The sequence below is a fragment of the Henckelia pumila genome, chromosome 1 (genome assembly GCF_033568475.1).
Source record: "Henckelia pumila isolate YLH828 chromosome 1, ASM3356847v2, whole genome shotgun sequence".
NCBI classification, from domain to species: Eukaryota; Viridiplantae; Streptophyta; class Magnoliopsida; order Lamiales; family Gesneriaceae; genus Henckelia; species Henckelia pumila.
This window is the reverse complement of record NC_133120.1, coordinates 76,246,042-76,309,685: the sequence shown is the minus strand read 5'-3', so window position 1 is coordinate 76,309,685 and position 63,644 is coordinate 76,246,042. Positions and strand designations below refer to the sequence as shown.

The window sequence follows — 63,644 nt, the reverse complement described above, 5'->3', positions numbered from 1 at the left end:
GTTTGAGTCGATATGATTACGATATGATATGATATTGAATTGATTCTATGCCAAGATCTGAGGCGATCTTATTTTCTAGTCTGAGACGACTACGATAGATGGATATCCATGTCAAGATCGGATACGAATTTTGATGGCAACGATGATATATGAATCAATTCTTGATCGATATATGTGTTATTACTCTATTGTTGAGTCGTGTATGACTAGAGTCGATATGATTTATTTAACGCATTTATATGTCGCTTATACTGAGAATGATTTTTCACCGGAGTTTATCCGGCTGTTGCTTTGTTTTGTATGTGTGCATTGCAACAGATGGGGCAGGACCTAGTCTGATAGGACATTGACAGCTCGGGAGTGAGACTTAGCAAGTGTGGACTCGGGTTTAAGCTAAAGAATATTGAACTTGACATGAAACTTATGTTTTAGAAGCTCACTTTTGAGACTTGGTGTAGCTTATAGTTTCTTACTTTTTATGTTATTCGTTTGATATAATAAATGCATGATTTGATACTTTAAACTTCTTACATATATATATGCATGATCTAGAATTGATAAACCAAGATTTGAGTTGATATTGAACTGATTTGGAATTAAGGATCAAGTTTGACAGCAAAAATAATTCTGCAGATTTCTGAAGCAGAGGAGCCCGCTCGATCGGGTGAACTCCACCGATCGAGCGAGACCCTTAAATTTCAAAACAGAGAATCGAACTCACCCGATCGAGCGATCCCAAAATTGATGCAGACCCGAGAGTTTGATTTTCAAGCTCTCTCGATCGGGTGAGTTCGTCCGATCGAGCGAGGTGCTGTTTTTTTTAAAAAAAAATTAGCTCTTGGTTTTTAATATTCATTTAATTGTTTGATTAATTGTTTTATTAATCATTAAGTGTCCTAAGATGAGATTAGCAACCCGAGGTCTCCACACCACCAAAGAGTTAAACAGAGATTTAGTTGCGAAATCATCAAAAGGAACGGAACTAGGGATGGCAATTTCCTCCGAACCCGATGGGGAACCCGATATCCAATTTGAACGGAGGAGGGTATGAAGGCATTTTTTGGACCCGATTAAATAAATGGGTAAATGGGTATGGGGATCTCGTAAATGGGGATGGAGGAGGATGTAGTGGTATCCTACCCATACCCGACCCGATACCCGATTATATATATATATATATATATATATATATATATATATACATACACATATTAATTTATATTAAATAAATGCTAATTTAATTGTTTTTGTTGAATTATGTTAGTTGGATGAAATAATGAAAATTATTAATATAAAACTAATGATTTTTTAGAAGTTTTATTTTTTATATAAGGCTTTGGTTGTAAATTTTTTTCGATGTTTTATTTTTTTATTATCTTAAAAATTTTGATATAAAAATCTAGTGAATAAGTATAGTTTTATCAAATAATTAAAATTTTAAAAAAATTATTTTTATGGAGTATATACAATAAATGGGTATATGGGTAGGGTATGGATATCCGATCATCCGACGGATATGGGGATAGAGATGAAATTAAATATCCGATGGGTATGGGTATGGGTATGGGGATGGATTTAATAAATGAGTATGGGGATGGAGGCACGATATCCTACCCATACCCGACTCATTGCCATTCCTAAACGGAACTGAAGCCTATATAATAAATTAGTGCGAAAAAATACTCAATCTACGCTGACTGGAGATCCCAAGAACTAGGTTCAATGAGACAACCTAATCGCACTGATTTGGTAAATCATTATGTGGGTTATCCCTGGTCTATTCATGTAGTGGCCCGATTACTAATTAAGTTAATCAACTGCCTAAACATGTTCAATTAGCCAAAAAATGATTAAGGGATTCCCAATTGGATTTAAATTAAAGAGTTTTTTTATTGGATTCAGAATGATTGAAAATGGTTTAAAGGACTTCAAGTTATTGGATAGTTCGAATGCTCCGAATAGTAGTTCGGAAGCACCGAACTGGTCCGGAAGTAGCGTTGTACTTCGAACTTCGAAAGCAGAGGGTGAGTTACTCTTAGGAATACGGTAAATTTTTTTTTAAATAATTTTAACATTAAAACAAAAAATACTTTTCAAAAAGTATCACCATAAACATATCGTAATACCATTAACTTAATTGTTCTTATATATATTCAGAAAATTAATTAGTTGCCCAATTCCTAAAATAATTATATCAATATCTAAAATAATTATATTGAGCTTACGGTTACTCTAATCACAAAAAATTAAAACTTTTACTAAATATAATTAATTTAATTTTTACTTTACCTTAGTCAACCAATAATACAATCTATAAACAAAATAATTATAATAGTTACCTTTCAACCGTGTGAAAAATTTAGATAAACCAGATGACTAGGTAATCTGACAATATTAAAAATCATTATCAGAACATACAATTATTAAAAAAAAAATCATGTATAATATATTTATCATAATAAAATCAAAAAATATGTACACCACATAAAAAACGAATACCCATTAATTTACCTTTCTAAAATAAGAACGAGATATGAATTCGCCAGCATACATAAATAAATTTGGGGTGTTCGAGAGATCATAAATTTTTTTTATTATACGAAATACAATTTCATTTTTCATTTTTCTTTTTTACACGAAAAAGACGTTGAAGAACTCGATTTTTTTCCAACAATTGAACTTCACAACTTTTTTTTTGAGACACAAAGACGTCGATGAACTTAGATTTTTTTCAATACAATAACTTCACAACTTCAAACACATATATATACATGGAAGGTGAAATGATGTCCGCAATTCATGGGTAAACAACTCTGAATCTGAAGCAGTCTCCTGAATGTTTGAATTTGACCGTTTTTTTTATTTTTTTTGAATAAAAAATCGGCTAGACCGAGCTCGGTCCAGTGATTGTTTATGGCCCGACCACAATATTTAGATGTGCTTTTTTTTTTAATAAAAAAGTGAATATTCTGTCCCGAAATAAATAGATTTATAAATCTTTCCAGATTTCAATACTTAGTAGTCGAATGTGTTTATGATCACTGCGTATTTATCAAGTGTTGTTTCTTTAGATTCGAGCAACACATCACTTGGACAATCTTCTCGGAAATATGCTTCTATAAACCTTAACCAAACAAGAACATAAGAGAATTTAGGAAGCTTTAGAGACTATAACTTGAGTTGTATTTTACAAATGAAGTATACAATCATATTTATATTACTCATATTGTACTATGTCATAGATTATTTACATTTACTTAAAAAGTGAGAATATTATATAGTGTTTTACTCTATTGTCTTCTAAGTACAACTACATAATTTTAGAATATTTTAAGTCGCTACAAATTACAATACTCAAGATTATTCAAACATTAACTAGTTATATCTAGAATATTTTGGATCCTTCAACACGATTCTAGGATATTCAAAATACTTCTTGAACATTCTAGATTAGTCTCTACTTTTCCATTATGTTCTTGAATATTTCAGAACCTTCTAGATTTTTCTGAGTGTGAATCGACAAATGTAGATCATTACAGTTCGTTCTTGATCTTTTCAAGCATCGTTCTTAACAAAATTGCTTATTGACTAGCGTAAAGTTCCCGTATGTGACATAATAGTCTAAATAACAAAACTACTTGTAGATGTCTTCATTTCGATATCTCCATGTTCAACTATATTCAATAGAAATTATAATTCTGATATTATAATTTTCATGTTTTACATTTTTATCATAATGTAGATCAATTCTTGGTCCTAATCAATTAATTTGTATTTATTTTTAATTTTAGTCATTTTCCTCCAAGTACAACTACAACAGCAAGTTTTGGTGACACATCGGGGATTTCCAATCTTAATGAATTGAAAACTCAGTCACATCGAGAGAAAAAGTACAAGGCATAGTCTAGATCGGTTTTTAATCGATCATTTGTCCAAAGGAAAGATACATGAAAATATGTTAAGCCAATCGGACCTAAGTCCGACCCAGAAAGAATACGGGCCAAGCCCGACCCGCTGGCAAGAAACACACAGCAAACCCTAGCGAAGCCGTCACCGCCGCCATCTTTTTCTCCACGAAACAATTTCATAACATATATATGTATAGTAGGACATGATCTCCCCAGTTCTTCAGCTCTTCTTCGCCGGTTCCGGGCAAATTGCGGCAAGATCACAGTCGATCGTAGCTGAATTCAGGCATGGTGCTTATATCCGAAGAAATCAATGGCCTGAAACTCCGTGTATTCAAGTGGAACGAAGTTCTTCCCAAGAAAACCTATTCAAATTCCCAGGGCTTCTTCTTCCTCAGAATTTACGAGCATATGATCAAGCAAGGACAGAATGGTGTGATCAGCAATGGTTTCTCAATGGTCCCGATCTTAATTCCGTTCGATGTCGTTTACTTATCCTGCCATTGCTACATCAGAACATTAACCCGCCTGCTAATCTCATACCCGAGATTTTCCCTCCGGAGGAAATCGAATCGCTTGCCGAGAACATAGCCGATTTGATACTCACGGGTTTTCGATTCAAACGAACGACTTCTCGTGGGGAAGGGCCCAAACCCGTGATCGTGGTCGAGGTTTACAGAACGAAGACATTGGACTTCACCCAAGTCGGTTCCGACGACGACGATTACTGGCAAGAGATCTACGAAAAAGAAATAGAGAAGCAATTCATATCCCACGAATGCCACCCGAACAGTCTCGAAGACTGCATTTCCTCAGAATACGGCGACGAAGGAATCGGAGAATCATCCGATGAAATCTGGAAGGTGGCGTATGAAAACGAGGTTCTGGACATACTGAGATCGATCAAATGCCATATGAAAATCTGCCAGAGGAGATGTCTGAGAGCCATGAGAGATGATGAGCCGAAGGGATTGTACGAGGTGAAGCGGAGAGTGGAGATGAAAGTGTGCAGAATGGAAGAGTTAACAATGGAGGATTGCCCTGTTTGTCTGCAGAGGTTTGGCGATGGTGTGGAGATAGTGGAGACGCCTTGCTCGCATGTGTTCCACGCGCAGTGTATATTTGCTTGGTTGTTGAAGAACATCTCTTGTCCGATGTGTCGATCTGTTTGTATTAAATTTGTCTGATTTTTTATTATGCTTTCAAATATATGTGTACATAGCAATCAAATAAGCTTTGGATATTTGTAATCCATATATAGGTTATTATCTGTATATATTTGTTATTTATAATATAATGTAACGTAGTTCACAGAATCTGTGTTATATCTTTTACTTTAGAAGAAATCAAGAAAGTGAATGTATCAATTGTTTCATTAATATCATATTATGATAATTGAAGTATTGAACTTGAGGAAGTGTGATATTGTAATGATTACGTAGGTAATATTTGAATGAGTTTTTAAGAAATATTTTTCACCTTTTGACAGAACGAATGAGACATTTAGCTGAGTAAGAGAATTGAATTTGAGGCCAACGATAAAGACCTATTAAAGTTAATTAATTTATCTTTCACCGAATCCCAACACCAACACAACACTATGTTACAAGGCATTGCTTAGAATTGTGGTTGGTTTGACTTGTTTGGATGTTTAATAATAATAATTTCACTCAATCCATTATGCAAAGGATCAATTCAAAATTAATCTTCCCCTAACTATCACTTATTTAATCACACCTTTTATTTTCAAGTCTACCCTTCCCTTCCCCAAAAAAACTCCAACATCTTTCTCCTTCATCTACACGATGGAAGAAAGCAACTACATATATTTAGGTTTTGACATGCTAAAACATCATAAAGCTGAACGAAAAAATCAACGTCGCTCGATAAATCAAAATCAGAATCTTGAAGTAGAGCCACATCTCATCTGGGGGAAGAAATTGAGAAAACATAAATCTACTGAGTTTTTGAGATGTCGACGGAGGTTTGTTGAGAGCTGCTCATATTTATTTTCGTAAAAAAGTGAGTAGTTGGAGATGAAATAAACTAGGGTAGTAATTTCATAAACAAAAATTTCAAACAAAAAGTAATTTTAACATAGTCAAAGGATAATTTTGTCCGAAAGTAAAAAAATTCTTAATTCATCTCACGATCAAAATTCATATTAAACATACCTTCAAAAAAATCATATTAAACACGATACTATTTAAAATCATATATTACATTTTCACAAATCATTATTTTATTATATATGTATTAATCATTCAATAAATTTATCGTCCGAACTCCAATACCGAGTAATTCCAACCATTTCCCAACAATATAACTATTAGATCACGTGATGACATAAAAAAAATAAAATAAAATTTAATATGAACAACAACAATTGAGAAAAATTCTATGCTGACAGACGGACTGTCTGCCCGCATCAACGACTCTCATATAATGTGCAGATCAATCTAGATCGTTGATATGCTCTTGGAGTTGACAGCACAGAACGTTCCTGGAATTGGAAAGACAAAAGCCAGCCACGTATTTATTTATTTATTTATTATTATTATTATTATTATTATTATTATTAATAAGAAAGTATTTTTTTTATTATATTATTAAATATAAAATACAGGCTGGCTTTCTAGCTCGTACCAGTAATTTCTGAGCTTCATGGAGATGGTGAAGTGTTGGTAAATTAAACAAAAAATTATTGGTATCGAAAAATCGTGAGCTGTATATTTGTCGATCCAGTTTTCTTGGCTAATTCAATTCAGCTGTTAGCGGAATTCATTCAGTGGTGGGGAGAAGCAGATCGAAGATGCGAGGAAGATGTGGAAGGAGACTAGAGACAGAGAATTCGGTAACCTTCGCCCTAATTCATTCGTTAATCGTATTGCCACCGCTCGACTTTCATCCATTCAACTCTCCAATTACAAGGAAATCGTCTCCTCTCATCGTGGCTCCGTCGATTCTCTTCAGGTCCTTTCTCACACCTCGCTCGGGGTTTTTTTTTCCTTCTTCTTCGATTTGATACTTGTCTGAACAACTTTTGGTGGTTAAGTTGTCATTTTTAAGGTTTTGTTGTTTCATCTGATGATACGGTTGTTAGAAGTCGTTGCTGCTATTGCTTTTTGTATTTTCGGGGCATTGTTGCTTTATGATTTACACCCGCTAAACTGAGATATATGCTGAACTTTTTCTGCCTTACAATTGGGTTTTCCTGCAACTTTGAGGGGCTTTAAAATTTTATGGCTATGAGATCGCTATGATTGGTCTGGCCAATCTTATTTTAACTCGACTGAATCTAATATAAACAAAGAGCCTATGCCCTTTGCCCCAAAAGTCTCACGTTGTTTCAGTTGAGTATTATCAGGGTGGGACATTTAGATGGTGATTCATAAGTTACATTAGGTTCTCACTTTGTTGCTTGAATTAATGTAATTAACCTTATGAGGCATGGATTTTGCCTCCTTGAGCAGAAATATCTTTGTGATTTTGTGTAGTACTTTGCTTTTTCCTTAAAAAATGTGGCCTTGTTGCAATTCAAGATCAGGTTGATTTGACGGAGGGTAGATATTTACTGGCTGGTGCAGCAGATGCAACTGTTGCTGTTTATGATGTCCAACGTCCAACAAACTATGAAGGGGGTGGCCTGATTGCCAAGCACAAGTCAGTATTTGTCATTAACAAGCAGCATGAGAATGGACATAAATATGCCATATCCTCAGCCATTTGGTATCCAATTGACACAGGATTGTTCGTAACTGGTTCTTATGATCATCACATTAATGTCTGGGATACAAATACAACACAAGTAAGTCTTGTTTCTTTTGGATCTTTAGATAAAATATTTCTTAGTAAGTCTTCCTTCTAGCATCTGGTGTTACTTAATATTTCTAATGCAGGTTGTACAGAATTTTAAAATGCCGGGAAAGGTTTATAAAATTGCTATGTCTCCACAAGCAAGATCTCACATGTTAATTGCTGCTGGAACTGAGGATGTCCAAGTTCGTTTATGTGATATAGCCTCTGGCGCATTTGCCCACACATTATCAGGTCATCGTGGTATGTAAATAGTTGCACATCACCTTGTCGTACATATATGAGGTAGTTATATTTATGCCTCTTAGTCTTCTTATTTTTTGTCTCTCTGCCCTTCATAAAGCGGTTGATACACACTGTTTGAGCTGCTTTATATTTGAGTTGCGTGTTACCAGCAATTATAGCTTTTACTAAAACAATAAGCATTTGTTCTAAAGTTTTTTCTTATCAGAAATGACGAACTAGCGGGTAGAGCGTATTAGGGTGAATCAATTGGTGACCGAGATTTTACAGTTGATTTTAAATGATATTTTCCTCAATCCTGAAAATTTCCTGGGCTGCGTTTTCGTATTTTGTTAGATTGAAATTTCCTACTTGACATGATCAGACTATGCCAGCATGAATACCAAGAAAGGTAAATGCATGATAGCATCTGTTTTTATGTTCTTACACTGTTTTCTATTTGCTTAAACTGTCTCAAGTTAGTATATATAGCTTCATTCAACAGTCTGACATTATGAGTATTCTGCCTTTCAGTTCATCCCTATCAGAAGCTACTTTTATGGGTCTTAATTTACCTTTCATTCACATTGATTTGTTAAACACAATAATGCTAATTGTGTTTCACTCTCTTTATTTCTGCCACCACCTAGATATTTCTTGCTCTTCTTTCGATTTTGTTGTGAATAGAAAATCAGTTCAGTTTGTTGAGAATTCCAATTCGGTGTTAGGTCTTGTATGAAATTGCATTTGATAAGATGTGATGGATCTTTATTTATTATAATTGGTTGTTATGATAGATGGTGTAATGTCACTGGAGTGGTCTACTTCTAGTGAGTGGGTTTTGGTAACTGGAGGATGCGATGGTGCTATACGTTTTTGGGACATCAGGCGTGCTGGATGCTTTTGTATTTTAGATCAATCCCATTCTCAGCTTGGAAGACGCCCACCTCTGCTATCGCGTATAACAACTAATAAGGTTTCTGTTTTCTAGTACAAATATGCGAAGCAATTGATATATGTGTTATAACGTACACAATTTTAGCCTGAAGAATGAGATGGTTGACATTGTTCTCCTTTTCATGTTTCTAGTTTTATGTAATTTTTTTAACACATCATGAAATTTAGTTTGCTTGTAAGTGCAAATATCTAATTTTTAACTGAAAAGTGTTCATGGCAGAGGAAATTCGTTAAATTTCACATATAGAATAGTCTTTTGCTTGACTATGATCATCAAGTCGGAGAATTTCATAATGGAATGAAACAGAACTTTTCCAAATCTTTTCCTGGTTCCTGAATGGTCTTATGCATGAAAATACTGTCTCGGCAAAATTTTTGCATGCGCCTTATTCTTTTTCCACCCACAGATATATCGAGTCTTGTAACTGTGATTTTATTTACCTTGTGATCTTTTTGCTCTTCCGTAGAAATCTTCATCGGTGGGACAAAGTTCAAATGCAAAAGTCCGAGCACCTCAGAGGAAAGTACCCAATGGAAATGCTTTGAAGCCCTATTCAACTGTGAGGGTTTCAAGTCACGTAAAAACCACAAAACAGCGATTACATCCTGGAATGCTATCAAGTCATGATCGTGCCACGGGCCATTATGGTGTTGTAACTGGAATAAAGGGGACTGATGATGGCATGTATCTTCTTAGTGCAGGTTGAATTTTGCTACACATTGAAGTTGAATTATCATGTATTCTCGTTTCTACTGTTTTTTTTCTATGTTTCACTATTTTTATTTGAACTTCCACTCAAATTTTTTAAATATTTTCTGCCTAGTGTCTGTAAAGACTTCTCGGTTCAATTTTACATTAGAACTGAAAGAATAAAGATTATTGTTCTGTTTTCTCATGTGATGTGGACATGAGAAAGCTTGATCTATGTTTAGTTAGATTGTATTCTCAAAAATCCATTTTCATGAGGTCTACTCCAATGCATTGCTTTCTGACTAGTTGATATGGAGAAAGTAGCACAACCTTAGGCTAAGGGTAATGCTTAGTTGCATCTTCCTTTCCTTGTTGATTTGAATTGGCATAGGTTTTTGTGCATGGCTCTTGCTAGTCCTTGAAGTTCCATTTTGGATATATAGTGTTAGGTGCCAAATTTAAATAACTAAATGTAGTAATATAGATGATAATTCTTTATAATACTTTTGACTTTCAGGTTCTGATTCACGGCTGAAGTTATGGGATATAGAATCTGGATGTAATACGCTTGTGAACTTTGAAACGAAACGGTTGCAAAGCACGAAAGCTATACAGATGGCTGTATCTCATGATTCAGCTCTCGCTTTTATTCCATGCATGAACACTGTGAAAGTATACATCTTCTTCTCACATTCTACTGTGACAGTATCACTTTGTCTAAGAGTTTGTATAATATATGCTCTCAATTTCTTAGGTCTTCGATATGTGGTCTGGTCAAACAAAGGCTACTTTCCGTGGCCATTATGAAAACGTCAACTGCTGTTGGTACAATGCACAAGATCATGTTCGTCTCTCTCTCTCTCTCTCTCTCACCCCAACCCCAACCCCCACACCCACGTAATGCAATTCACCATCCCTAAAAGTAAAGAGCACAAACATCTGCACAGGATGGCTGCAGGGCCTTGACCAGAGAGAGCACTTTAAAAAACACCCAAGGTGTTCTCTGGTCACAACTTGTTGATTGGTAATATTCGCAGAAAGTAATTATCCCTACTGCTCTGTCATCCTTAGCCATGCTATGAGGGTGGATAAAGAAACTTTACTAGTTTAGGTTTTTAGGATAATCTATAAGTCCTTTCTCGTTTCATCCAAAAGACTGAGTTGATTCTAGGTGATGGTTAGCTACAATTATTCGTCACCATGATGACTTCAGCCCTCTTTTTCTTTTTTGGTTTTTGTTTTTTGGATGGGTTGGGTGGTGGTGGTGGTTGTGGGGTGAGGTGGGGTGGGGTGGGTTGAGGGTTGCTGATACAGTAATTTTTCCATGATTAGCCCTTCTAAGTTCTTCAAGCAAATGAATTATCTTCATTATCTATATTTTATATTGATTTTTTAATGCTCGAGCACAGCTATTGAGATTATGCAATCATGCATTTGGAACACTTGGTTATGCAGAGTTTGACTACCGTGTAGAATTTTTTTCATGCATGAGAGAGAATCTGGAGTCTGGACGATCAAAGCGTTTGTAACTTTGTATTGTGCTGTGAGGAGTATTGTTTCGCAAATGTCGCCTGTACTTTTTTCCCTGCATAGTTCTCGTTCGGTCATTGAAAAGGAGATTAATACTTTGGTTTCTGTGTTGTTGTAGGAGTTATACACGGGCGGTAACGATAGACAAATCCTCGTCTGGTCTCCATCAAAATTTATTTCTGATGAAATGGTAGGTTTTCTGAACGTTCGATATTCCGATGTTGTGATCCCAACCTTATTTTGGTTGGAAATGCAGGATGAGTGGAGGAAAGGGCAGCAAACAGCTGATGCAGTTGATCAGGATAACTGGAGTGATTGAGGTTTATTTGTTTATTGGTCTTTGTTTTCTCCTTGTACATACATAGTATTAAAGGTCTTCAGTGTTTGGCTTAGACATTTGTATAATTACACATGGATAGATTATATTAGAACATAAATCCTTGGCTATGAGAAGTGGGTTCTGAAGTCGGATGTTTCGTTAAGTTTTCTTCTTCTTTATTTTTTTTTATTTCTTTTTCCTTTCCTTTTCTTTTTAAAAGTAAAATCTATTTATATTAAAGGTAGTGTTTGGGAGAAGTACTTCTCAGCTTTTATTTTACAAAATTTTGGAATTTTGTGAAAGAAAAGCTAAGCTTTCTAGAATCTCTATCAAACAATACTAAAATATGGTAGAAAAAAATGGTATATTGTATATTTATCATGTTCTTATCTTAATGTAATTATGATTAATTAATTATTAATTTTATGGTCATATTATCATTTTAATTTTTGTGGACAAAGAAGGTGATATGTTGATGTTTAAGTTGAGGATCATGTTGTTAAATCTAAATATAATAAATGTTAATTTTATCATTATCAAAATCGAAATCGATAAAATGAAGGAATGGAAACAGACAATCTTTTGGTAAAAAAAGGGGAATGTTTATTCCTATTATTTTAAAAATAAACATTCACAAGAGAATATACATCTCTCAATCTCTCACATATGAAAATATCATTCTCATCCTGTTTCTGCAAACTAATGCAGCTCTAGATATCAGAAGATGATTGAAAATTAGAATCTACGAAATGAAGTGATATGGAATAGGGTCTAGGCTGGTTAATGAGATCATATAGTAAGAGAGAGAGAAATCAAGGTAACGATAAACATTGAATTTACGCTGCGACAATGTCATGGGGGAAAGTTGAACTCGACCTCCTACGGTATTTTCTGGAGACTGGAAATATCCACTCAATATTGCTAATTCTTTTCTTGAAACTATTTTTCCTCATTTCCACGTTGCCATATATAATTATTATTTCATATTAACTTTTTATTATCCCAAATATATACTTCAGAATATTTCTTGATAATTTGCTTAAAATAAAAGTGTAAACAAATTGTAGATTTAATATTTACATAAGTGGCGGATCCTAAAAAAATGTATTTATTAGTAGTAGTGGAGGTCCTTGTTAGAGCTCAAATCTAGCTAAGCCTAAAGCCCGACGTGTGATTAAAGCAATAATAATTAATAATTATTACGTTAACAAAACTACCAAGATATTTATTTAATTATTATATATTATTTGTTGTAGTCGACAATTAAGATTTTCGGCTTAACTAACGAAATTGCGCGAGCTTTCAAGATTAGTCATTAATATTCATTAGGATTGACATAAATCATAAGAGCATATCTCTGTCCGTGAGATATGTCAATTATGTTCATATTTTCAATAAAAAATAATATTTTTGACAAAAAGTAATAAATTTTCATGAGTCTCAAATAAGATAGTGATCTTATAAAATTGACCTGTGAGACCATTTCATAAAAATTTTGTGCAAATCGTAATAATGATATCGCTCTAAGATATTTCCTACGTCCCATATATAAAAATCATATAATTTCCTTTTTATCGATCTCAAAATATAGTCTAATATCTATATTTAGTATTTTTTTCCATTATATCTTTAACTTTTAGCAGGTCTCCTGCGAGACGATCATACGGATCTATCCATAAGACTGGTTCATATGACTATCTACAACTAGAACAATACTTTGGACATAAAAAATAACATTTTTCAATTATCAGATTAAATAAAAGATCTGAATTACAAAATTGACACATAACAACTTCTTATGTTTGAAATAAATTAGTTACTTCCAAAACTTTTTATATCATATTAAATCATTCATGAACAAGTGAAAAATAAGAATTTTCTTTAAAATTTGTTTTGCAAATAATTTTAAATTTGTGTGAAACATATTCAAATCTAAATATATGAATCGGAAGAATATATAATAATTTCATATTATTATTTTTAATCTTAGCAGTATTTAAATTGAAAATTCAACTAATTAAAAGTCTTCCACCCTTTTAATTCTCAATTAATTCATCTAGAAACATTTTTAAACTATTGCAGGTTTGAAAAGTTTGCTTCAAATTCTTGCTCTTTTTTTTTTCTTAAAAAAATCTTTCCTGCAATACCGGTAAGGCAAGTGTTGCGAGAAATAATCTTTATATATATTTCAAATTTAACACATAATATTATTCTGTTAAAAAAACACATAATATTATATATATTGATACCCCGGGAAGTTAGGGGTATCAGGGCTAGGAAGAGGCAAAGGCAACAGGGACGCTAGTCAGGACAACAAACAGGGTTCTAGCCCGACTATTTTAGGGAGGAGTGGTGATACCCCGGGAAGTCAGGGGTATCAGGGCTAGGAAGAGGCAAGAGTGACATGGCTGGATAAGGTCGGACTAATGGATCAGATACAGTGGACTAACTCATCCCGAATGAAGGCATAAGGCCGAGAAGACCGAGTCTTCATGACTTATACAAAACCCATTTCTCAAGAGCATGATCCCCACGATGGCCATAATCCCGAGCTTTCTACCTTCATCGGGCATGACAAGTAAACGTGGGCAACCCATATACCCACGATCCAGATCGTGGCCACTACCCTCGAAATGCGGAGCCATACCCTCATTCCAACGCCTATAAATACCTTGCATCAGGTATCAGTAAAGGGATGTTCACTAAAAATCTCAAAAACACTATATTCATTTTACCTAAAGCCCACTCTGTTTCTGAGCCTGACTTAAGCATCGGAGTGGCCCCGCCGAAAAACTTTTCGGTGTCCCACTAACGTGCTTTAATTTCCTTTCCTTGCCTGCAGATTACCTCAATCAAGGAAGGACGTATCACTTAGTCCGATCATCTCGTCAGGCCCACTTTACTACCCTGACGGCCCGGGCCCCGGTTTAGCAAACCATCATCATTGGCGCCGTCTGTGGAAAAGCTTTTTCTATAGACATAGATATGGCTTCTCATGGACAAACACCCTCGGAAGGCCCCCAGCAGGGCCGGAACATTATTATTCCTCTGGAGCAGCTCGAATCATATGTGCAGGATATGATACAGAAATCGTTAGCAGCTACAAAGCAACCACGATCAAATGAAATCACAATGGAAGAAGAAGAAAACCGGGGTAATCCGAACCCTGATGCCCGAGCCAGAGAAGGTGAAGAAGAGGAAAGTTCTTGGATGCACTCAATACAGCCTTCTGTGGCGGACGAATTACATGAACTTAGGAGGAAGATACAGAAGTTGGAAGAAGAGGATCCCAAAATGGCCTGGTCTATCAAGATCCCAGGTTGCCCTTTTTCACAGGAGGTGATAGAGGAGCCCTTGCCATCTCATTACAAGTCGGCAAAAATCCGGGAGTATGATGGGAGCACTGATCCAAAGGAGCACCTGGCTCGCTTTGAGAATGTAGCTATGCTGCATTGCTATGGGGATAAGATCAAGTGCAAAGTCTTCTTAACCACTTTGGTGGATTCTGCCCAAAGGTGGTTTGAGAAGTTGGAGCCACAGAGTGTTCGATCGTTTGCAGAATTCAAGCAAGTGTTCTTGCAGCACTTCAGCAGTAGCAAGAGGTATAGGAAAACTGCCTATAGCCTATTTGAAGCAAAACAGTCAGGAGAGGAATCTTTACGAACCTACATCAAAAGGTTCAATAAGATTGCTTTGGAGGTCCCGACCTGCGCTCAGGAGACCAAGATCACTGCCTTCACTCAAGGTCTTCGGGAGGGGAAAATTTTCAAATCACTAGTGAAAAAAGCACCCCGGACTTTCGAGGATTTGTTGGCTCGGGCCGAGAAATACATTAACATGGAGGAAGCTCAGAAGCAGAAAAAGGAGGTAGCCCGGTGGGAGGGAGGCCAGGACCAAGGAAGAAGCAAGGAAAACCATGATCCCATGGGGCGGTTATCCCGGTATGCACCGCACCGAGGGATCCGAGATAGGGCTGTGCACGTATGTGAAGAAGGGGTTGAAGTCCAGGCCCCTGTTTCCAGAGAGAAGTCCTGGAAGTACTGTGCACTTCATCAAGAATGCACCCATGACACCAGTGAATGCCTAACGTTGCAGCAGAGACAGCAGTTGCCTTATACTAGGGATGGTAAGCCGGTCCAGAAAAAGCCCCGAAGTCTTCCTTGGTTTCGGGGGTCACAGATGTCGGTTCCCCCCCCCCCCCCCCCGGCTGTCATTCTTTCCCGGGAGAAGGGAAAACAAGAGATAGATTCTACTAAAGAAAATAGAAAATCGGGAGATGGGCCAACCAAAGGCGTCATTAACATGATATCAGGGGGATCTACTGACGGAGACTCAAACCGGGCTAGAAAGTCTTGGAGTCGGAAGGAGAGTTTGGGGGTAGAGGAAAGGAGACAGGGTTCAGGGCCCATCATCACATTTGGACCCCAAGACCTGGAAGGAGTAAACCTGCCACATAATGATGCTTTGCTTATACAAGCTCGGATCGCTAATTATGATGTACGAAGAGTGTTTGTAGACTCAGGAAGCTCGGTAAATGTCCTTTTCCAGGACGCCTTCGAGCAGATGGATCTGCAGGGGTATGAGTTGAGCCCGGTAAAAACTGCTCTGTATGGATTTGCTGGGCACACAGTACAACCTCAAGGGGAAATGTTGCTGCCCATAACCTTGGGGTCCGGAGATGAGAAAAAGACGGTCATGACAAGATTCACATTAGTAGAGGCACCCTCTTCTTATAATGTCATCTTGGGGAGGCCAGCTATGAACTCTTTCAGAGCCGTGGCCTCAGCTTACCATCAGAAGATCAAATTCCCCGTGGGAGATAAGGTAGGAGATGTCCGAGGCGATCAACCTTCTTTCAGAAAGTGTTATGCCGAGACGGTTAAAGTAGATTATAAGAGGGCGAGGCAGATCGAAAAGGAGGGAGGTCAAGGAGGAAGAGAAGTTTGTTCTGTGGATGAATCTAAGGGCGAGTATGAGGAGGTGGAGCTGGTGCTCGGACAAGCTGGAAAGTCTTTCAAGATTTCCCGGGACTTAGAAGCAAATTTGGCCGAACAATTGAAAAACTGCCTCATCCGGAACAGGGATGTGTTCGCTTGGGCTCAGGGTGATTTGATGGGAGTTTCATCTCATGTGGCAGAACACAAACTCAACATCACCCCTGGATCCCGACCAGTGCTACAAAAGAAGAGACATTTTGGGGCTGAGAGGATAAAGTAATAGCGGAGCAGGTTCAAGAGCTATTATGGGCCGGACACATCAAGGAAGTGCAATTTCCTACTTGGCTGTCCAATATAGTGCTGGTACCGAAGGCCACAGGGAAGTGGCGGATGTGCGTGGATTTTCGGGATTTAAATAAATCTTGTCCCAAGGATTGTTATCCTTTACCCCAGATTGACCAGTTGGTGGATTCCACATCCGGGTGTGAATTGCTGTGCTTCATGGATGCATACCAGAGCTATCATCAAATTCCTTTAGCTCTGGAGGATCAAGACAAAGTCAGCTTTATCACATCAGGAGGTACTTTTTGTTACGTGATTATGCCATTTGGTTTAAAAAATGCAAGGGCCACGTATCAAAGGATGACGGATAAAGTGTTCCGGGAACAGATGGGTCGGAACGTGGAGGTATATGTGGATGATATGCTGGTGAAATCCAGGATCCGGGATTGTCTTATACCCGACATGGAGGAAACTTTTGCCACAGTACGGCGGTATGTGATCAAGTTGAATCCAGCCAAGTGTATATTCGGAGTGAAAAGTGGCAAATTTCTGGGGTTCATGGTGACTGAACGAGGGATAGAAGTCAACCTAGAAAAGGTGAAACTGTTGCAGGAAATGCCTTCGCCAACATCAATCAAGGAGGTACAGCGATTGACCGGGCGAATTACAGCCCTGGCCCGGTTCGTCGCTCGGTCAGCTCATCGTAGTTATCACTTTTTCCAAGTGTTGCGCAAGGCCCAGAGGTTTGGTTGGTCCAAGCAGTGTGAGCAGGCCTTTCAGGAATTGAAGGAACATCTGGATAGCTTGCCTATCTTGGTTAAGCCAGATCCGGGGGAAAGGTTGTGGATATATCTATCTAATACCGAGAGGGCTGTCAGCACTGTTTTAATAAAGGATGAAAAGGGAGATCAAAGGCCTGTGTACTATGTTAGTCATGCTTTGAAGGGGGTGGAAGTTAGATATACAGAGATTGAGAAGATGGCCCTGGCTTTGGTAATAACAGCCCGGAAATTGAGACCTTATTTCCTGTCTCACCCGGTAACTTTCCTTACTAACAGCCTCCTAGGGCGAATCATGACTCATCCAGATGCCTCGGGGAGGCTTGTAAAATGGACAATGTATTTAGGAGAGTATGATATTGAATACCAACCACGTAAGGCCATTAAAGCACATGCCTTATCCGATTTTTTGATAGAGGTGGCCACTTTTGGTCAGGAAGAAGTATGGAGAGTATTTGTAGATGGAGCCAGTAGTGTTGGAGGCAGTGGTGTCGGGGTCATCCTGGTTTCACCCACCCAGGAGAAAATCAAAATAGCTGTGAAGTTGGATTTCCAGGCCTCCAACAATGAAGCTGAATATGAGGCTGTGATAGCTGGAATGAAGCAGGCTCGGGAAGTCGGGGTAAGCCACATTATAATATACTCTGACTCACAGTTGGTTGTCCAGCAAGTGAAGAAAACCTTCTGTACCCGAAAAGAAAAATTGATAAAATACTGTAAGGTAATTGAAGAGCTCGGGCCAGTTTCGTTACTTAGAGCATAGAGCAGATACCCTGGGAAGAAAATATGGAAGCAGACGCCTTGGCAAAGAAAGTTGTCACCGGGGAAAAGGATGATACAGAATCTTTGTTACAAAGCGAGTTGGTGGCTGCCATAGAAGCCTTGGAGCCGGTTGTCCGAGAAGATACATGGATGGCCCCGATAGTCAAGTACCTTACCGATAGGGATCTTCCAGCAGACAAAGGACAAGCTCGGGTCTTACGGATACAAGCACCCAGATTTACTATTTTGGGAGGTAGGCTATATAGGCGTTCCTATCAGGGCTCTTTTCTCAAATGTCTAACAGAGGGGGAAACAGAATATGTCTTACGGGAGGTGCACGAAGGATGGTGCGGAAACCATGGGGGGTCTATGAGTCTGGCTCGAAGGGTACCGCTGTCAGGATTCTGGTGGCCCACTTTACAGGCTGATGCATCTAAAATGGCTCGGTCTTGTGAAGGATGTCAGAGATTTGGCAATGTACAGCATAGCCCGGCGAGTAATCTTAATCCGGTATAGGCCTCATGCCCCTTTGATCAATGGGGTCTGGACATAGTGGGACCTTTCCCGATAGCCCGGGCACAGAAGAAATTCTTGTTGGTAGCCGTGGATTATTTTTCTAAGTAGGTGGAGGCGGAGCCTTTGGCGAAAATAACATAAGGATAGGTGATGAAGTTTTTATGGAGGAATATAGTATGCCGGTTTGGGCTCCCAAGGAAGTTGGTCTCGGATAATGGCAGAAAATTTCAGGGGCAGAAGTTGGCAGATTGGTGTGCAGAGATGAACATTAGGCAGGCCTTCACCTCGGTCGCCTATCCCCAAAGTAACGGTCAAACGGAGGTAACCAACTGTACTATTGTTCGATCGTTGCAGGCTCGGTTGCATGGAATGGGAAAAGATTGGGTCGAGGAGATCCCGAGTGTGCTATGGGCCTATCGCACCACTCCTCATACTGCTACGCACGAATCACCTTTCAGCCTGGTATATGGTTCCGAAGCTATTTTGCCAGTGGAAGTTGGACAACCCTCAGCTCGGGTTATGGCATATGAGGATACAGAAGAAGGGGCTCGGGCACAAGAATTGGATCTGATTGAAGAACGAAGGGAGAGGGCAGCTCGCCGAATGGAGGCCTACAGAGCTCGGGTGATGAGAGCTTATAATCGAAAAGTCAAGCCCCGGGAATTTCAAGAAAGAGAATTTGTGTTGAAGAGGGTTAATCCAGCATGGGAAGTAGGGAAGTTAGATGCCCGATGGGAGGGGCCGTACAAACTTTTTAGAAAGGTCGGTGCCAATACTTGGTACCTAGAAGATAATCAGGGGCGGCTACTCAAACGACCGTGGAATGCGAAAGTGCATGACACAAAAATTTATTGCCTTCGAGTGTAATAAATAGAATAGAAGTCAAATCTTTCAATATCACAATTTCCGTCTTGTATGACGTTAGATCGTTGATACTTAAAAGTCTGAATTACATTAGTTCTTATTAAAAAAATTATAAGTCTCATGTCACAGTCTCTTAGATTTATATCCGTGAGACGAGTTAAACGAGTTCTTATCTACGAAATAAGTAATATTTTTTTTATATTAAACACAAAATTTCTCTTATTTCGAATCAAATCGGAGATCCAATTAAATTGTATCACATAAATTTTTGTGATTAGAAACATAAATTTACTCGTAGCATTTGACTTACGTTATTCCCGGGTTAGTTTATGCTACACCGGAGTGTTTCTTCCCCTATTTCAATATCATTAGATCACGTGGGACCCTTATATTTGTATGGAAATTAACATATGTGTTGATGATCCAATGGTTGATATTTGACCACATCATGGGAGGAGAAGAACTCCAGGTGTAGCATAAAATAATCCGTTATTCTCTCATAAAACGACTAGATCCGACTTAGCGTGTACGTACAAGTGGTAGACTTCCAAGAAAGTAAAAACACAATCTTTTAAAATTAGGAATTTGATTTTAGATTCACAAATTGAGTTACCACACTCAGTGTAGAAAATTAAAAAATGATAGAGCCCTTAAATTCAAAATCACTCAATTTATTAACAAGAAAATATGAACTTAAATATCACGTAACCAAATTTATTCAATATTTGGAATTATGTTCACATCTTTTTTTCTCTTTCCTTCCAACTTCTGAGCCAAAGTTATCATAAAATAGTCCAACTCGTAGATTAATTTACCAATAAATCAAATGAGTAGCTCCACCTAATATCTTCCACATGAGCATCATTAGTCATTAAAAAATTTCCATAAATTCTCAAACTTTTCAAATCCATCCTTGCGAAGAATCCCATGTGAAAGAACCTCCGACATGAATTTTCCAGTAGAAAGTTTCACCGATCTTCAACACAAAGGTTGATCGAGTACCGATTTGTCGGTCGCTAATCGACGGATTTCTTGTGAGGATTCATGTATGGATTCAAGAATATGGAGCCAGCTACCGAATCATCTCCTGGAGAGAATCCTTTCATTCTTGCCATTGAAAACGTTCCTCGATCTAAGATCAACCTGCAAGCACTTCAATTCCCTTTTGTTTACTCCTCGTTTCATATCCAAACACTCCCTCTCTGCTTCGTCTTTGTCTTCTTTCATCATCCTGTCACACCCTCAATCCATCAAGAAATGCTCTCTTTTCAATACGGGCAACAATTCTTGGTGTGAGGAGTCACTCTCTTTGCCCCGTATTCTGTCATCTTCAATTTCTTCCAATCTCCTCTCATCCTCCAATGGCCTCCTCTGTTTTTCCAGCCCAAGATCATCTTGTTTCCTAGTGTACAATCTGTTGCCTAAGTCGTCACGCCGTGTGAACTTCCCTACCTGCATGTTCGATGATGAATCCGTCACTCTGGTTTCCGCAGATAATGGCTTCAAGCTCTTCGTGTTATCCTCCGCAGGATCATCGAATCAGGCCTTAGTTTACAGCTCTACCGCCGGTTCTTGGAGATGTTTCGAGGGAATATCGACTCCGGTTTTGAGCGAGAGTTGCCTTCAGAAGGGGGTGTTTTACGACGGATGCCTGTTTTTCACCACCCTCGAGCCTTTCCATGTCGTGTGCTTCCATTTGGAGAGTGGGAGATGGGAGGGGTCAACGGTGGGGTTGCCACGGGACGACCTAACTTTCATCCGAGTGGCGAGCGACGGATACCAAAAGCTATACCTGGTGGGAGGGGTGGGGACAAGTGGGATCTCGAGGAGTATAAAGATATGGGAACTGGGGAAAGATGATCAAGGTGGAGATTATTGGGTCGAGGTCGAAACGGTGCCGGAAATGGTGTGTAGGAAGTTTGTATCAGTTTGCTATCACAATTATGAGCATGTTTACAGTTTTTGGCACCAAGGGTTGATTTGTTTGTGTTGCTATACTTGGCCTGAGATGTTGTATTACAAGGTGGGCAGGGGGACTTGGCATTGGCTGCCTAAATGCCCTTCATTGCCGGAGAAATGGAGCTGTGGATTCAAGTGGTTTTCCTTCAAGCCCCAGCTTTATGCCATCGTATGAAATCTTGTTTTCAGAAGGGAGAATCATTCTATTATACACTTTGCTTTTAAGTTTGGTTGTTTTCATGTACATTTCTTTTGTATTTTCTTGACACCATCGATCTAAATTCTCGTGTAAATTATGATCCATTTTTCATACTTTTAATAGTGATCAAATCAAATTATTGTATTGGGACATGATGAGAAAGATTATGCCATCAACAAAGTGTTGAACTACATTAATTTACACCTTTTATTAGATGAAAAAAAATTTCTTCAAGAATTTTACTTGGGGACTAGAGATAAGAGCTTGTTCCAATTTAATATTTCCTTTTGGGCCTTCATATTTTTCTGTATATTTTCCTATGAATATGACCATTGACTTGGTAATTTGCATCAGTTCCCACCTAGGACGGCCATGCGTTGTCTGAATTTGATTCGATCACCCAAGCAAAATAGGAAATTTTAGTTTACCCACACAAGTCTAAATTAAATATTCGTTCTTGCGTACGCATGACATATCCTAAGTTTAAGCTAATATTGCATCCATACGTGGAATAACATTGTACCTGTGTTTTAATATAACATGTTCAATAGTCACACACACACACACACATATTTTTTCGAGATGATCAATCGAACATGTTGCATCAAAATCTCGAGTGTTAAACATGGGGTTTCAATTTCATCCCAAATGTTGAAGAATTTTTTGTTTTGTGTCTTTGGAAACTGGCTTATTCCTAATTTAGACAAACTGAAAATGGACTTATTTGGGCCAACCAAATCAAATTAAATTGAATTTACTATCAACTTTCTGAAATTGTTCCCTGTTAAAATTTTATGTTACATTGTTTAATTCACAACATCCAATTCTCAAAATTGATTATTGCTCATTTAAGAGCTTCGAAGTTTTACAGAACATGGCAAATGAGAGAATAGTGGTTCTCTCGTGCAACGTATTTTTATCTAATAGACATATCAATTCGATCCATATTTATAGTAAAAAGTATTTTTGACATAAAAAAACAATATTTTTTTATGATTCGGGTTGATATTTGGATTAAGAGACTTATTTTACAAAATTGACTTGTAAGATGTCTCATTGAAGTTTTAATACAATTATTAGTAAAATGGAGATTATATTTATTTTAAGACATTAAATATTTAATTTATCATATTTTCCTACATAAAACACTATGCAAAATAATGTTAATCATTTAAATTATCCATACATTATTTTAAAATTAACTATTCTTCATCGTAATTACAATGCAATAATAAAATAATAATTTCTGAACCGAATTAGATCTGATCCTGAATAATGTTTTTAAAAAACCAATTCGATTCAGGTATTTAATTTGGTTGGAACTTGGAACTGAGTCTAAGACCAGATTAAAGCTTTCTTAAGAAATAAGATTGAATCCAAAACTGAGAAAGCTAGGTTATTAAGATGACAATCATTATGTCAAAATTATATTTTTGATATTGTTATTATTAAATCTCATGAAAATATTCTTGCAGATTTCTTAACAAGAGATGGAAGGCAGTGACGTGGATTCCATCATGAAAATGCAGAGGCATCTCAGGGAACACCTTGAGTTGCTTCAAACCGAGTTCAACCAGTTAGTCATTAATGTTGAAATGGCTGGCAGGTTACAGCAAGCTGATCGGATCAAAGTATCTAATCGTATTACTGGATGTATGCAAGCTCAAACTCAACTATGGGCTGCTATTCAAGGGCCAATTGTTAAGGCTATAGAGAAACCATTGGTTTCTCATAAACAGAAAATATTAAAACCATTGGTTTTACAAGAAGAAAAAATACAGCCACTGGTTGTAGAACAAAAGGTTGAGGATTCCAAAACCCAAGAAACAAGTGCTAATCTATCATCAGCTTTTGATGAATTAGATGAAGCAACAATTAATGAGAAAAAATCATCAAGTCAACCCTCCGCCTCTGGGGTAAAAGAGGAAGAGATCAATCTTAGGCCCAACACTGACAAGGATAAATCTAAGATTGATACTAATCCAGCTATTATGTCTCCATTCCAGGTTTATCAACAGAAGTTAGAGAAATTAAAGACAAGGAGTGAAATCAATCCGAACACTTACAGGGTTGATGTTGCAGGAATATATCCAAGGGATTGGCTAAAAAATAATGTCAATCCTAAGGATGTAAAGCTCTGGTATGAATTTGGGGCTTTGGCCTCAGTTTATACAACGTCGCCAAGCTTTCCGGAGATATCACAGTTACCAAAATGGATTCAGGAAGCAGTTCAAGAAACATGGGCAAATAATGATCATTTGTCCAGAGGAGATGTGCTAGAATTATATTTCTTCAGTGCAGCTTCGGAACCAACAGGAAAAGGATCACACGAACCCTTTCATTTCATCAAGCTAAAGAGACCTGATATGACGAGCCATAAATTTATCAAGGATCCTAAAGCTGAAGAAATACCCTTGGTGTCCACTTTTGGAGAAAATAAAATCTCAACCAGAAGGGCATGAGATATTTGGGTCTGTCTCACCGAGATGGACAAAGTTAAATTTCCGTTCAAATTCTACCAGAATTCTGTGAATGGATCGTTCCTGTTAAACACAATGACATGAAAAACTACGGCTTTCGCGGAAGAACTCTTCGAAAAGAATAGAAACTTTTTGTGGAACAACAAGCTGTCGGGGAGTAAAGAAACTCTCCAAAAATTTTGTAACATGACTCACATAGGAAGATGGTCAGAGGTTATTTGCCCAGAATGTCCTGATCAGAAGGATCCAGAGTTCGGAAAAACATTCAGACCCCGAACGGATCGAAAAGATTTTTTCGAGACAAGCAAAGGTGGACAGAGACCACCAAAGATGCGTTTTTTCAGGGGACCACTGCAAAAGCAGAAGATGCCCCGACAAGAATAAAGAAGACATGTGAAGAGGATAGAGCCAAAAGAAAAAGGACGACATGTGACTCCTCCACCAACAAACGATGCCATCAATAATGGCATAACAAGACAAGGTGGATAACGGGTGATTCATCCACTAGCTAAAGATGTCATTAATAATGGCATAGAAGGACAAGACAAACAGCTGTAAGATTCCCTGAAGTTTCTCGGTGAAACGAGTGGAACCTCAGCTATAAATACAAGCGTTCAAGGAAGCCGAAGATATCGATCATTCTCTTCAGTTTTCTTACAAATAAATTGTTGTAATATTTCTCTTTCTAAGATTGTAATAAGTTTTCTTTTTATGTATTTCAAGAAAAAAACTACTATGAGTAGCTAAACAAGTTGTCTTCTCCTCTTCAAAAGAGTTGATTTATGTAATAATATTATGTCTGAATAATTTTTCTAAAGTCTCTTGTTCTTTCATGCTCATATTTTATAATTAAATTCATATATCATACGCCTTAAGATAGAAAACGAATTAAGGCTGTGCTTGGTGTCGTTGAAGGAGCTTGTGCAGAAACCATATGTTGCGATTGCGTGGTTGGAGTGTGAGGAGCATTTCATAAAACTCGACAGGTATGACCCGACGACACTATGGTCAAAGAGGTTTTTGAATTTAATTCATCTTACGGAAGCATGTTGGACCCTAATCCAGAGTATATCGGCTGGAAACATTGCGTAACCGATAGTTCTGCTTGGTCTGAACTGGTTCGATAGGTAAAACAATGTCACGTATAAAGGATTAAATGCTAAACACTTTGTTAAGACAAATTTGGGGACCACTAGGGAGTTGAAACAAAGAAATTTGAGTGTAGGGAGTTAAGAGAAAAAAATGTTTGGGTTTGGGAATTTTAAAATAATTTGCCCTAATTACAATAAAATAATAAAATAATAATTTCTGAACCGAATTAGATCCGATCCTGGATAATGTTTTTAAAAAACCAATTCGATTAAGGTATTTAATTTGGTTGGAACTTGGAACTGAGTCTAAGACCAGGTTAAAGACGATGAGATACTGTACCAAAATACCGAATTATTGAGATATTGTATCAAAAAGATTTTGATATACATATATTTTTTCGGTATATCGATTTTTTTTTGTATCTATACGGTATCAGTATGGATTTTTTTCATACCAAAATTTCGAAATTTTGGTATCAGTATCGGTATGAATTTTTTTTCATACCAATATTTTTGATACGGTATATCGAAAATCCACTCTTATTAAAGACACTCATCCCATGTACAAAATAGGATATGGAAAATGGAGTCCAACTATATGCGATTATCAATAATTAAATGAAATTAATGCGATGCCTAATTAGCATTAAATGTGCACTTTGCTTTCCACACTCCTCTTGTTAATCCCATTATTATATTTCCTAGAGAAAAAAATCATATTATCTAAACAATGTCTATTTTATAAAAAATTGTTTGTTTTTTCGTTTGGTAAAGAACAGTTGCCCACACGAAATCAAATAAATACATCGCTTTCTTCTTATAAAAAAAATAGTTGAATTTCAAGAACTATGAACTATTTAATTATATTACAAAACACATAAAAGGATAATATTCCTAATTAAGTGAGAGAGAAAAAAAAAAGACCTACTTTTATATATTATCGATTTTTTTAGAAAAAAAATTGTACGTATGAAAACATAATGTTGCTGATTATAAATTTATATATTCAAAATCATTTTAGAATAGAGTAGTTAGAATAAATCAATGTTTTTAGGATCATATACTCTCAATCTCACAATACAACAACAACCACACAACACAATGGATTTATTTAACTAAATAATCTTCGTTTGATCATGATTTGAAAATACACCATAAATAATTTATTGTACTTACTATAAAACTTTAAATCAAACATTTTATTTTTCTAACTTGCACAATTATGTCCGATGGAAGAATTTATTTCAATGAAATGATTTAGGCCCCGTTTGGATTTGGTAGACATTTTTTTAAAAAAAATGCTTTTTTAAGCTATAATTTTTTTCTTTTGAAAAAGCTCTAATTTTGACTTAAATAAGTGCTTTTTTAAGCACTTATTTTGCCATCCAAACACCTTATTAACTAAAAAAACATTTTTTTTTCTAGTCTAACTTCTGAAACCAAACGAAACCTTAATTTAAGAATGCATTTAGAAGTTGGAATTCAAATGAACCAATTCATATTCCATATCATTCATCAAAATTTCTTTCCAAATTGAATATAAAATATGAAAATATAATTTATATGAATATCGATTTGCAATGGGAAGTATTTTTAGCACCCATTGATCACGGTAATGTTATATGTACATTGAGGGTTACACGTTGAGTTACACATTGTACTTGAAATTACATGATTATTCTACATACATTTTTGAAAGATTTTTTCCAAATAAAATATAGAAATAATCATATAATTTCAAGTACAATATGTAACTCAACGTGTAATCCTCAATGTACATATGATCCATTGTACATGTAGCATTACCGATCATCAATTAGCCAACATCTTTTAAAAAATGAAGAGACAGCTCACACGTGCTGATTATGTACGGTTGTCCACGTGTCATATTCTCCGTGATCGGCCCTTTCCCCTTCTTGGTTTGTTTTATTCTTGGCTTCTTCTTCACTTCAACATCAATATCATTGACCCTTCTCCTCTCCATCGAACCTTCTTCCTCCCATCCAAACGCCGCCGTTTGTCGCTCCGAGACGCAATCCTGGTGGGTATAGAGATTATCCTATATGATCCATCTCGGGGTTCATTTGATTTGAATTGAATTGAATTGAATTGAATGATTGTTGAGGTGATGGATTCTGACTCCGTTGGATCGAGCTTTCCTTACGAGGGTCAGCAATTCAACGATCTCAGCCTCGTAAATGGTGATTGCTCAGCCTTCAGTGAATGTAACAGTGATAGATCCGGCGAGTTCACGGCCGCCATCGACCATAGTCGCCGTCTCTTGGTCGCCTGCGCCACTGACAACTCCGATGAGCTCATCTCCTATCTCGTTTCAGCTCTTGATTCCACCAACATCGATGAACAGAAGCAAGCAGCTATGGAAATCCGTCTCCTAGCCAAGAATAAAGCTGATAACAGGCTCAGAATCGCCGAAGCCGGGGCGATTAAACCGCTGATTTCGTTAATTTCGTCCTGCGATCCTCAGTTGCAGGAATACGGCGTCACCGCGGTTCTGAATTTGTCGCTCTGCGACGAGAATAAGGAAGAAATCGCTTCGTCGGGGGCGATTAAACCGTTAGTCCGGGCGCTGAAATTCGGTACTTCAACTGCCAAAGAGAACGCCGCCTGCGCGCTCCTGAGACTGTCGCAAATCGAGAAGAACAAAGCCGCGATCGGGCAATCCGGCGCGATTCCACCGTTGGTGAACTTGCTGGAGACCGGGAGTCTCCGAGGGAAGAAAGACGCGTGCACGGCGGTGTTCTCACTGTGTTCGGTGAAGGAGAACAAACTGAAGGCTCTGCAGGCGGGAATAATGAAGCCTTTGGTGGAGTTGATGTCGGACTTCGCTTCGAACATGGTGGATAAATCGGCCTACGTGTTGAGCTTGCTGGTGTCGTTGGCGGAGGCTAGGGCGGAGATGGTGGAGGAAGGTGGGATTCCGGTGCTGGTGGAGATACTGGAAGTGGGGACTCAGCGGCAGAAGGAGATTGCGGTGTCCATACTGTCGCAGTTGTGCGAGGATTGCGTGGCGTATCGTACCATGGTGGCCCGCGAAGGTGCCATTCCTCCCTTGATCGCTTTGTCGCAGACCGGGACCAGGCGCGCCAAACAAAAGGTAAAAAAATCGATAACTTTTCACTCCTATTTCTCATCAACAATTAATTATTCTGTTTTTAAAAAAAAAAAAAAAACAATTCACACTATCCGGGGTTATTTAGTTTTACCTTAGTCATTCTCAGGTGAAACTTAAAAATATAATGAGATAAATGTACTATTAAATTTATTTTATATAAAATCCTAATTGAAATTAATATTACATTTCATTGTCAATTTTTTTTATTAGATCACACTTCCTTAGTTCCTTATGGCTTGTTAGAGCCACCGGAGTTGGCATGTTTGTTGGTGTATTAATTTTGTCCCACATCGGTTTGGTAAATAACCTAGTTTTTTATATAGACAAGGGCAATCCTCACCTCTTGAGCTAGCTTGTGAGTTAGGTTCAATTTTCATTTTTAACATGGTATCAGAGCCCGGTTCCACCCTTAGACAAGGGCAATCCTCACCTCTTGAGCTAGCTTTTGAACTGAGTTAGGTCCAATTCTCATTTATAACAATGTTGAATCGAATCAAAACAATTTTTTTGGTTTCCCGAAATGGGGATTGAAACTATTAAACTTTCGGCTTGGTATCGATTCCTGGAGATATAAAAATAAAGCCAAAACTAGAAGTGGTAACCGTGCAAAGTTTATAACTCGATCATGTATCTATCTCAAGGATTTTACTAAATAATTAGCTCGTTTCATAGGTTAGTGATCTCACATAATGCACGGTCCGTCTGTCTTTCCCTTAGGATTGGAGTTTTTAGAAGATAGAACTTTGGCCAAGTATGTGCAGTCCTACGGGTAGTGTAGTAAAAAGGCTAAAGCAAACCTCTTAGGTTGGTGTTGATATATATAATGCTTATACTAATTAATATAATCACAATTATTGCGACAAACTGTAAGAATTAGTGAATCTAAGTCAATGATGTCTACCTTTCTGCCTGCACAGTTGTTCTTGTAAATCAATAGTTATAATTCTCTCGGGACAATAGGTTCCCTTTGTAGGACATAATTGTCTATATTAAGTTAATGTAGCTGAACAATGTCAAGTAATACAAATAATACGGCAATCTAAATGTTTGTTAGATTAGCATTATTGAGTGGTTAATAAATTAAGTGTAAACAGATCAAATTATTTGTTCTGATATTACTTTAAAAAGGGAACAGTACAGACAATATGATGACCCTTATTATTCTAATATGGGTTGGTCTAGGCTCTGTCCCAATGCTACTAGAAAGTAGCCCAACAAGATAGTTGTTTGCTTTGTTTATTATTCTGGCGTCTCCAATCAGCTTGGCAATGCAAAATTTTTCATCTGGTCTTCAATATTTATATTTATATACTATAATGTGTATGTGTTAGATAAATTTTGGTTTTTTGAGGAATCAATTTTAAAACTTATAGAACAATTTTCCATATGGATCGTGTAGTTTAATTCGAGTAGGAGAGCTATATATGTAAATTTAGTTCGGTATCATATTAATAGACCAAACTTGTTGCGATACATGACTCAAATTTAATAAATGAATAGTCTATAATCTATATATGTGTTGTGTTTGAGGGGTAAACATTTAGACATGATATTCGAAGGTATATTGAAATTAATTTCAGAAAATTTTATACCGAAGATACTCATTGTTTTTGGAATTTAGCGCATTAATGGGGTTGTGTTTTTGGACAGGCGGAGGCACTGATAGAGGTTCTAAGGCAACCGAGATCCGCCAACTCCGCTGCCAAATAGAGGATCTGAAATTGTAATTATACAATGTTGTGGTAAATTTGTTCATTTTCTTTCGATTTTGATCTTGTTGATTATAGTGTCCCGCAATATATACTCCATACAAGTTCTTGTTTATATCAAATTAATGTGCACACTTGTATCTAGACTTGGTAGGACTTCTTGTTTTTTTACTTTAAAAAACTGACTAAAATTTTTTCTAGGAATAACGTTTAGCTTTCATCTTTAAATTTAATATTATGATCGCTTGGATATATATATATATATAGTTGAGTGACACTTCATTAGTGAACACAGAGGTGGGAACACGGAGGTGGACACAATGGGTAAACAACATATTAAAATTATATTTATATATATATATATAACATATGGTGTCATTGTCCTTCATTTTATTCATTGATTTGATTTAACATTCATTATTCAAGAAAAAATATTAGCATAAATTTATGAGCACAATTTTGTCATATAAAAAAATTTATCTCAACTAATTTTGAAACTTTATTACATTTTCTTTTGGTTTGTATCCACGCATTTACGTACCAAGATTAATATACATATCTACATATATATACAGAGTTTTGTTATGCTGCCCATCTCCCGTGCCCACCTTCATGCCCACCTATGAGGTGGCACTCATCCATTTGATGAACTATTTGTATATGATTCATCTCATCCATGTGATGATTGCCACCTCATAGGTGGGCATGGAGGTGGGCAGCATAACAAAACTCTATATATACATATATGGACAATGTTGTATGTACATATACTCTTACATAGAGGTGTGCACGCCCTATTAAATTAGGAAAAAAATTCAAATTCTTTTAAATTTTTTTTTCAACCTACAATTTTTTGTCTTGCTCAAAAAAATATATCAAATTCTTTTAAAATATTTTTATTTTCAACCTACAATTGTTTATCTTTTTCAAAAAAACTCTTAACGAAAATATTATTATTATTAATTTAATTATTTATTGTGAAATTTTAGGGGTGTCAAAATTGAATCCGACCCAAGTTGATCAGTTACTATCGGATTAAGGTTGATTTTTGGGGTTCAGGTTAGACCCGAAATATTTGATTTTTTTAAAATTTTTAACAAAATAATTAAATACAAATAATAATAATTAATATATTTTGATTTAAATACATAATAACAAAATCTCACTTATATAGGTCTATATAACTTAAATTTAAAAGTCCAAGTATACAAAATTTAAAATAAACTTACTACACACAATAAAAATTATTTTTAAAAATCAATGTTTTACAAAATAATTATTGGGAAAATTGCTTTTTTGGTCCTCTATGTTTGTCACTTTGCGATTTTAGTCCTTTATATTTTCACATTTCAGTTTTAGTCCTCTATCATTATTTTTTTGGCAATATTAGTCCTTTTTCCGACGTGGCGCTTACGTGGCACCAATTCAGTGCTGATGTGGAGCTGATGTGTACATTGCCACGTAAATATTTTTTAATAAAAAGGACCGAAATTGCCAAAAATCAAAACATGCAGGACTAAAACTGAAATGTGAAAATATAGAGGACCAAAATCGCAAAGTGACAAACATACCGGACTAAATTTGCAATTTTCCCATAATTATTACATGTGGAACTAAGTAAAATTAATTCTACAAGTAAGTAATAAAAAATAATAATATTTTCTTAAAAAGTTTTTTGAGTAAGACAAAAAATTGTAGGTTGAAAAAAAAAAGAAATTTTAAAATAATTTTAAATTCTTTCCTAATTTAATAGGGTGTGTACGCCTCTATGTAAGAGTTCATATACATATAGCATTGTCCTACATATATACACACACATATATATATATGCCCCTAAGGGGGTGTCCAAGTTGGTGGAATAGGTGAACTCTTGACCAATTCCTCCTGCCAACACCTTCTTATACTAGCCTGTCAGACTATTGCGTTAGTTCGGGGATTTACCCAGAGCGCACCGAAAAGTAGCGGCTGAGGGTTCCTACATGTATGTATATATATATATATATATATATGAAAATGGCACTCATTTAATCTACTATACTCTCATTTAATCTACTATACTACGTCTACATATATATATTCTCATCAACGGAGAGAGTCGCTCGCTTTTTATTTACAGAAAAATTATGGCTAGAGTCTTTGGTTGTCCTAGCTAGTGTGTGTGTGTATATATATATATATATAAAGGTTTTTACTAAGCTTGAGAATTGTGATTTCTTGTTGCAGCAAAACATCGGAAAAACTCAGAATCCTGAGTTAATAAGGTTCGGACCACCAGTGATTTCTTGTTGCAGCAAAACATCGGAAAAACTCAGAATCCTGAGTTAATAAGATTCGGACCACCAATTAAATCGTCCTATGCTTTATATATATATATACACACCTAGGACAACCAAAGACTCTAGCCATAATTTTTCTGTTAATAAAAAGCGAGCGACTCTCTCCGTTGATGAGAATATATGTAGACGTAGTATCTATTCTATATCTATTTTATATTATAATGCATGAAGGTGTTAGAATAACCGTTTTTGGTTATTTTAATGGTTGTACCAAATTACTCCCACAAACATATAACTACCCCACTTTCTCACATTCTTTTCCATGTTATTTTCTTAACCACCTATTTTTTAATAGTGAAAAATAAATCACGATAATATATATATTTGTAAATACATAGGATTATATATTATATCACACGCGAAGTGTGTGCATGGATACTAGTAGTAGATTAAATGAGAGAATAGTAGATTAAATGAGTGCCATTTTCCTTCGAGGCACGATGTACTGTGCGACCAATTGATTTGGAATTATTAGTGTTTTTTTCGACTGTAGAATTTTTAGTGGTAATAGATTTTTAGTGTTAAATACAAAATGAGTCTTCAAATTTTTATTTATGATCAATCTGTTACCAAAATCTGGAATTTGAAAATAGATCATCTATGGTTCAAAAGTCAAATAGTAACAAATCTTTCTTTTTTGAAGATAATTAGTCCTAACAATCGCGAATTTATGAGAACTCAATTGCATGTATTGTCCAACTATGAAGTGATCGTGTGATAATCGTCGAATTGCCACCGAATACTTCCTACTTCGCTATTTCTCTACTACATTTATATCCATCGATTCCTAGTTGAATATCAGTGTCTTACCAAATTTGTTAATCATGTCGATTTTGTTATGATGTTTATGCTATGCTATGATCCAAGTCACGTTCTTGAAGTTGGACCATTCTTGGTCGAGTGTAATCTGAATGAAGAGTTGAGATATGAAGAGTTATCTATACGAATTGCGAATACCAAGGACCAAGTGCTACGACGATGTACTATCTCTTATGTCAAAGTACAATAGTTTAACCATATTGAACGAGAAGCTACTAGAAGAAAAGTTGCGCAAACAATATCCCTATCTTTTTTATGGTCAACTCAACTCAAGTTTCGAGGACGAAACTTCTAATAAGGTGGGAGGAATATAAAGCCCAAACGTTTTTGCATGCAAGAAGCTCAATGCAAGCCCATGAGAAAGCCTTCAAATCCCTAAAATTTTGGCCCACTAGGGCTGCATGTGATTATGGAAAGTTAGGGCTACATGTATTTAAGGAAACTTAGGGCTACACAAGAAAAAGGAAAGAAGAGAAAATTTACCTTGCATGGAAGAATCTATTGAATGAAACCTAGGGAAACCTAACACCTATAAATTAAATAGAGGTGTTCAACCTCATTCATTCCACACCTCAAGGATTTTGAAAATCCTCTCTTTTTTCTCTTGAAATTCTCGAAAGCTTGCTTAGTGCAAGAGTGCGAGTTCTAGTCTAATTTTTGGTTGAAGAGTTGATGCGCTCGTGGGAGTTAGATTGAGGCGGCGCCACCTTGCTGCTGTAGAGTTCTCGAAATCCCGCAACCATTTTACCGTAAGTGGACTTTTGTTTTAAAATCTTATGTTTGAAAAATCTCGATCGTTCATGATAATCGTTGGAATCTTGTTATGTAATATTATTCATGATGAAACTTTATTAAAAGTATGTTTTGACACGGTTATGACTCAAATAAATAGTGGAAAAGAAATTTTCGAACAATTTTATGTTATGGCCCTGATGCGGTGAGTAAGAATAACCAAAAAATGACCTCACCCCTTATAGGGGTTACATTTAAGGGACTGATCAGTTAACCACGAATAATGAGATGAATTTCAGTGTTTGAAAAAATTTGTTAATCATGTCGATTTTGTTATGATGTTTAAGCTATGCTATGATGAGACATGATATGAGATGATATGCTTCGAAATATGTCATGTATGAGTTTTCTAATGAATATATGTATATATATATTGTTGGTATGATAGATCGGCCCCAATTTCTGAGTGTTTTTCAAAACGCTCACCCCTTACCTTTTCCCTCCCAGATGTTACTGAAGAAGAATTAGAGAACCAAGAACAGGATCAATTTTGGGGATGGTGATAGAAGAACTTTTTAATTGGTTTTGTTATTTATTTGGTATTATTGCAATAATATTTCTATTATTTAGTTATTGGACGCTTCCGCGAGTTTTTTTAATTCACGGATTTTGAGTTGTAAAGACGATATTTTTGGTAATTTATTTATGAGAAAAGACTGATTTGATATATACTGTACTACGAGACTGGTTGTTTTATGTTTGTGTGAATTTGAAACAACGCCGATGACACATCTCGGTCTTGGGACGTGACATTTTAGTTTTGGGTATTTATCGGAAATTTCAGAATTAAGATTTGGGTATTTTTCGACCCTAGGACTGTATATTTCAATTGTTTGGAAGTTGATATATATGTTAGAATTGATGAGAATGATAATTGCCACATGTTTGGAATAAACCAGACACACCGAGTTTTGTAAGAATTATTGTGATAATTTATTGACTATTGAGGTACGGATTGATCATCTTTCTTACAATCTTTATGAGGATATATAAAATGTCTAATTGCTATTTGAGGTATTGGTTTGATTATATGTTTTAAAATTTAAATGATGTTTATGCTTGCTGATGCATTGCATTCATATTAAATTATTATCCTCTTATTTTTGAGACTATTATCCGCTCGTTGATGAGTTGTTTTAAGACTTACATCAGAGCCGATGGCGTTGTGACGTCTCACCTGTGATGTTAGCGTAAGGGCCGCGCAGTTCTGCAGACTGTCTCCCTTGAAGCATACTATTGCAGAGCCGCACAGTTCTTTAGACTATCCCCCTAGCATAGGTGGCCACAATTATAACTATTGTTATTTGGATCCAAATTTGATATCCGACGTTCTTTTGTACCACATACTTGCATTGCATTAATTGTTTTACATATCATTTATTTTTGATGTAATTTATGTGATCTTCGTACTGGGGTTTGACCCTTATCCCTCGGGGCTGCTGTGGTTTTGTCGTTATTGCCATGAAAGGTTATATAGGTGGTTCAGATGCATCTGGTGGTGTTTCTGCCAGTGGAGACCAGGGAGGATATTGAGTCGTTAACGAGTTCCCAGATATTATGATATTATATTGGAGTTTTTTTTATTTGTCAGAGAGATGCCCTGTGTATCTGTATCGATATTTTTACAATGTTTGGGATTTGGTTGTTGGTGTGTTTAACTCTTGCCGGCTTACATGTGTTTAGTCCTGACTAGTGTGGCTATAGGTGTGTGAATGTTGTGATGACTTCTATTTTCGATTAAAGTATTGTTGAGAGTTTTTGATTTTCCCAGGTATGTCCGATTTACGGGGAGGGAATGCCGAATTTTCAATAGGCCCGAAAGCAAAATTTTTAACTCGATTTTGCTGTTTACACTAATTTGTCCTGATTGCATGCTAATCAAGAAAGAGCCCTCAAATTTTTACTGTCACGCCTCAAAACTGAGCCTAGTTGACATCGACGTTGTTTAACAATTTAACATTGAAACAAAAAGCCTCCTAGTACAATTCTTGCCAAAATCAATGTATTTCATAAAACGAAATTGTCTTTACAATACGAAACATGAGTGCGGAAGCGATAATATAAACGAAACTAGATTAAATACAATTCTAGAGGTCTTATTTTTTTGAAACTTCATCACCAGCCCCTACTCTACCATGCCACAAATTAGAAGACTCGAGCAAGTAAGCAAAAGATTTTATTTTATTGATCATATGCTTAATAGCCATTACATTGAGTTTGAACAAACCATTGTTCACATAAATTTTTCCATCAAACATTCCACTCTTAGACAAAACAACTTTATCTGACTCAAACACAATACGAAAACCATGCTTGTTAAGGAGCGACCCAGATATCAAGTTCTTACGGATATCTGGCACATACAACATATTGTTCAAAGTCAGCTATTTTTCAAAGGTCATCTACAAAACCACTTTTCCTTGTCCCTTGATTTCAGAAGTTGTAGAATTTTCCATGAACAAAATTTCCCCCTTCTTGGATTTCTTAAGATTTGCAAACATCTCTTTGTCAGAGCAAACACGACGAGTGGCATCAGTGTCAATCCACCACTTCCTTGGATTTGAACCAACTAGATTCACTTCAGAAATGACAGCACAGAGGTTCATGTTTGAAACCTCATGGGATATGTTCTCCACCATGTTCACCTCTCGGTTTTTATTTGGCTTCTTGCACTCAGAGGCCTTGTGACCAGTACCAAAACAGTTGTAGCATTTTTCGAAGAACTTTTTCTTCGAAATGCCTCCTTTGGTCCCATTTTCATCCATTTTTTTGAAGGATTGAAGTATTTTTTTTCGAGCTTTCGCCATGCTCGACAACACTGCTTTAGCAGTAACTGGAGAAAACGGTCGTCTTTCAGAGCTCTTGTTGTATTCCTCGATACAAAGTCGAACAATGAGTTATTCAACATTCATCTCCTTACGCTTGTGTTTCAAATAGTTCTTTAAATCCTTTCATGCCGGTGGTAGCTTCTCAACAATGGCAGCCACTTGGAAGGATTCGCTCAACGTCATCTCCTCAGCGTGAATCTCGTGAAGAATCACTTGGATATCTTGAACTTGACAGATAACCGGCTTGGAATCCACCATCTTAAAATCTATAAAGCGGCCTACAAGAAATTTATTGGCCCCGTATCCCCGTATCCAACCCGTATCCTCGGTTTTGTACTTTCTGTCAAGGGATTTCCAAAGCTCCTTGGTCGATTTCTTTTCGCAGTACACATTGTAGAGCGAGTCGGCCAATCCGTTCAGTACATTATTTCGGCATAGGAAATCATAATGATTCCATGCCTCCAAAGCACTGACAGATTCAACATCTCACTCACCCTCCTTGAGCTTAGGAGCGTCCTCCGAGAGGAATCTAGTTAGGTTCAGCGTCGTCAAGGAGAATAGCATTTTCTACTGCCACCTCTTGAAGTCCACACCAGTGAACTTCTCCGGATTTTCTCCGTGGTTTTGAGGCAAAGGAACAACAGAACCTCGTGGGGCAATAGGAGGAACAACACGAGGTGGTACAATTTCATGAGGGGCAACTCCAGCAGTCTTACTTGAAGAGGAAGCCATTTCTGAAACAATTCATGTAATGAGTACAAAATTTGTTTTAAGTTTGTTAGCCAAAATTGCTAAAACGACAAGCAAACCAATGTAGTACACAATACTATGAATTGAACAGTATACAATGAATGTGAAAAAACACGACAACAACAGAACATGAAACAATTATAGCAGTAAGGAAACAGTAAAGCAAACCAAGGCCTGTAACCAGTACAGACTGGTGGGTGGCTCTATTTATAAGCACTTGGATGCCATGTGAACAGTCTGGACTGGTATCTGGAAAGCCAACAGGGAGGTCAACATAAGAGCCAACAGTATGAGCAGATGGAGCACTAGCAGTCAGCAAGGTGGAGGGTCACATCCAGAAGGATCCTTGACGCACCTAGGTTGTGCTCGTACGCTTGCACACAAGTCAAGCCTTTTTCAGTGCAAATCGGGCCCTTGATTTGCACCCCGCCCCCTGCGCAGGCACGTGCGAGAGAAAACTTCTTGACCAATCATTCTTACACCTTAATAAAGTATAACATAATATAAGCTCACCCATACCATATTTATTTTCCTATGTGGAACACTCAATTTATCCCACTTAACTATCCACTCAACAAGCCCAATTGCTTGTCCAAATTTTCATTCACATTGGAACCCATTTATTAAACCTAAAGTCCAACATGTATTAGGTAAATCCTTGTACATCCACCCACGTAAGGTCGATGCCACCCGCAGGGTACTACCCTGCGGGTGACGTGACGGATCATGATTGGGTAAAATAAGTGGACCCCACTTGCGGGTGGCATGTACTAAACCATCCACCTGAAAGTGATCTGTATTTCCTCTCACTCGGTTAAATTATCTTTTCGTTAATGGATTGGGCATCGATAATCATAACAGACACTCAAAATTCAAAACAACAAGAACAACAAGAAAGTTGTAACTACAATCCATTGATAAAATCTTGGTTAAAATCGAATGATCGATTCATCCCATCAACCAAAAAATGGCCGATTAATGAAGATACACAAATCAATAGATATTCAACTCCAAATCTCCAATGATAATAGTTTGAAAAATGACCTTGGTCAAATTTTTTTTTTGATTTATGACATTCCTTCAAAAAAATTTTGCAAAATGATATTCAAACACGAAGGAAATACAAAAATAAAACAAAGGGAAAAAATTGAGAAGATTATATTTTAAAATTATGGTCAAACAAAAGTTATTTAGTTAAATACTTTCATAATTAATTTGTTTCTACTTTTCACTCTCAATTTCAACTCCAGATAAAAACACAACCCTAGAACATTAATAGAAATAACATTGGAATTGGGAGTATTAGTGTAAGGATAACATAAGAAACAAGAAGAGCTGAATAATAATAGTTTCTAATGTAAATTATACGACTCTGTTCCAGTATCAAAACAAAAAAAAAAAATCGAAATGACTTAGTATTAAAATAAATTTGATTTATCTGTTCAAAATATATATATTTTATTTATACACTCTTTTAAGGCATAATAATGTGTTCGTCCCCAATTGTAAAATAGAGAACAAGACTGTAAACAATGAAGAAAACAGAGAATCACTTACCATAGACAACAAACTAAGATAATAATCACAGTTAAATTTAGTTAATTGATAATAATGGCTTAACTTCTATATTTAATGTCGTAATTTCTCTTTATTTTCTTAAATTAGTAAAGTTGAATTGGGGATTTCATCATGTTTAATTCGGTTGTTCTCTGAAATTTATTACATCCCAAGAATCTTCTTCCAATAATTGTATTTCTTGCAATCCATGAGTTCGGATTCGTGATCGTGACTCTGATATCAATTGTAGGACCAAATTTTTGTTGTTTTACCAAAAGTTATAAACTGACGGTAACGATACATCTCTAATATTTTAAATCATATCTACAACAACTCAAACGATATGCTTCAATCACTTTCCAAACAAAGCAATTAATGTGCACCAACACGATCTATTTAGAGGAATTGTTCTCACATGAAACTTACTATTAATTTTACTCAATAATTTAATAATAAGTAGGTGGTAGGCGGGTGATAAGTGCAAAAATTTTATATAATTTAACTTGGTTTTTGTTGTTCATCGGACGATATTATACGCTTTTGTTTTTTTTTTTTTTTTGGGTCGTTCGCAGGAATTTAGATAACAATCATTTTTAGTAGATAAAATGTGCGAATAATGATGAAAAGATGGAAAGAGTTCGTGAAGAAACTAAGGAAAGACCGAGATTGTAGAGAAAAAAAAATAGAAACATGAAGTGCAGGACAGCACCCCCGCGCTAGTCACCGAAAGAAAGCAATACCCCGCGTTGATGGAGTAGCACCCCCATGCTACATATTTTTCATATTTTGGAAACTTTTACTCATGATTTAAAAAGAAAATTTTGACTATTTGAGGCGTTTTTGGGGACTTTTCGAGGTTTTGCAGCGGATGAACGACGACTAGGAACCTTGGACCGAAAAAAAACAAGAGAACTCGGTACGAATACGGAAGACAATGGCATCCGGGGACGGAGAAGCTTATTCTAACTTCATTCTAGTTACACTTTCATTCTATAGTTTTGTTTTGATGAATTGTTGAAAGAACATGCATTGTTTATTGTTTAAATTCTTCATGAACTAAATTTTTAATCTAGAGTGTAGACGGATCTTGACTTGAAACCATGATTTTTATGTGTTAGATTTATATATTTGAATTCTTCACATAGTTTATTTGTGTTTTTCTGTTCTTTATGTTTTCAATTTATTGGTCATAGATTGAATGATTTATTGTTTAGAATTCATCACTCGGGAGAGATAATTTTGAATACAACATAGGAGAATACATTGTTGGTGTTTATATTGTTCGGAAGACATATAGAATTATTGAAGTCATTATAAGAATTATTGTGCTGTTTACCGGATTTAATATTCAAATTTTGATAGGAATATCGAGTTAGATATGAATTTTACTATCACTTGGGAAAGAAAGTAGAAAATAATTTTATTTTTGGCTAATAAACTAAAAGAATTTATAATTAATAAATCAATAGAAATTAATCTTGGTAGATAGTGAAGTGAAGTTGAACCTCAAGAATTTATTTCTCATTGATTTTTCGTCGTGCAAATTCATTGTTAGTTAATTTTATTCACTGAAATTTTTAGTTAAATTACTTGAAATCATCATCGTAGCTCTAAATAATTAGTTTCATTCTAACTCGCAAGATTCATTACAAAACACAGGTCTCAATCTCTCAGATTTACGTAATGAACTCGCTCAAAAAAAATTTCAAGATTCACACCGAAAAGAAGAGAAAGATGAGTCGTGAAACACACATATGCTGGGAATCGACATAAATATAAATACTTCACTTACAGTGGTTGAATGAAGTTGTTGCAGCTCCCAACATCGTCACAGCCCGCAACTGGAGGGGAATACTTGAAGAGAAATCGGGAAGAAGGGATTTGAGAATTAGGGCTCAGATATATAAATTAGGAATGAAGAATGGGCTTTTAATTGGGGTTTCTTCATACTCACGTGAGAATCACATGTTTATTCTGTTAATTATAATATACGAAGTTGAAGGGAAGGATATATGTGAGACGCATATTAAAAGATGGGGGATGAATTCGGCCCATTAAATTCTTTAGGGACAGTATTGGGACACCGTTGAAACAATGAAGATATTTAATAAGTTATCCCAATTTTATACAAATAAAATTTCAAATTTAAATTATAAAAAAATTTATTTGGTCCTATATGTTTGCCAGCTTGCGATTTTGGTCTTCTATATTTTCAGATTTCGATTTTAGTCCACTATTTTATTTTTTCAAAAAATTTATTCCTTTTTTTGATGTGAAATTGATGTGGCACCAATGTAGTGTTGATGTGGAGCTGTCGTGTATAGTGTCACGTAAGCATATTCGAAGAAAAAAAGACTAAATTTGCAAAAAAAATCAGAACATACATGACTAAAACTAAAAATGAAAATATATAGGACCGAAATCGTAAAGTGACAAACACACATGAACAAAATTGCAGTTTTTTCTTTAAATTATATATAATTTTAGATTTTGTTATTATTTGTTTAAATTAAATATTACTATTATTATTGTGTGTTTTGAATTTTTATTTAATTATTTTGTTATAAAAATAAAAATAAAATCAGGTTAATCGGGTTAATCGGGTTCGGGTTGGCCATTTTCGGGTTGATTCAGGTTAGGGTTGATACATTTTTAAATATTATTTTCGTCAACACAAAACGAATTTACCAACCCACCCGAATTGATACCCTTAACTGCACTGTTGATACCCTTAACTGCACTGTACCTCAGGTATTATTTACTCTTATTGTATTGCTTCTGTTGTATTCGCATTTTTGGATTTAAAATTTGGATAACAATCATATTCTAAAATTTTCAATCTTACTCTACTATTTATATGAAACCATCCAAATTGGAACTCTATTTCATCATTCAGAAGCAAAAAAAAAAAAAAAAATTTATTCTTAATTTCTAGGGTAAAATTCATGATCATCCCTCACATTTGAAACCAATTTCAAAATCATCCTTGAATTTTCAAATTACTTCAATGTTATTCCTCATCTCTCTTTTGGTTAAAAGTAAGACCAATTATTTACCTTTTAAAGTTATTTGACTTAAATGCCCTTTTAAATTTTTTAAATAGTGTAAAAAAAATATAATTATTCAAAAAGATTCAAATAACTAATTAAATAGAATAAATTAATATTTTAAAATAATATGTTGGGTGCAATAATTGTTTTTTTCAAGAGAGCGATCGAACCGTAACTCTTAGGCTGATGTATGATTTAAATTATTTGAGTTGCATCATTATCACCAACTATAAATTTTGATAAAACAATAAACGTTAGGTCTATACCTAATATCACGATTTCGCTTCACCTTAAATGCAAGAAAAACAATTATTGATAGGTGGATAGTAGTGGGCAAAGATTAAAATTAGTGACTAAAATTTTATACACACACACAAATATATATATATATATATAATATAGCATAGTTATATATTTTCAAATAAAGTATAATAATATTGATAAAAAAGATAAATGTTTATATGCAATTAATTATGGATTAATGCATACGGCCCTCCTATAAATGTTCTTGGAACATAACCCCTCGTCTTATTTTATGTGGCTCAACGGTACTCGCGTATTCGAAATGACATAATATACCCTTTGTATATATCATAATTATGAAATGACATATATACCCTTTGTATATGTGCAGTCGTTTTGTTTTCAGACATTGTTTACACTTATTCAATATCTTTCCCAATTAACCTTAATCTCGAACCAGATCATGGAGCAAAGCTATTCGTTGCTGGTAGTTTGATATTGAAGTTGAAAGTGTGGTGGACTAGGTAATCTTCTATTTTTTATTTTTACACACAGTAGATTATGGATTTATCAGTTAATTTTGATATGTGGGTTGGTGGTCGGTTTAAGATTCAAAGCGAGCCTGGAAAGTCAAAAAATTTTTATGTCGGGGGGGGGGGGGATTAAGCATGAATTTAAAAACTTTGACTTTGACAGGTTTCATTATCGCAACTTGTATGACTTGTACAGTTTGTGTGGTGGCAACAAACATAATGTGTGGGTTCTTTTAGAATCCATGGGTATGTAATAGAATATGGGCTTATAGAGATATATGGAGACAAGGAAGTTCCAGAAATGTATGGCTTCTACAAGGAGTTAGATACAGTTTCAATTTGGGTTGAGGAGACCATGCCAGTTGCAGTAATGACAATGGATCCTGAAATAAATGTTGTTTCTTCTTGTGAATTCGTTCATTTAGGATCAGTATGCTACATTGAATATAGAAAAGAGTCGTCTAGTGATCATTCATATCATTCTTCTAATAAAAATGCTTCTAGGTCTTGTCATGTGTCACTCGAACCTCAACCAAACTCCCTTGTTTTATCACAACCTCAACCAAACTCTCCCGTGTCTGATTTAAACGCTCATGAAATTCCTGAGGCTTTTATATGCTCTAGTCCTGCTCTTTCACCTCATAACTCTAGCCATTTTCAACCTGAATTTTATTTGTGTGATCAAGAAGATCCTAAAAATGTATCTCATAAAAATGTATTGATGAAGGGATTAGTGAGTTTGATGACTCATAAGATGCAAATTACGTTATGTCAACTGAAAATTCTGAATCTTCTGATAATATGTAATCTGATGTATAAATGAATAACATTGGAATTGAAATTAATGATGTAAGAGAGGTAGGTCTAAGGGAAAAATTAATGATAAAATAAAGAGTAAGGTATGTGAAAAAAGTAAAGACAAAGGCAAGAGTAATATAGGGGAAAAAAGGAAGGTGGATGAGTGTGATGCTGATTGGGATAGTGATGATGACGGGAATGATGAGTTGGTAAGTATTGATGGATCACGAGATGAGGCCCTATCATCCTATATTCAGAGAGGGTGAAGATATGGAGAGATTTCAGCTTGTGATTGGTATGAAGTTCAAGAGTGAAAAATAATTCAGAGAGGTTTTTCGGGACTACATGGTGAGACATGAGTTTGAATTGGATTTTAGGAAAAATGAGTCCAAGAGAATAACTTCTATTTGTAAAAATGGATGTAGTTGGAGGATTCATGCTGCTTTAGTTATGGGTGGACCCACATTTCAAATATTTGCACACTACAAATATTTGGGCAAAAGGATTGAGAATTTTGTCCAAGACAATCCTGACATAAATATTGAACAACTTAGCAATTTGATAGTAAGAGAGTGTGGGGTTGAGGTTAGCTACTATAAGGTTTTGAGGGCAAAGAAAGGTGCCACGAGAAAAATTAGAGGGGTGGACAGTGTACAATACCAGCTGTTGTGGGATTACTTGGATACAGTGTTGATATTCAATCCGAGTATTAAGTTAATGATTAAGAGGAAGGAAGATGTGGAACCACCTACATTTGATAGGTTATATACAACTTGAAAGGCATGAAAGCTTGTTTTTTAACAGCATGTAGGCCTACTATAGGATTGGATGATTGTTTTCTGAAGACAGTTCATGGAGGGCAGCTTTTAGTGGCTATTGGTAGGGACGGCAATGATAACATGGTCCCCATTGCTTTGGTAGTTGTCCAGATAGAAAACATAGAGAATTGAACATGGTTCCTTAGAGAGCTATTGGATGATATAGGAGGTTTGGGGGAGGAAAGGTGGACATTTATCACTGATAGACAGAAGGACTTATTGAGGCATTAAAAGATCTTGTACCTGATTCAGAGCATAGGTACTGCTTGCGACACATGTAACAAAACTTCAAGAATAAGTATAGGGGAATGAAATTGAAAGTATTGTTTTTGAAGGCTGGATGTACAACAAATAAGTCTGATTTTGAGAATTACATGAAGCTTATTGTTGAAGCAGATCCCAAGGTGAATCCCAATTATGAGACAATTACTAGTGAATGACTAAAAAAAATTCCAGCAGAGCATTGAGCCAAAAGTCACTTCAGGACAGATTGTTTGAGTGATGTGATGGTGAAAAATCTTTGGGAGTCATTCAACAGTTACATCTTGGATGCAAGAGACAATTCAATCATCACAATGTTGGAATGCATTCGTAATAAACTGTTGAAGAGAATGCAACAGAAGAAGGTTGGAATGGAGAAATATGTTGGTGACATTTTCCCCAACATATTGAGGAGAATCAACAAAAATCAGAAAACTTCCAAGAGCTATTATGCATTCTACTCAGGAAACCAAGAATATCAGGTTCAATGTTTGTCTGCCCAAGGTGTTTTTGGACAATATGTGGTTGACTTGAGCAAGAGGACATGTACATGTGGCATGTTCCAAATGTGTGGCTATCTTTTGCTCACATGCTTGCACATCAATTGGTCAAGGAAGACAAAAAATTGAAGATTTTGTCCACAAATTCTATAGCAAGATGGAGTACTTGAAGTTGAGGACATACTTTCATATAATTCATGTCGTGCCTGGACAAGAACACTATTTCAAAACTCAATATCAGCCCTTAAATGCTCCAGTTTATAGGAGCAAAGAGAAAGACCACAAAGATTAAGGAGAAAAGAAACAGATGAAGGTGGTAGCATTTCTACAAGGAAAAGACTTAAGCATGCCTGTTCAAGATGCTTGGAACTTGGTCATAATATAGCAACATGTAACAATGAAGTTCATCCAAAATCAAAGTTGTTTAAGTTAATCAAAATGATATTTTTAAGTTCTTTTCACATTGATTTTAACAATACTTGATACAATTTTTTGTGTGCTAGGTGCATGAAAACCAAGGGCAGTCTCAGACTGCCTCATCTAGGCCATCAAAAGCAACATTCATCGTCTAGAAGACCACCAACAATTGAGAAAACTATAGGTTCACAATATTCATCAGCTCTAGCTTCGCATCACTCAAGACAACCCAAGGTAGGAACAAAGTAATGTGGAATTCTAATGATTCAATTTCCTAATGTGGAACAATATTATTCACAGGATAAATATCATCTGATTGATACACAATCAAATTCTAAACCACATATAGATAGAGCACCATCCTCTAACGCAGATAGAGCACCATCAAATTCTACACAACATGCAGATATAGCACCATCAAATTACTTCTGCAAACGGATCAACTGCTTCTGTGAAGGTGTGTTCACATATGCTCAAAAGTCGATTAACATTTTGGATTCTTATATTTTCATGTTCTATGTTCTGAAACATTTTTTCTTCCTTAGGACATGGAGAATTCGGGTAGAAGAGTGAAAATGATCCATTACAGCAGAGCAATGGCCACTGTAATAGCAAAAACAACAGGAAGAATGGGTTCAAGCGCAAACGCAAGTGCAGGTGCTAGTTCAAGTACATGTGAAGCTGTCAATGCAAGAACTCAAGCAACGAGTGCAACTGTCGATGCATATGTTAAGACAAGTGCCAGTGCACATTTTGTTGAAAAATAGGGTCTTTAGATTGCTCGGAAATTTGGAAACACAATGTCATGTACTTGAATATTTTGTATTTGGGTTCAATGAAAATTGTTGGAAACTATGACTGTAATGATAAAAACTTGAATGTGATGTATTTTGGTTGGATTAAATGTAATGTGTTGCATTAGGTGTAATGTGCTTTAGTTTCTGGATTAAATGTAATGTGTTGCATTAGGTGTAATGTGCTTTAGTTTCTGGATTGAATTGAGCTTCATTCCTTGATTTATATTGGTGACACTAATGCAATAAACAGAAACTTATCCACACAAACTTGATCTCATTCATAACCAAAATAAATTACATTACTTAACAATCCATAGTCAAAATACATACTTACTAGAATTCTCCCATAACTACACCAAAATTCTACCACAACTACAACTCCAGTACATAATAAATCAACACACGTGATAACTACCAATTACATAAACACCATATCACTTAACAATAAGGCCAATGACCACAAGAAAAAGCAAGGCACGGGCAACCCAGGAAACGTGCACATAACCAGTGACCAATGGATCTTGCATCACTTCCTGCTCCTTGGAGTTAGTTTCTCCCTCTTCTGGAGGCTTGACTCTAGTTTTAGGACAACTGAAACTACTACAATTGGTCTCCCTTGATTCTTATTTGCCACCATTTGGTACCAACGAGTGTGTCTCGGGTTTGAATCATCCAAAGAACCCACAATTGTTCAATGTACAACTATAGTACAACATACCTTCGGATTTTTTCCTCTCGGACATCACAACCTTAATTTCAGCTCTCTTGTTGCAGCCACACAATGGAGGAACCGGGTACCTTAAATCCAAAATGGGCTTCGCGGTTGAATTTCTACATGCTTTGGATTCTATGGCTTTGACTGGTATAGTGAAGATGAAGAAGACAACGAAGGGAAAGAAGAAAAAAACAAGAACTTGATTAAATATAATTGTATATAAAGATAAAATATATGAGAGAGAAATTTTAAGAAGTGACTGTAAAAAAATGGGGGAGGTACAAACATCTGCATCTTCCGTGCGTGTAAAAACAAAATGGTGGATCCGAGAGCACGTCAGCTAATATTTTGAATACGCGAGGACCGTCGAGTCATTTAAAATAAAACGAGATGTTATGTGCCAATTAGAACATTAATTATAGGAGGGTCGTATGCATTAATCCTCAATTAATTAACAACAATAGTAACAATATTACAAAATAAAATTAATTTTGTTATAATTATTCTATCTATATTTTTTTATGTATATGTTTCAAATCTTGACCACCAATTTATTATTTTTTTTATCAACATTATTATATATTTTTCTATATCAACATTATTCGAATAAGACAAAAGGACATTTAAGTCAAACAATTTTTAAAAATAAATAATTGGTCTAATTTTTTTATTGGAAAATAGAGATGAAGGATATTAAAGTAATTTGAAACATAAGGACGATTTTGAAATTTGTTTCATGTGAAGGATAAAAATGAATTTTATCCCTAATTCTTATTGCACAAATAATATCACTTGGCAATCCAAAACTTTTCACGACTACACTCCTAATTGTGAGCTCCATTCCAATACTCTCAATCTAGGCCCCTTTAATCCCTCCAGGAATGAACACCTAGTTTCTTGTTTTCTTCAAATTTCATGAATTTTATGGATTTTTTTAATGCAAAATTGATTACTGGAAATTGGTTTCTTCTACATTAATTGCTTATTCTTGAATTTCGTAAAGGGTAGTGATTGCTGAAAGGAATATTTTATTCCTACAAATTCTTTAATTCTAAAAAGATCTTATTTAAAAGTCTTTTGTCTTTCCTGGACATGAAGTCACGTTGAGATATCATGTTTAAGTTATTTATTTCCTTGAATAAGTTGATTTGAGATATTGCTAAGCTTATTATAGTTTTTATCATATCATATCTAACTTATATCTTTCTTTATTTATGTAGATTTGATATGATCAAATTTTGATAAATCTCATGCCTACAAGGAAACTAAGACAAGAAGGAGTCTTGCCTATATATTAAGTTAGGCGTGCACAAAAAAAAAAAAAAAAAATAGCTTCACGAACGTACATTGAAAGGAGAACCGAAGATCTTCTGAAGCTTGTATCGGTCGTGACCACTTGATTGCCTTGAAGAATTGAAGATCACTCAAAGAACAAAGATCGAAGAGTGTTGGTTTCATCGAGTTTTGGCATCAAGGATTCATCTCCTTGTTTTGTTTATTTATTCTATTTCGAATAGAATTTTAGGAGATGTTTTTATTTGGTTTATTTTCTCATATGTTGGAGAAAATTGATTTTACAATAATTACTAGTTCGAGGATTTTGTTAAAATCTTTGAATTATTTTCTAGTGAAAGTTTTGCGCTGAGGCGCTGCAAGAGTATTTTATACTTTTGCTTAAAATCTTTGAGTATATTTATTTGGTTTCTTTTTTATTTTATTCACGCTTAATTATATTCTGCTGCAAATTACTCAAAGTGTTATTGTAGGTGTTGTCAACACCTTGTGACAACACCTTAAAATGTTTATGTGCAACCCTTATTTCCTAACAAGTGGCATCAGATTCATATTCTTGATACACTAAGAATTGATCCTGATTTGTTTATTTTATTAGATGGAATAAGATGAAATCATCTTCTCTTGCAAACTCGTTTTTGAAACCTTCGGTTCTTGATGACACGAATTATGCATTGTGGAAGACAAGGATGCGACACACTATCAAAGCGATGGATGTTCGTGCATGGCAAAGTATTCTGACTAGTTGGAATCCTCCAAAGACTCTAGATCAAGATGGAGAATACATTATCAAGCCAAAAGAAACTTGGACCGCTGAGGAAACACAAAGTTCAAGCTACAATGCTAAAACAATTAATGCAATTTTTTCATCTGTGGATATGAGAATTTTTGGAATCATAGCTGACTGCACAGTTGCCAAGGATGCGTGGGATGCTCTTCAAGAACACTATGAAGGATCTGATAGTGTGAGAAGAACAAGACTGAGATTGTTAAACACAAAATTTGAGAATATTAGGATGGATGAGAATGAGACTATTGCTGATTATGATAAGAAACTTAGGGAGATAGTTACAGAGGCGCATGCTCTTGGAGGACCTATTGCTAGTGAGAATATGGTGAACAAAGTTCTTCGGTCTTTGCCAAAGAGATTTAATGGAAAGATTTGGGCGCTTGAGGAGGTAAAAGACACCTCAAAGATGAAGATGACTGAACTGATTAGTATTCTTCAAGTATTTGAGATGAACTCTATAGCACAAGAGAAGGATAAAGGGAAATCAATAGCACTTCAAGCTTCAAAGCCCTAATATGAGGAGTATGTTCAATTCCACCAAGAAGTTCATCAGTCTGATTTAAAGGATGATTCGATCTCTCTCATGACTAAGAAATTCAATGATTATCTGAAGAAGATGAAAGAGACCAGAAAGACGGATAAAAACTCAAGACTCCAATGTTCTCTAACAAGCCTTTGAGAATTACTGGACCAGAACAGTCACCAACGAAACCTACTGATACTCCTAAGCCTCGACTGATGTTGGAAGGAAAGAAGAAGTCAATACCAAAGAAGTTAGACACGATAAAATGTCATGCTTGTCAAAACTTTGGACATTATGCAAATGAGTGTGCTAACATGCTTAGGAAAGATATGAATACTTCTTTAAGTGGTGAAGAGTTTGATGAAGAAGAACAGGAAGATGAAGAAAGCCACACTGCCTTATCTGTCCTACTGAAAATCAAAAAAACGTTTTAAGTCAATCTTTTAGGTGTTGCCGCAGGTGTTGCCACATCTGGTCGTAACACCTCCCAAAGATCTGTCTGTTTAATTTCTTCCATTACTGATAATGTGTGCAATAATGATTCAGGTGATGAGATTGTAGTAGCCCGTATCCTAATTGAGTAATTAAAGGATTAATGCTAATTAAATAAATTGAGTATTGGACAGATCGAAAGCTCTGAAGGCACGATCGGAAGCTTCGAATAGGATCGGAAGCTCTGATGAGCGATCGGAGGCACCGATGATATTACGTCATTCATGACGTGTGGTTGGATCGGAAGCTCCGATCAGGATCGGAAGCTCCGATCACCCCTATCCAGAGTCATCAAGTGATATTTTGACACGTGGTAGATCAGGATCTTCGGAAGCTCCGATGGCAGGATCGGACGTTCCGATCAAGGATCGGAAGTTCCGATTGTTGTCTATTAATAGAGGGCCGAGGGTTCATTTCCAATTGCCAATTCCGAGTATTTCCCTCTCCTTTCTAGTCTATTCGAGTTGTTCTAGCCTTCCTAGGCTTGACCCGGCGGTTGGCGAGGCGTTCGGTAGTTGTAGCGGAGTTGTGCCCAAGTTCTGGAGGCATCGACATCAAAGGGCTAACGATGGACGAAGGTATAGCTTTTGCTTCCTATAAATATTTAGGAGTATGCAATAGCTTAGTTAAGGCTTTTAGAGCACTTTAATGATAGTAGTATCATTTGGCAATGTAGAGCAAACTATAGGCGTGGACCTAGAGTTGGTAGAGCTTGCACTGTTTTGAGGTACGGAAATACTGTTCGAGATATCCTGACTGAGTATGCATGTATTATGTGACTGCATGGTTTATATGTCATTGATTTATGCTCCATTCATTTGCATACTGAGCTATCTCCTTCGAGATGTCTGTTAGTAGGGTTTTTCCCTATCCTGTTAGTGGTTGGACTTCCATCGATTTGGGTCTGGCATATCCACTGGTATTATGGTATGGGAGCCACCTCCTGAAGCGACGGCACAGCGTGCTACATACCAGGGCCCGGTCTGTCTCTGTTATCTGATCCTTGACCTCGAGTTTATAGGGATTTCACTTTGCATGCATGTATACTCATACTCTCGTACTGAGCATTTTATGCTCACGTCTCGTACTCTGTGTTTCTGGACACCCTATTCCATGGGGCAGGTTTGCGATTGGACGAGGAGGGTGGATCCAGGAGGGGCTAGTCAGTGGTTGGCCAGCTGGAGCTTCGTCTAGGTTTTATTACTGTTTTTTGGGTTGATACAGCTATTCGATTTGGTTGTATATTATTTGGATAAATTACAGATTCCTTTACTTGGGATTGTATAACGTTTATGGTTTCCGCAGTTTTATTCTGATATCTGTTTAATTAAGTTAATTGCATGCCTAAGTTTTGTTTAGTAGGTGATCCGGGTAAGGGTGACTACATTTATGGTATCAGAGCATGCATAGTATTCTTGGGATTTAAACTCTGCATAAGGTAACCGTGAGGTATTTTTGTAGATGGCAGATCGTGACGACCGGAGTTCTCATGGCAGTATTGGTAGGCGTTGGGGTGATGCCGACCGGGAGCCTCGTCGAGAACGGCGTCATCGTCATCATGACGACGAGCGTTTCACTGTGCGTCGATTCTTAGCTATGGGTCCTAAGCCCTTAGTTGGAGGTGAGTCTCCGGAGGATGCGGAAAATTGGTTAGACCGTATGGAGACGACTTCTCAGACTTTCCACTGCACCAAGGAGCAGAAGATGGAGACCCTTGGCTATCTTCTGGATGGACATGCGCGCAGGTGGTGGAGGTTTACTTCTGCACCTTTTGTTGTGGCGAGAGGAGTGGCCACCTGGGCCGAGTTCCGCACAGCTTTCCAAAAACGGTATTTTCCTCCTGCTAGGAAAGTCGAGTTTGGCATAGAGTTGATGCCGGGTACTTCGCCTATTTCTAGAGCACTGTATCGTCTGGCTCCGTCAGAGATGCGCGAATTGAATAATCAGCTACAGGATCTTTTGGACAAGGGGTACATTCGTCCTAGTGTATCTCCTTGGGGAGCTCCTGTTCTTTTTGTAAAGAAGAAGGATGGGTCAATGCGGCTGTGCATTGACTATCGGCAACTGAATCGAGTCACTGTGAAGAACAAGTATCCGTTGCCTCGTATTGATGACTTGTTTGATCAGCTGCAGGGCACGTCAGTTTACTCCAAGATTTACTTGAGATCTGGGTATCATCAGTTGAGAGTCCGTGATCAGGACATACCCAAGACTGCATTCCGTACTCGTTATGGGCATTACGAGTTCCTAGTGATGCCATTTGATTTGACTAATGCGCCGGCCATATTCATGGATCTGATGAACCGTGTCTTCAGAGAGTATTTGGACAAGTTTGTCGTAGTATTCATTGACGACATCTTGGTGTATTCGCGTAATACGGAAGAGCATGTTTCTCACTTGCGGTTGGTACTGCAGACTCTTCGAGATGAGCAGTTGTACGCCAAGCTGAGCAAGTGTGAGTTCTGGATGGATAGAGTGGTCTTTCTTGGCCATATCATATCCAGGGAGGGGATTTCTGTTGATCCAAGCAAGATTGAAGCGGTACTTAATTGGTCGCGTCCGATGACAGTTGCTGAGATCCGTAGTTTTCTGGGTCTAGCAGGGTATTATCGTCGCTTCATTCTGAAATTCTCTCAACTAGCTCGACCTTTGACGCAGCTTACCCGCAAGGGTGTGGATTTCGAGTGGTCCTCCGAGTGTGAGGAGAATTTCTGTGAGCTTCGACGGCGGTTGACTTCTGCGCCGGTGTTGGCATTACCGTCAGGATCTGGAGGGTATGTGGTTTACACGGATGCTTCTCTTCAGGGGTTAGGTTGTGTCCTGACTCAGAATGGGCATGTGATCGCATACGCTTCTAGACAGCTGAAGCTTCACGAGGACAACTATCCAGTCCATGATTTGGAATTGGCAGCCATTGTGTTCGCTTTGAAGATCTGGCGTCATTATCTGTATGGCGAGAAATTTGAGATCTTCACCGACCATAAGAGTCTCAAATATTTGTTCACTCAGGCGGAGTTGAACATGAGGCAGAGACGTTGGATGGACTTGCTTAAGGACTATGATTGCGAAATTAAGTACCATCCAGGAGCTGCTAATCTCACCGCTGATGCTTTGAGTCGCAAGGTGCGACTATCCGCACTTCAAACTTGTTCGATGTCTAGTGCGATCAGTGACTGTTGTACTTCAGGTTATACCTTCAAGCATAAGAAAGGTATGCAGAGTATCCAGATGTTTGCGATATTATCTGAGCCAGCCTTGTACTCGCGGATCCGAGATGCTCAGATGTCTGATTCGAAGACCCAGCATTTAGATCGTCTAGCTAACGAGGGTAGCTCGTCTGGATTTCATTATCAGTCAGATGGCTTTCTGTGTTTGTCTGGTAGGCTTGTGATTCCGCAGGATGAAGAGTTGCGAGAGGAGATTTTGTCTCAGGCACATCGCACTAAGTTGAGTATTCATCCTGGGAGCAACAAGATGTACAAGGATCTACGTACTCGTTTCTGGTGGAAAGGAATGAAACGCAGTGTTTATCAGTTTGTTTCGAGATGTTTGGTGTGTCAACAGGTCAAAGCAGAGCACCGACGACCTGGAGGATTGCTTCACAGTCTGCCTATTCCTGAATGGAAATGGGAGTTTATCACAATGGACTTTGTGACCCATTTGCCAGTATCCCCGAGGAACTGTGATGTTATCTGGGTTGTAGTGGACCGACTCACCAAGTTAGCGCATTTCATTGCCTATAGCCGAGAGTACTCTGTGGATCGCATGGCACGGATGTACATTCAGGAGATCGTTCGACTTCATAGAGTGCCGGTGAGCATTGTCAGCGATCGGGACCCCAGGTACACTTCTAGATTCTGGGGGAGTATTCAGCGTGCGATGGGTACTACTCTCAGTTTGAGTACTGCCTATCATCCGGAGACTGATGGTCAGTCAGAGCGCCCTATCCGTACTTTGGAGGATATGCTTAGAGCGTGCGTCATGGATTTTGGTTCAGCCTGGCAGGATCATTTGTCGTTGATCGAGTTCGCGTACAACAAAATCTATCACACTAGTATTGGGATGGCTCCTTTTGAGGCGTTGTACGGGCGACGTTGTCGTACTCCACTCTTCTGGGAAGAAGTAGGGGAGAGACAGGCTAAGGGACCAGAGTTTATCCAACAGGCGATAGACATTGTTGATCAGATCAAGAAACGGATTAAGACTGCACAGGATCGTCAGGCCAGCTATGCTAATATCAAGCGTAGGCCTTTGCAGTTCGATGTCGGGGAGAAAGTGTTTCTGAGAGTGTCACCTTTCCGCAAGATTCTCAGATTTGGCCTTAAGGGCAAGTTGTCTCCCATGTTTATCGGTCCGTTTGAGATCTTGGAGAGCATTGGCGATTTGGCTTATCGACTAGCTTTACCACCGCATCTCTCCAGTATTCACGACGTGTTCCACGTATCTCTGTTGCGACGGTATGTGGCGGATGAATCTCATATTCTGAAGCGGTCTGAGGTTCAGGTGAACAAGGATTTGACCTATGTTGAGAAACCTATTCGTATCCTGGATTATAAGGATAAGGTTTTACGGAACAAAGTCATTCCTTTGGTTTTAGTTCAGTGGCAGCGCCGAGGCACTGAGGAAGCTACTTGGGAGCTTGAGGACAGGATGCGTGAAGACCATCCTGAGTTGTTTTGATTTCATTCTTTAAGTTGTATTCAGTTGCAAACTCTGTAAACGTTTGATTTGAATAAAGAATGTTTCTGATTTCTGTATTGCATTCGGTACTTAAGATCTGATTTCGAGGACGAAATATCTTAAGTGGGGGAGAATGTAGTAGCCCGTACCCTAATTGAGTAATTAAAAGATTAATGCTAATTAAATAAATTCGGTATCGGACGGATCGGAACCTCCGAAGGCATGATTGGAAGCTCCGAACAGGATCGGAAGCTCTGATGAGCGATCGGAGGCACCGATGATATTACGTCATTCATGACGTGTGGTTGGATCGGAAGCTCCGATCAGGATCGGAAGCTCCGATCACCCGTATCCGGAGTCATCAAGTGATATTTTGACACGTGGCAGATCAGGATCTTCGGAAGCTCCGATGGCAGGATCGGACGTTTCGATCGAGGTTCGGACATTCCGATCAAGGATCGGAAGTTCCGATCGTTGTCTATAAATAGAGGGCCGAGGCTTCATTTTCAATTGCCAATTCCGAGTATTTCCCTCTCCTTTCTAGTCTATTCGAGTTGTTCTAGCCTTCCTAGGCTTGACCCGGCGGTTGGCGAGGCGTTCGGTAGTCGTAGCGGAGTTGTGCCCAAGTTCTGGAGGCATCGACATCAAAGGGCTAACGACGGACGAAGGTATAGCTTTTGCTTTCTATAAATATTTAGGAGTATGCAATAGCTTAGTTAAGGCTTTTAGAGAACTTTAATGATAGTAGTATCATTTGGAAATGTAGAGCAGACTATAGGCGTGGACCTAGAGTTGGTAGAGCTTGCACTGTTTTGAGGTACGGAAGTACTGTTCGAGATATCCTGACTGAGTATGCATGTATTATGTGACTGCATGGTTTATATGTCATTGATTTATGCTGCATTCATTTGCATACTGAGCTATCTCCTTCGAGATGTCTGTTAGTAGGGTTTTTCCCTATCCTGTTAGTGGTTGGACTTCCATCGATTTGGGTCCAGCATATCCACTGGTATTATGGTATGGGAGCCACCTCCTGAAGTGATGGCACAGCGTGCTACATACCAGGGCCCGGTCTGTCTCTGTTATCTGATCCTTGACCTCGAGTTTATAGGGAGTTCATTTTTCATGCATGTATACTCATACTCTCGTACTGAGCATTTTATGCTCACGTCTCGTACTCTGTGTTTCTGGACACCCTATTTCATGGGGCAGGTTTGCGATTGGACGAGGAGGGTGGATCCAGGAGGGGCTAGTCAGTGGTTGGCCAGCTGGAGCTTCGTCTAGGTTTTATTACTGTTGTTTGGGTTGATACAACTATTCGATTTGGTTGTATATTATTTGGATAAATTACAGATTTCTTTACTTAGGATTGTATAACGTTTATGGTTTCCGCAGTTTTATTCTGATATCTGTTTAATTAAGTTAATTGCATGCCTAAGTTCTGTTTAGTAGGTGATCCGGGTAAGGGTCACTACAGAGATTATATCCATGGAAGAAGCTCGGATGATGTTTGAAGAGTTACATGCTGATTGGATTGAAAGCAATAAGATGAATTCTTTTTTTTCAAAAGAAAATTCTGATTTAAAGGCTGATGTATCAAGGCTTGAAGTTATTTTGAGTGAGAAAGACATGGAACTAAGTCAAGTAAAAAGAAGAACTTGGAAAAGCAAAAGCTACACTGGCTAAGTTTAATTCAAGCACATCCAAACTTGATTCTCTACTCATGATGGGAAGAGATGGTACGACTGATTTAGGTTTTGAAAATAGCACATTTGAGGTTGGTGAAAGTTCAAAAGGCTCTGTGTTTGTCAAGGAAAGTAGTTGCACTGAAAGCTCAACCAAAAAGGCCACACCAACTAATCTTTCAAAACCAAAGCCACAACCTACTGTTCCTACAAAACTTAGAAGGAAAGGTAAGTACATTTATCACTATTGTCATAGACCTGGTCATATCAAACTATACTTTTTCAAGCTGCATGATGACTACAGACATAGATTTGCACCGAAGGTGTTGCCTAAGGTGTTTCCAATACCCTTCCACAACATCTATAGAAACAGAACTACTATAAGAAAAGTTTGGGTACCAAAAGCTGATATTCGTTGTTATATGATTTATACTGCTTTGAGAAATAATGTTTCAGGTGCTTGGTACTTTGATAGCGGTATCTCACGTCATATGACAGGTTTCAAGAAGTTTCTCACTGATTATGTTGAACAGAAAGGTGGAAAATCAACTTATGGAGGTGGTTCAAAGGGAAACATTGTTGGAAAAGGAACACTGAATGTTGCTGGTTTGCCTAAGCTTGGCATTGTGCTTCATATTGAAGGGCTTACCGCAAACTTAATAAGCATCAGTAAACTTTGTGATGATAATTTACATGTGCAATTTGATAAAAAATTATGTAAAGTTTTTTATGATTCTAATCTGTGTCGTGACAGGTACTAGGTCATCCGACAACTGCTATCAACTTTGAGAAGGGATAGCTTGTAGACACACGAAAGTGACTGAAGTAAGTTAGATGCTGTTAGAGGTATGCCAAATTTGAAATCAGGTGTTCCATTTGTATGTGAATCTTGTCAAAAAGGGAAGCAGACTAGGGTGTCACACGAGGTGTTGCCAACATCTCTGACAACACGCTGCCTTGAACTTATTCATATGGACTTGATGGGTCCAATGGATGTTGAAAGCTTCGGTGGTAAAAAAATATTCATTTGTTTGTGTGGATGATTTTTCACGATACACTTGGATAAAATTTGTAGTACCCCGTAACCGAAATTGGTAATTAAGAGATTAATTATGTTAATTAAACCAATTTGATATATGAAGGATCGGAAGCTCCGAAGGTGAGATCGGAAGCTCCGATCAATATTATGTCATGCATGACATGTGGCAGGATCGGAAACTCCGATCGGGATCGGAAGCTCCGATCGCCCTATCCGAAGTCAACCAGTGAGATTTTGACATGTGGCAGATAAGGATGTTCGGAAGCTCCGATGGCAGGATCGGACGTTCCGATCAAGGATCGGAAGTTCCGATCGAGGATCGGAGGTTCCGATCGATGCTTATAAATAAAAGGTCCAAGGCATTCATTTCTTGCCAATTCCGAGTTCCTTTCCTTCGCCCTCGTGGCTCTATTTTAGGGCTTTGGGTACTCTTATTTTAGAGTTGGAGTAGGGAACATATTTTAGTATAGTCAGATAGTGTCTGACATAGTAGCGGAGCAGCGCTCGTGTTGTAGAGCCGTGTTCGAGGCTGTGGATTCGCAGCAGGGGAGTGCCCTAGTTGCGGGATAGTCGCCATCAGTGGGCTGACGACGGACGCAGGTATAGCTATGGTCTCCTTTAATTATTTAGGAGTATTTAATAGCTTAGTTAAGGCTTTTAGCGCTTATTGAATGATGCATGGGTATTTGCATTGTAGACTTGATGATAGGCTTGGAACCTAGAGTGAGACTACTAGGACTGCCTTAGAAAGGTACGTAAGTACTGACTGAGATTGCCAGCGGATATGCATGCTTATATGTTGCATTTATGTGTTTGCATGTTATTATTGTTATGCGGCATGTGCATATCATCTTGTACCTGTACATCTGTATATCTTTCGAGATGAGCCAGTTAGGGTTGCTCAGCCCTGTTAGGACGTTTGATATCGAGTACCCTTAGGTACTGATACCTCCAGGACTTCGCGGTCCGCGTCCGGGATTCGGGAATGAGTGGTCGCACACAGTGGTTAGCTACCCCGATGTGATGAGCTTATATCCCAGGCGCCAGATTGAGCAGTTTGTATACAGTTATCCCAGATATGGATACCCTGTCATTTGCATGCATCATATTTGTATGTTTATCCATGCTTTCGTATTGAGCTTAGAGCTCACGTCCAGTATTTTCTGTGTATCTGGATACCCTATTCGATGGGACAGGTATAGGTGCAGGATTGAGCACCAGGATCCTGGAGTAGCCAGTGACCTTGAAGACAGCAGGATTTGCTGTAGGTTTTATTTAAAGTAATTCGATTGGGTTGTATAAATCAAGTTTGATTAGCCCGTTTGTATTCTGCCGGTCTACTTGTATTTAGTCTTCCGCAGCAATTTGATTTAATGCATGCTTAATTATGCTCTTAACTCTGATTAGGTAGTGGATCCGGGTCGGGTCGCTACATTTATGGTATCAGAGCACTGCATGCAAGGGACTTAGGAAATTGATAATAAGACTCCTTGATTATCCTTGTAGGATTGATTGAGGCTAGCGAAATAAGATTTGGTTCTTCAGTGCCAAGGTTTGCGGCAGAAGTTTTTACTATAAGGAATGCAACAGTGATGAGAACACCAGTAGTAGCATATCGATAGATAGATTGACTGCTGTGGACGGTTCATCATTCGATGCATTGGGATGTTGATCGAAGAACATATGGATTCCAGCCAGGGAAGACTGGAAGAGAAGATCGGTTATATCGCGTCAGATACCTCTGAGGGCTTTTTGGAACGAATGGTGTTTAGTAATCCATGTGGTTCCAGTCCTTGAAGATTCTTCACTCGTAGTTGGAGAGATTGTCAGATAGACCTTCACCAGAGAATGCCTCGAGTGCCTAAAACATGACAGGTTTCGAGAGTGAGGTCTTTAACCTTGTGCAGAACATGGTTTTGTCGGTATGCTTGTATCGATGCTTTTGATAGGCATACGGAAAACTTCATGTTCAAAAGCATGATTTAGATACAAGAAGAACGCTGATGGTAGATCGTGAGCAGAAGAAGTCGACTGACATGCACTGATGCAGAACATAGTTGGTTAGCTATCACGTGCCATTTCTCCGGAGTTCTTCGCTGGAGGACATGTAGAGAGACTTGGACGGAAGTATGCTTGTATCAATGCATGTGTCAATTGGAAGCTTCATGCTCAAGGAGTGAAGACAAGTTCGACGATTTTAAATACTGTATTGATGTATTTGTAAACAGTATTTCAGTTGTAATGAATCATCAGGATTTGGTTGTATCAGTTCAAGTTATTGGATGTACATTTTGTTGAATTTTGATTACTGTATATATTACATGAGATTGTAATAAAGAAAATTGTACATAACTTGAAGTAATGATACATGTTTTACTTATTCAAAGATTCGTGTTTGATTACAAGTAATTTTACTAAGTTTGGCTTGGAATTAGTTGACTAGGATAGCTCATGGATTTTGAGTAAGTCAACGGTAACGGATTGACATGGGGTTAGTCTAGGTGTCTTCCTAGGGCTGACCTAATTAGTCGTTTGACTGAGTTAGTGCCATTGATGAGGTAATTCATCTGGGAGCATGGAAATATCGATCTTGTTTGGAATTTTGAGTTTTTGTTCTAAGTTGTTTCCTTAGGACAGTAGTCTGATTGACCTGCATAGGTTGAGACTTCGTGATGATGGGATTTCATCGGGATACCAAGTCGGGTATATGCCGAGAGTTGTGGACTAGGACCATGACTAGACATGATGGAGCGCGACCCTATTCCAGTGTTACTCTGGGAGTCTTTCGTACTTCGGAGAATGCCTGGAAGCCTTCGTGCTTCAGGATTTGGCGGTGGGAAGGCTATTTAGTCTAGAGTTTTGGTAACAGTCACGACGGGGTATGACATTGGATTGGATGCCTGGTTAGGTGTCAGCGGTTTAGATATCGTCTGACTATCGTCAGAGATATTGGTTTGCAGTTTTGTCATAAGGACCAGTCTTGGAGGGATTTTCCTTGACGAGTGCGTACTCTGAGCAGACAGTTTTAGTCTATTGGATACTGCTAGACTAGTGGATCTAGTCGGGGTTTGGATGCTCTTGTGATAGGGGCTATCCAGGAGTTTTGGTTTGTGAAATTCCCGAAACATTTGACTTGGAGATGAGTAGTTTTCAGCATTAAAGGTTTCCTTCAGTGATAGATTATATCCGATGCTAAGGATTTTACATGACTATTTGAGGCGTGAGGATAACGTGATTTATGCCAGTGTACACTTGGTGGTGATTTCAGGTGGGACACCGCGGCAAGTAACCTCAGTCTCGATTTGTTGCAGTCTTAGCAAAAGATATAGTTATCAGGAGCAAGTTTAGCGACAGTTGGTAGTGAGTCAGTATCGATGCGAGATTGGTACTGGTGACTACTAATAGCTATTGTCTGACTTTGTCAGAGATAGGTGAGTTGAATCAGCTGTGATTCTTTTGATTCCAAATATTTGGGATATGCGGACGTATGTGCCGTGAGATCATGATTATTGGTCGAGCCATGTGAGAGTTCAAATGACCAAGACCTGGAGGATGGTTGCCATAATTTGGTTGGTACTGACAAGTTGTGTGATAAGTCACAATTTATCGACGAGGTCGATTGGTTGAGCAGATCAGTAATTAAGATATCATGAACCGAGAGATACTTGGGACGAGACTATAAGCCGTCGTGCTTATGAGTTTGGATCCTTTAAGTAAATGTCTCGGAACAGTAAGAGAATTATTTTCATTCAGGATTCTCGGGTGGTTGAGATTTTCGGAGTGCAGTTGTTTGGACTTTCAAGTTCGATAGATCACGGGAGGTGATTGCATGTTTTGACTTTGGTAAGTCATGGCTAGTTCGATAACTCGGGTAAAGTTATCAGTGGTAAGAGAAGACATAATTGATCTGAACATTGCTTGGTATTAGCAATGGTTGACCCAGTTTTGGAAATAGAATTGTTCCATGCTATTGGATTATAGTTTTGGGAACTGTTAGCCGAATACTTGTTTAGGCATTTCCAGCAGTTTTCTCGAAGGATTTTCGTTAAATTGTGATTCGACGAGTGTTGCGGAATTCAATGAGCATTAGCAGGCCGATATCAGTGTTTGTTCGTGAAATGATACGACAGCTGAGACTGTGTTCAGAGTCTAGTGAGATTGTTGTCGGTGATTTCCCAGTACGTTCTGATGTGCTATGCCATTGAGGTGTTGGGATCGACCGAGATCTATCAGGTAAATTCGTTGGTTTACCGCATGTGTCATGGATTGCGCGAAGGGTTGAGGTGAACTAGTTTTGTTCATCTTGGTAGCAAGTCAAGTGTGACTTGGGATTGTTATCTATGGTTAGATAACCAGTGTTGCGAATTCAATTGATGTCTCGAGTGACGAGATAGTGGTGATCTTTAATCTAGACTACTAATGTTGTAGATGTTGCGGTCCCATCTATGTGTTCAGCATTTAGCGGTGACATTCTTTGAGAATATTAGTCAGCATCGAAGAAAATAAGTACGGAATGTAAGTCTGACGATGCTAGGAACTTTCGGGATTGGTTGTTATCTGTGGCAGGACGTCAAGTGGGAATCGATTGGTTAACACTTGCGGTTACCTCTGGGATTTGATGTCAGTGTTAGACCAGTAGAGATACAGGTTGGTTGTATCTGGCCTTCTCGTTAGTACGAACTGATTCTAGCAAGAGGGATAGTCAGTATCAAGTGGTATACTTGACGAGGAACTATCACTGCTAAGGTTCGTAGGAACAGTGGGTATTCGAAGAGCAGTCGAGAGCACTCTATTGATCGTAAGACTCGGTTATACATTCGAAAGATCGTTCTACTTCATGGATGCCGGTGGGGCATTGTCAGCGATCGAGACCCAAGTTTACTTCCATATTCTGGGGGAGTGTCCAGCGTGCTACGAGCACTGCTTTCAGTTTAAATACTGAATATCATCTAGAGACAGATGGTCAGATGGAGAGCGCTATCCATACCTTGGGAGGACACCTGTTGAGGTGTTGTACGGGCGACTTGTCATACTCCATTTTTTCTAGAAAGAAGTGGGGGAGACAGTATTTCTGAGAATGTCACTTTTTCGTAAGATTCTCAGATTTAGTCTTAAAGGCAAGTTGTCTCCCAGGTTTATCGGTCCGTTTGAGATCTTGGAGAACATTGGCGATTTCGCTTATCGACTAGCTTTGCCACCGCATCTTTCCAGTATTCACGACATGTTCCACGTATCACTGTTGCGACGGTATGTGGCGGATGAGTCTCATATTCTGTCGCGGTCTGAGGTTCAAGTGAGCAAGGATTTGACCTATACTGAGAAACCTATTCGTATCCTGGATTATAAGGATAAGGTTTTACGGAACAAAGTCATTCCTTTGGTTTTAGTTTAGTGGCAGTGCCGAGGCACTGAGGAAGCTACTTGGGAGCTTGAAGAAAGGATGCGTGAAGACCATCCTGAGTTGTTTTGATTTCAGTTTTGAGTGGTATTCGGTTGTAACGTTTGATTTGAATAAGGAATGTTTATGTACCTCGTATTGCATTCGGTACTTAAGATCTATTTTCGAGGACGAAATATCTTAAGTGGGGGAGAATGTAGTACCCCGTAACCGAAATTGGTAATTAAGAGATTAATTATGTTAATTAAACCAATTTGATATATGAAGGATCGGAAGCTCCGAAGGTGAGATCGGAAGCTCCAATCAGGATCGGAAGCTCCGATGCAGGATCGGAAGCTCCGATCGATATTACGTCATGCATGACGTGTGGCAGGAT

At 37.5% G+C, this 63,644-nt stretch overlaps 4 protein-coding genes across 5 annotated transcripts; all 4 read left to right on the top strand.

Annotated features, from left to right (window-relative positions):
• Positions 1–3,845: 3,845 nt before the first annotated feature.
• On the top strand, positions 3,846–5,223 carry LOC140875803 (uncharacterized). The gene has a single exon (XM_073279597.1). The coding sequence runs from the start codon at positions 4,112–4,114 to the stop codon at positions 5,093–5,095; it is 984 nt and encodes a 327-aa protein (XP_073135698.1). The 5' UTR covers positions 3,846–4,111; the 3' UTR covers positions 5,096–5,223.
• A 1,329-nt stretch (positions 5,224–6,552) lies between these two features.
• Positions 6,553–11,599, top strand: LOC140878479 (WD repeat-containing protein ATCSA-1-like). 2 transcript variants are annotated; one of them, XM_073282081.1, is made up of 9 exons: positions 6,553–6,881; positions 7,456–7,716; positions 7,808–7,967; positions 8,744–8,922; positions 9,371–9,605; positions 10,112–10,266; positions 10,349–10,438; positions 11,243–11,314; positions 11,381–11,599. In XM_073282081.1, exons 1-9 carry the CDS (start codon positions 6,732–6,734, stop codon positions 11,441–11,443), a joined length of 1,365 nt encoding a protein of 454 aa, XP_073138182.1. In that variant the 5' UTR covers positions 6,553–6,731; the 3' UTR covers positions 11,444–11,599. The 2 variants fall into 2 exon arrangements, with proteins under 2 accessions (XP_073138182.1, XP_073138189.1); XM_073282088.1 differs by lacking the exons at positions 11,243–11,314; positions 11,381–11,599 and adding an exon at positions 11,050–11,235.
• Positions 11,600–20,397: 8,798 nt separating this feature from the next.
• Positions 20,398–21,970, top strand: LOC140874358 (F-box/kelch-repeat protein At5g43190). Its single transcript, XM_073277647.1, has one exon. The coding sequence runs from the start codon at positions 20,632–20,634 to the stop codon at positions 21,715–21,717; it is 1,086 nt and encodes a 361-aa protein (XP_073133748.1). The 5' UTR covers positions 20,398–20,631; the 3' UTR covers positions 21,718–21,970.
• Positions 21,971–27,255: 5,285 nt separating this feature from the next.
• Positions 27,256–30,361, top strand: LOC140874877 (uncharacterized). Its single transcript, XM_073278341.1, has 2 exons — positions 27,256–28,427; positions 30,096–30,361. Exons 1-2 carry the CDS (start codon positions 27,426–27,428, stop codon positions 30,153–30,155), a joined length of 1,062 nt encoding a protein of 353 aa, XP_073134442.1. The 5' UTR covers positions 27,256–27,425; the 3' UTR covers positions 30,156–30,361.
• Positions 30,362–63,644: the final 33,283 nt, after the last annotated feature.

Bases quoted from the DNA above. Each gene is read 5' to 3' on its own strand.
- LOC140875803 (XM_073279597.1), top strand. From the start codon at position 4,112: ATGATCTCCCCAGTTCTTCAGCTCTTCTTCGCCGGTTCCGGGCAAATT.
- LOC140874358 (XM_073277647.1), top strand. From the start codon at position 20,632: ATGGATTCAAGAATATGGAGCCAGCTACCGAATCATCTCCTGGAGAGA.
- LOC140878479 (XM_073282081.1), top strand. From the start codon at position 6,732: ATGTGGAAGGAGACTAGAGACAGAGAATTCGGTAACCTTCGCCCTAAT. The intron at 10,267-10,348 runs GTATACATCTTC...TCAATTTCTTAG, and splicing joins CATGCATGAACACTGTGAAA to GTCTTCGATATGTGGTCTGG. The intron at 10,439-11,242 runs GTTCGTCTCTCT...GTGTTGTTGTAG, and splicing joins GGTACAATGCACAAGATCAT to GAGTTATACACGGGCGGTAA.
- LOC140874877 (XM_073278341.1), top strand. From the start codon at position 27,426: ATGATTGTTGAGGTGATGGATTCTGACTCCGTTGGATCGAGCTTTCCT. The intron at 28,428-30,095 runs GTAAAAAAATCG...GTTTTTGGACAG, and splicing joins CCAGGCGCGCCAAACAAAAG to GCGGAGGCACTGATAGAGGT.